The sequence below is a fragment of the Gymnodraco acuticeps genome, unplaced genomic scaffold (genome assembly GCF_902827175.1).
Source record: "Gymnodraco acuticeps unplaced genomic scaffold, fGymAcu1.1, whole genome shotgun sequence".
NCBI classification, from domain to species: Eukaryota; Metazoa; Chordata; class Actinopteri; order Perciformes; family Bathydraconidae; genus Gymnodraco; species Gymnodraco acuticeps.
This window is the reverse complement of record NW_022992225.1, coordinates 1-56,425: the sequence shown is the minus strand read 5'-3', so window position 1 is coordinate 56,425 and position 56,425 is coordinate 1. Positions and strand designations below refer to the sequence as shown.

The 56,425-nt window shown below is 51.6% G+C and overlaps 1 protein-coding gene across 1 annotated transcript; it reads left to right on the top strand.

Moving 5' to 3' along the window:
* Nucleotides 1–18,353: 18,353 nt before the first annotated feature.
* Nucleotides 18,354–52,537, top strand: cdc42bpb (CDC42 binding protein kinase beta (DMPK-like); the record flags this gene model as incomplete). Its single annotated transcript, XM_034206111.1, is given in 30 exon segments — nucleotides 18,354–18,373; nucleotides 20,999–21,082; nucleotides 21,898–21,993; nucleotides 22,226–22,374; nucleotides 22,657–22,750; nucleotides 23,136–23,336; nucleotides 23,764–24,012; nucleotides 24,263–24,412; nucleotides 24,414–24,501; nucleotides 24,586–24,690; nucleotides 24,779–24,912; nucleotides 25,291–25,533; nucleotides 25,903–26,013; nucleotides 26,203–26,370; nucleotides 26,372–26,442; nucleotides 26,526–26,631; nucleotides 30,248–30,372; nucleotides 30,444–30,549; nucleotides 32,789–32,851; nucleotides 35,419–35,567; nucleotides 37,308–37,393; nucleotides 47,051–47,130; nucleotides 47,396–47,458; nucleotides 47,620–47,721; nucleotides 47,861–47,966; nucleotides 48,189–48,229; nucleotides 48,231–48,326; nucleotides 51,193–51,332; nucleotides 52,140–52,221; nucleotides 52,321–52,537. Coding segments are annotated over 29 exon segments (3,490 nt in total), but the record flags the coding sequence as incomplete, so codon positions are not given.
* Between the last annotated feature and the right edge of the window lie 3,888 nt (nucleotides 52,538–56,425).

The following is a 56,425-nucleotide window of genomic DNA, read 5'->3' as shown; positions in this document are numbered from 1 at the left end:
TTGTGGTGTGTGTGTGGTGTGTGTGTGTGTGTGTGTGTGTGTGTGTGTGTGTGGGTGTGTGGTGTGTGTTGTGTGTGTGTGTGTGTGTGTGTGTGTGTGGTGTGTGTGTGTGTGTGTGTGTGTGTGTGTGTGTGGTGTGTGTGTGTGTGTGTGTGTGTGTGTGTGTGTGGTGTGTGTGTGTGTGTGTGTGTGTGTGTGTGTGGTTGTGTGTGTGTGTGTGTGTGGTGTGTGTGTGTGGTGTGTGTGTGTGTGTGTGTGTGTGTGTGTGTGTGTGTGGTGTGTGTGTGTGTGTGTGTGTGTGTGTGTGTGTGTGGAATCGATGGCTTTTACTTTCCTCATTCATAACTTTCATGATTCCAGAGATACATCCCATAATGCATCACATGTTTAACTGTTCATTCATACTTTCACTCAGAAACCTCATTCCAACTTTAAAATGTCACACATCTTTCTGACATTATTCGTGTGAAACTACTTTTAAATCTGATTCTTACTTTTAGAGATATTAACATTTGTTCAGACCTTGTTTTCGAGGTTTTCTTCACATTCTAGAGTGGAGGAGAGCTTGAAATTCGCCTTCATATTTCTTTTTAAACCTGCCATAATTCCCAAACCCTACATTCCTGAGACATCATTTATCATGACAAACATCTCGTAGCTTGAAAAATTAAAAAATATTAAGCAAAATAATTCAACAAGATGCCTCTTGAGGGCATGAAGTGACAACACGTTCAACACGTCTCCATTAAACCCTAAACTCCATTGTAACTTCAGCCTCATCTGTCCCCACCACAAAAAAGGCCACATTATTAACCCGAAAGTACACAAACATTACACTTCAGATACTCAACTTCCTTGACATGCTTCACGTTTTGAAATGTCACAGATATCTGTTACGGTTCTTCCACAAAACGTTCACATGTAAGAGGTTCATCTCTCATTCAGAGCAATGGAAACCTGTGATCTCTACAGAGCTCCTCAGAGCAGCAGACTTCAGGTAGAGGTTAAAGGTCATGCCCTCAGAGCAGCAGACTTCAGGTAGAGGTTAAAGGTCCTGCCCTCAGAGCAGCAGACTTCAGGTAGAGGTTAAAGGTCCTGCCCTCAGAGCAGCAGACTTCAGGTAGAGGTTAAAGGTCCTGCCCTCAGAGCAGCTGACTTCAGGTAGAGGTTAAAGGTCCTGCCCTCAGAGCAGCAGACTTCAGGTAGAGGTTAAAGGTCATGCCCTCAGAGCAGCAGACTTCAGGTAGAGGTTAAAGGTCCTGCCCTCAGAGCAGCAGACTTCAGGTAGAGGTTAAAGGTCCTGCCCTCAGAGCAGCAGACTTCAGGTAGAGGTTAAAGGTCCTGCCCTCAGAGCAGTAGACTTCAGGTAGAGGTTAAAGGTCCTGCCCTCAGAGCAGCAGACTTCAGGTAGAGGTTAAAGGTCCTGCCCTCAGAGCAGCTGACTTCAGGTAGAGGTTAAAGGTCATGCCCTCAGAGCAGTAGACTTCAGGTAGAGGTTAAAGGTCCTGCCCTCAGAGCAGCAGACTTCAGGTAGAGGTTAAAGGTCCTGCCCTCAGAGCAACAGACTTCAGGTAGAGGTTAAAGGTCCTGCCCTCAGAGCAGCAGACTTCAGGTAGAGGTTAAAGGTCCTGCCCTCAGAGCAGCTGACTTCAGGTAGAGGTTAAAGGTCCTGCCCTCAGAGCAGCTGACTTCAGGTAGAGGTTAAAGGTCATGCCCTCAGAGCAACAGACTTCAGGTAGAGGTTAAAGGTCAAGCCCTCAGAGCAACAGACTTCAGGTAGAGGTTAAAGGTCCTGCCCTCAGAGCAGCTGACTTCAGGTAGAGGTTAAAGGTCCTGCCCTCAGAGCAGCAGACTTCAGGTAGAGGTTAAAGGTCATGCCCTCAGAGCAGCTGACTTCAGGTAGAGGTTAAAGGTCAAGCCCTCAGAGCAGCTGACTTCAGGTAGAGGTTAAAGGTCATGCCCTCAGAGCAGCAGACTTCAGGTAGAGGTTAAAGGTCATGCCCTCAGAGCAGCAGACTTCAGGTAGAGGTTAAAGGTCAAGCCCTCAGAGCAGCAGACTTCAGGTAGAGGTTAAAGGTCATGCCCTCAGAGCAGCAGACTTCAGGTAGAGGTTAAAGGTCCTGCCCTCAGAGCAGCAGACTTCAGGTAGAGGTTAAAGGTCATGCCCTCAGAGCAGCAGACTTCAGGTAGAGGTTAAAGGTCCTGCCCTCAGAGCAACAGACTTCAGGTAGAGGTTAAAGGTCATGCCCTCAGAGCAGCTGACTTCAGGTAGAGGTTAAAGGTCATGCCCTCAGAGCAGCTGACTTCAGGTAGAGGTTAAAGGTCCTGCCCTCAGAGCAGCAGACTTCAGGTAGAGGTTAAAGGTCATGCCCTCAGAGCAGCAGACTTCAGGTAGAGGTTAAAGGTCATGCCCTCAGAGCAACAGACTTCAGGTAGAGGTTAAAGGTCCTGCCCTCAGAGCAGCTGACTTCAGGTAGAGGTTAAAGGTCATGCCCTCAGAGCAGCAGACTTCAGGTAGAGGTTAAAGGTCCTGCCCTCAGAGCAACAGACTTCAGGTAGAGGTAAAGGTCAAGCCCTCAGAGCAACAGACTTCAGGTAGAGGTTAAAGGTCATGCCCTCAGAGCAGCAGACTTCAGGTAGAGGTTAAAGGTCCTGCCCTCAGAGCAACAGACTTCAGGTAGAGGTTAAAGGTCCTGCCCTCAGAGCAGCTGACTTCAGGTAGAGGTTAAAGGTCCTGCCCTCAGAGCAGCAGACTTCAGGTAGAGGTTAAAGGTCATGCCCTCAGAGCAGCAGACTTCAGGTAGAGGTTAAAGGTCCTGCCCTCAGAGCAACAGACTTCAGGTAGAGGTTAAAGGTCATGCCCTCAGAGCAGCTGACTTCAGGTAGAGGTTAAAGGTCCTGCCCTCAGAGCAGCAGACTTCAGGTAGAGGTTAAAGGTCATGCCCTCAGAGCAACAGACTTCAGGTAGAGGTTAAAGGTCCTGCCCTCAGAGCAACAGACTTCAGGTAGAGGTTAAAGGTCCTGCCCTCAGAGCAGCTGACTTCAGGTAGAGGTTAAAGGTCATGCCCTCAGAGCAGCTGACTTCAGGTAGAGGTTAAAGGTCATGCCCTCAGAGCAGCAGACTTCAGGTAGAGGTTAAAGGTCCTGCCCTCAGAGCAGCAGACTCCAGGTAGAGGTTAAAGGTCATGCCCTCAGAGCAGCAGACTCCAGGTAGAGGTTAAAGGTCCTGCCCTCAGAGCAGCTGACTTCAGGTAGAGGTTAAAGGTCCTGCCCTCAGAGCAGCAGACTCCAGGTAGAGGTTAAAGGTCATGCCCTCAGAGCAACAGACTTCAGGTAGAGGTTAAAGGTCCTGCCCTCAGAGCAGCAGACTTCAGGTAGAGGTTAAAGGTCAAGCCCTCAGAGCAACAGACTTCAGGTAGAGGTTAAAGGTCAAGCCCTCAGAGCAACAGACTTCAGGTAGAGGTTAAAGGTCCTGCCCTCAGAGCAGTAGACTTCAGGTAGAGGTTAAAGGTCCTGCCCTCAGAGCAACAGACTTCAGGTAGAGGTTAAAGGTCATGCCCTCAGAGCAACAGACTTCAGGTAGAGGTTAAAGGTCCTGCCCTCAGAGCAGCAGACTTCAGGTAGAGGTTAAAGGTCATGCCCTCAGAGCAACAGACTTCAGGTAGAGGTTAAAGGTCCTGCCCTCAGAGCAACAGACTTCAGGTAGAGGTTAAAGGTCATGCCCTCAGAGCAGCAGACTTCAGGTAGAGGTTAAAGGTCCTGCCCTCAGAGCAGCTGACTTCAGGTAGAGGTTAAAGGTCCTGCCCTCAGAGCAGCAGACTTCAGGTAGAGGTTAAAGGTCATGCCCTCAGAGCAGCAGACTTCAGGTAGAGGTTAAAGGTCCTGCCCTCAGAGCAGCTGACTTCAGGTAGAGGTTAAAGGTCCTGCCCTCAGAGCAGCAGACTCCAGGTAGAGGTTAAAGGTCCTGCCCTCAGAGCAGCAGACTCCAGGTAGAGGTTAAAGGTCCTGCCCTCAGAGCAGCAGACTTCAGGTAGAGGTTAAAGGTCATGCCCTCAGAGCAGCAGACTTCAGGTAGAGGTTAAAGGTCCTGCCCTCAGAGCAGCAGACTTCAGGTAGAGGTTAAAGGTCATGCCCTCAGAGCAGCAGACTTCAGGTAGAGGTTAAAGGTCCTGCCCTCAGAGCAGCTGACTTCAGGTAGAGGTTAAAGGTCCTGCCCTCAGAGCAGCAGACTTCAGGTAGAGGTTAAAGGTCATGCCCTCAGAGCAGCTGACTTCAGGTAGAGGTTAAAGGTCCTGCCCTCAGAGCAGCAGACTTCAGGTAGAGGTTAAAGGTCCTGCCCTCAGAGCAGCAGACTTCAGGTAGAGGTTAAAGGTCATGCCCTCAGAGCAGCAGACTTCAGGTAGAGGTTAAAGGTCATGCCCTCAGAGCAGCAGACTTCAGGTAGAGGTTAAAGGTCATGCCCTCAGAGCAGCTGACTTCAGGTAGAGGTTAAAGGTCCTGCCCTCAGAGCAGCTGACTTCAGGTAGAGGTTAAAGGTCATGCCCTCAGAGCAGCTGACTTCAGGGTAGAGGTTAAAGGTCCTGCCCTCAGAGCAGCTGACTTCAGGTAGAGGGTTAAAGGTCATGCCCTCAGAGCAGCAGACTTCAGGTAGAGGTTAAAGGTCATGCCCTCAGAGCAGTAGACTTCAGGTAGAGGTTAAAGGTCATGCCCTCAGAGCAGTAGACTTCAGGTAGAGGTTAAAGGTCCTGCCCTCAGAGCAACAGACTCCAGGTAGAGGTTAAAGGTCATGCCCTCAGAGCAGCTGACTTCAGGTAGAGGTTAAAGGTCCTGCCCTCAGAGCAGCTGACTTCAGGTAGAGGTTAAAGGTCATGCCCTCAGAGCAGCAGACTTCAGGTAGAGGTTAAAGGTCATGCCCTCAGAGCAGTAGACTTCAGGTAGAGGTTAAAGGTCATGCCCTCAGAGCAGCAGACTTCAGGTAGAGGTTAAAGGTCCTGCCCTCAGAGCAGCAGACTTCAGGTAGAGGTTAAAGGTCAAGCCCTCAGAGCAGCTGACTTCAGGTAGAGGTTAAAGGTCCTGCCCTCAGAGCAACAGACTTCAGGTAGAGGTTAAAGGTCCTGCCCTCAGAGCAGTAGACTTCAGGTAGAGGTTAAAGGTCATGCCCTCAGAGCAGCAGACTTCAGGTAGAGGTTAAAGGTCCTGCCCTCAGAGCAGCAGAATTCAGGTAGAGGTTAAGGTCATGCCCTCAGAGCAGCAGACTTCAGGTAGAGGTTAAAGGTCATGCCCTCAGAGCAGCAGAATTCAGGTAGAGGTTAAAGGTCATGCCCTCAGAGCAGCAGACTTCAGGTAGAGGTTAAAGGTCCTGCCCTCAGAGCAGCAGACTTCAGGTAGAGGTTAAAGGTCCTGCCCTCAGAGCAGTAGACTTCAGGTAGAGGTTAAAGGTCAAGCCCTCAGAGCAACAGACTTCAGGTAGAGGTTAAAGGTCCTGCCCTCAGAGCAGCAGACTTCAGGTAGAGGTTAAAGGTCCTGCCCTCAGAGCAGTAGACTTCAGGTAGAGGTTAAAGGTCATGCCCTCAGAGCAGCTGACTTCAGGTAGAGGTTAAAGGTCATGCCCTCAGAGCAGCAGACTTCAGGTAGAGGTTAAAGGTCATGCCCTCAGAGCAACAGACTTCAGGTAGAGGTTAAAGGTCATGCCCTCAGAGCAGCAGACTTCAGGTAGAGGTTAAAGGTCATGCCCTCAGAGCAACAGACTTCAGGTAGAGGTTAAAGGTCATGCCCTCAGAGCAGCAGACTTCAGGTAGAGGTTAAAGGTCAAGCCCTCAGAGCAGCAGACTTCAGGTAGAGGTTAAAGGTCATGCCCTCAGAGCAGCAGACTCCAGGTAGAGGTTAAAGGTCATGCCCTCAGAGCAGCAGACTTCAGGTAGAGGTTAAAGGTCCTGCTCTCAGAGCAGCAGACTTCAGGTAGAGGTTAAAGGTCATGCCCTCAGAGCAGCAGACTTCAGGTAGAGGTTAAAGGTCCTGCCCTCAGAGCAGCTGACTTCAGGTAGAGGTTAAAGGTCCTGCCCTCAGAGCAGCTGACTTCAGGTAGAGGTTAAAGGTCCTGCCCTCAGAGCAGCTGACTTCAGGTAGAGGTTAAAGGTCATGCCCTCAGAGCAGCTGACTTCAGGTAGAGGTTAAAGGTCATGCCCTCAGAGCAGCAGACTTCAGGTAGAGGTTAAAGGTCCTGCCCTCAGAGCAGTAGACTTCAGGTAGAGGTTAAAGGTCCTGCCCTCAGAGCAGCAGACTCCAGGTAGAGGTTAAAGGTCAAGCCCTCAGAGCAACAGACTTCAGGTAGAGGTTAAAGGTCCTGCCCTCAGAGCAGCTGACTTCAGGTAGAGGTTAAAGGTCCTGCCCTCAGAGCAGCTGACTTCAGGTAGAGGTTAAAGGTCCTGCCCTCAGAGCAGCAGACTTCAGGTAGAGGTTAAAGGTCCTGCCCTCAGAGCAGCAGACTCCAGGTAGAGGTTAAAGGTCAAGCCCTCAGAGCAACAGACTTCAGGTAGAGGTTAAAGGTCCTGCCCTCAGAGCAGCTGACTTCAGGTAGAGGTTAAAGGTCATGCCCTCAGAGCAGCTGACTTCAGGTAGAGGTTAAAGGTCCTGCCCTCAGAGCAGCAGACTTCAGGTAGAGGTTAAAGGTCAAGCCCTCAGAGCAGCTGACTTCAGGTAGAGGTTAAAGGTCCTGCCCTCAGAGCAGCTGACTTCAGGTAGAGGTTAAAGGTCCTGCCCTCAGAGCAGCAGACTTCAGGTAGAGGTTAAAGGTCAAGCCCTCAGAGCAGCTGACTTCAGGTAGAGGTTAAAGGTCCTGCCCTCAGAGCAGCAGACTTCAGGTAGAGGTTAAAGGTCATGCCCTCAGAGCAGCTGACTTCAGGTAGAGGTTAAAGGTCCTGCCCTCAGAGCAGCAGACTTCAGGTAGAGGTTAAAGGTCAAGCCCTCAGAGCAGCTGACTTCAGGTAGAGGTTAAAGGTCCTGCCCTCAGAGCAGCAGACTTCAGGTAGAGGTGTAAAGGTCCTGCCCTCAGAGCAGCTGACTTCAGGTAGAGGTTAAAGGTCAAGCCCTCAGAGCAGCTGACTTCAGGTAGAGGTTAAAGGTCAAGCCCTCAGAGCAGCTGACTTCAGGTAGAGGTTAAAGGTCCTGCCCTCAGAGCAGCTGACTTCAGGTAGAGGTTAAAGGTCCTGCCCTCAGAGCAGCAGACTTCAGGTAGAGGTTAAAGGTCAAGCCCTCAGAGCAGCTGACTTCAGGTAGAGGTTAAAGGTCCTGCCCTCAGAGCAGCAGACTTCAGGTAGAGGTTAAAGGTCATGCCCTCAGAGCAGCAGACTTCAGGTAGAGGTTAAAGGTCAAGCTCTCAGAGCAGCTGACTTCAGGTAGAGGTTAAAGGTCATGCCCTCAGAGCAGTAGACTTCAGGTAGAGGTTAAAGGTCAAGCCCTCAGAGCAGCTGACTTCAGGTAGAGGTTAAAGGTCCTGCCCTCAGAGCAGTAGACTTCAGGTAGAGGTTAAAGGTCAGCCCTCAGAGCAGCTGACTTCAGGTAGAGGTTAAAGGTCCTGCCCTCAGAGCAGTAGACTTCAGGTAGAGGTTAAAGGTCCTGCCCTCAGAGCAGCTGACTTCAGGTAGAGGTTAAAGGTCCTGCCCTCAGAGCAGTAGACTTCAGGTAGAGGTTAAAGGTCAAGCCCTCAGAGCAGCTGACTTCAGGTAGAGGTTAAAGGTCCTGCCCTCAGAGCAGTAGACTTCAGGTAGAGGTTAAAGGTCAAGCCCTCAGAGCAGCTGACTTCAGGTAGAGGTTAAAGGTCATGCCCTCAGAGCAACAGACTTCAGGTAGAGCTTAAAGGTCCTGCCCTCAGAGCAGCTGACTTCAGGTAGAGGTTAAAGGTCATGCCCTCAGAGCAACAGACTTCAGGTAGAGGTTAAAGGTCCTGCCCTCAGAGCAGCTGACTTCAGGTAGAGGTTAAAGGTCAAGCCCTCAGAGCAGCAGACTCCAGGTAGAGGTTAAAGGTCCTGCCCTCAGAGCAGCTGATTCCAGGTAGAGGTTAAAGGTCCTGCCCTCAGAGCAGCTGACTTCAGGTAGAGGTTAAAGGTCCTGCCCTCAGAGCAGCAGACTTCAGGTAGAGGTTAAAGGTCCTGCCCTCAGAGCAGCTGACTTCAGGTAGAGGTTAAAGGTCCTGCCCTCAGAGCAGCAGACTTCAGGTAGAGGTTAAAGGTCCTGCCCTCAGAGCAGCTGACTCCAGGTAGAGGTTAAAGGTCCTGCCCTCAGAGCAGCTGACTTCAGGTAGAGGTTAAAGGTCCTGCCCTCAGAGCAGCTGACTCCAGGTAGAGGTTAAAGGTCCTGCCCTCAGAGCAGCTGACTTCAGGTAGAGGTTAAAGGTCCTGCCCTCAGAGCAGCTGACTCCAGGTAGAGGTTAAAGGTCCTGCCCTCAGAGCAGCTGACTTCAGGTAGAGGTTAAAGGTCCTGCCCTCAGAGCAAGCTGACTCCAGGTAGAGGTTAAAGGTCCTGCCCTCAGAGCAGCTGACTTCAGGTAGAGGTTAAAGGTCATGCCCTCAGAGCAGCTGACTTCAGGTAGAGGTTAAAGGTCCTGCCCTCAGAGCAGCAGACTTCAGGTAGTGGTTAAAGGTCAAGCCCTCAGAGCAGCAGACTTCAGGTAGAGGTTAAAGGTCATGCCCTCAGAGCAGCTGACTTCAGGTAGAGGTTAAAGGTCCTGCCCTCAGAGCAGCAGACTTCAGGTAGAGGTTAAAGGTCCTGCCCTCAGAGCAGCAGACTTCAGGTAGAGGTTAAAGGTCATGCCCTCAGAGCAGCAGACTCCAGGTAGAGGTTAAAGGTCAAGCTCTCAGAGCAGCAGACTTCAGGTAGAGGTTAAAGGTCAAGCTCTCAGAGCAGCAGACTTCAGGTAGAGGTTAAAGGTCCTGCCCTCAGAGCAGCAGACTTCAGGTAGAGGTTAAAGGTCAAGCCCTCAGAGCAGTAGACTTCAGGTAGAGGTTAAAGGTCAAGCCCTCAGAGCAGCAGACTTCAGGTAGAGGTTAAAGGTCCTGCCCTCAGAGCAGCAGACTTCAGGTAGAGGTAAAGGTCCTGCCCTCAGAGCAGCAGACTTCAGGTAGAGGTTTAAGGTCATGCCTCAGAGCAGCAGACTTCAGGTAGAGGTTAAAGGTCCTGCCCTCAGAGCAGCAGACTTCAGGTAGAGGTTAAAGGTCATGCCCTCAGAGCAGCAGACTTCAGGTAGAGGTTAAAGGTCCTGCCCTCAGAGCAGCAGACTTCAGGTAGAGGTTAAAGGTCCTGCCCTCAGAGCAGCAGACTTCAGGTAGAGGTTAAAGGTCCTGCCCTCAGAGCAGCAGACTTCAGGTAGAGGTTAAAGGTCATGCTCTCAGAGCAGTAGACTTCAGGTAGAGGTTAAAGGTCATGCCCTCAGAGCAGCTGACTTCAGGTAGAGGTTAAAGGTCCTGCTCTCAGAGCAGTAGACTTCAGGTAGAGGTTAAAGGTCCTGCTCTCAGAGCAGTAGACTTCAGGTAGAGGTTAAAGGTCATGCCCTCAGAGCAGCTGACTTCAGGTAGAGGTTAAAGGTCCTGCCCTCAGAGCAGCTGACTTCAGGTAGAGGTTAAAGGTCATGCCCTCAGAGCAGCAGACTTCAGGTAGAGGTTAAAGGTCATGCCCTCAGAGCAGCAGACTTCAGGTAGAGGTTAAGGTCATGCCCTCAGAGCAGCAGACTTCAGGTAGAGGTTAAAGGTCAAGCCCTCAGAGCAACAGACTTCAGGTAGAGGTTAAAGGTCCTGCCCTCAGAGCAGCAGACTTCAGGTAGAGGTTAAAGGTCAAGCCCTCAGAGCAGCAGACTTCAGGTAGAGGTTAAAGGTCCTGCCCTCAGAGCAGCTGACTTCAGGTAGAGGTTAAAGGTCAAGCCCTCAGAGCAGCAGACTTCAGGTAGAGGTTAAAGGTCCTGCCCTCAGAGCAGCAGACTTCAGGTAGAGGTTAAAGGTCCTGCCCTCAGAGCAGCAGACTTCAGGTAGAGGTTAAAGGTCAAGCCCTCAGAGCAGTAGACTTCAGGTAGAGGTTAAAGGTCAAGCCCTCAGAGCAGCTGACTTCAGGTAGAGGTTAAAGGTCCTGCCCTCAGAGCAGCAGACTTCAGGTAGAGGTTAAAGGTCAAGCCCTCAGAGCAGCAGACTTCAGGTAGAGGTTAAAGGTCAAGCCCTCAGAGCAGTAGACTTCAGGTAGAGGTTAAAGGTCAAGCCCTCAGAGCAGCTGACTTCAGGTAGAGGTTAAAGGTCCTGCCCTCAGAGCAGCAGACTTCAGGTAGAGGTTAAAGGTCAAGCCCTCAGAGCAGTAGACTTCAGGTAGAGGTTAAAGGTCAAGCCCTCAGAGCAGCAGACTTCAGGTAGAGGTTAAAGGTCCTGCCCTCAGAGCAGTAGACTTCAGGTAGAGGTTAAAGGTCCTGCCCTCAGAGCAGCAGACTTCAGGTAGAGGTTACAGGTCCTGCCCTCAGAGCAGCTGACTTCAGGTAGAGGTTAAAGGTCCTGCCCTCAGAGCAGCTGACTTCAGGTAGAGGTTAAAGGTCCTGCCCTCAGAGCAGTAGACTTCAGGTAGAGGTTAAAGGTCCTGCCCTCAGAGCAGCTGACTTCAGGTAGAGGTTAAAGGTCCTGCCCTCAGAGCAGTAGACTTCAGGTAGAGGTTAAAGGTCCTGCCCTCAGAGCAGCTGACTTCAGGTAGAGGTTAAGGTCCTGCCCTCAGAGCAGTAGACTTCAGGTAGAGGTTAAAGGTCCTGCCCTCAGAGCAGCTGACTTCAGGTAGAGGTTAAAGGTCAAGCCCTCAGAGCAGCAGACTTCAGGTAGAGGTTAAAGGTCAAGCCCTCAGAGCAGCTGACTTCAGGTAGAGGTTAAAGGTCATGCCCTCAGAGCAGCTGACTTCAGGTAGAGGTTAAAGGTCCTGCCCTCAGAGCAGCAGACTTCAGGTAGAGGTTAAAGGTCCTGCCCTCAACAGCTCTACGTCAATGATGGGGTGTCTTCATATGCGGTTTCCATGGAAACGCATCCCTCGCCATAAAACACTCAAACTTCACATGTGTGCTAACAGTCCAGCCGTGAAGACATCTACGGGACAGTTTTGAGATTTCTTCAAATACCGTTGCCATGGTAACTAGGGATGTAACGATACCAAAAACTCACGGTATGATAATATCGCGATAACAAGTCCACAGTACGGTATTTATCGCGATATTGAATAATAAAAGAAGAAAAAAAAAAAAATTTCAATAAAAAATGTTTTTACTCGGAAAATGTTTCTTTATTAAATAATAAATCTGATTTGTACAGCATTTTAGTAGGATAGCAGAATTTTAAAATGTCAAAAACAAAGTGACAGTAACAGACTGGAACAAGAAAACCAGTGTGTTTGTACCTGCTACCAAACAAAGTAGGCATTTTCTTTGTGCCACTGCATCTCACAAATAAACATTTAATAATCAGACCCTGCAATAAAATAAATAAAGTTTCACTTTAGTTTTTCAAGTAACTCAACTCAAACTCACTAAGTCTCTCACTCGGCATCATCAGACAGGTTTTTTAGGAATATGAGTGTGAGCCTCTCCGCTCACACAGGGTTCAATTATGGACGGAAGAGCAGGTTCGTGTAACATATATGGCGTTTATTAGCTCCAAACAAAAGTATCCACTACTCCAACGTTGCCCGCGTGGCAACCTTCACAGGTCCTTTTGCCCCCTTCCAGGATCCCGCCTACTGCAAAACAGCCCAGAACCAGGTTACTACATGCTTTTATTCCGGCACTGATTACCTGATTCCGATCAGCTGTCTGGCCTCCGGCCGAGCCACTCCCTTCACTCCAGCAGCCGGCGCCCTAACCCCACCCCGCTGCCACATACCCCCACCGCCCGACTCAGGCCGGGATCCCGCCGGCCGCAAGCTGACTCTCCCCCCCCTCCGCTGAGCGAGAGAGGAAATCAGCCACGACCATCCGGTTACCCGGCCTGTGGATCACCTTGAAGTTGAAAGGCTGTAACGCCAGATACCACCGAGTGATCCGAGCGTTGGCATCCTTCATGCGGTGGAGCCACTGGAGCGGGGCATGGTCCGACCAGAGGGTGAAAGCGCGCCCCAGGAGGTAGTACCGCAGGGCGCCGACCGCCCACCGTATGGCGAGGCACTCCTTTTCCACCGTACTGTAGTTCACCTCCCTCTGGGCGAGCTTACGGCTAATGTACAGTACGGGGCGGTCGACCCCCTCTACTTGCTGGGACAAAACGGCCCCCACCCCACTGTTCGAGGCATCGGTCTGCAACACAAAAGGGAGAGAGAAGTCAGTAGAATACAGAAGCGGCTTACCACAGAGGGCTTTTTTAACCCTCTCAAACGCCAGCTGACACCGCTCCGTCCACTGGACCGGATCTGAAGCACCCTTTCGGGTCAGGTCGGTCAGGGGACTGGTCAGCTCCGAAAAGGACGGGATGAACCGCCTGTAGTAACCGGCCAGCCCCATGAACCTCCTGACCTCTTTTTTCGTCTTGGGCGCCAGACAGGCGGAAATGGCGGTTGTTTTCTCTACCTGTGGCCGCACCTGCCCGCCGCCCAAGTGGTACCCCAGATACCGTACCTCCCTCCGTCCAACCGCACACTTCTTCGGGTTGGCCGTGAGCCCCGCCTGCCTCAGGGACTCGAGCACTGCCCCCACCTGCTGCATATGCTGCTCCCATGTCTCACTGTGAATGATGACATCATCCAAGTAAGCAGCAGCATATGCAGAGTGGGGACGCAGCACCCGGTCCATGAGCCGCTGGAAGGTGGCTGGAGCTCCGAACAACCCGAAAGGAAGTGTGATGAATTGGTATAAACCATACGGAGTGGAGAAGGCAGTTTTTTCCTTAGACTCTGGAGAAAGGGGAATCTGCCAATAGCCCTTGGTTAAATCCAGCGTCGTGTAAAAGCGAGCGGTGCCTAGCCGATCCAGGAGTTCGTCGACCCGGGGCATTGGATAAGCATCAAATTTGGACACCTCGTTCACCCTGCGGTAGTCCACACAGAACCGGATTGACCCGTCGGACTTACGTACCAGCACGACGGGGCAACACCAGTCACTGGTGGACTCTTCTATCACTCCCATTTCTAGCATAGCCTGAAGCTCCGCCTGAACAATTTTCCTCTTATGTTCAGGCAGCCGATAGGGCCGTGAACGAATGGCCACGCCCGGGGCCGTTTCTATGCGGTGGTGTATGAGAGAGGTGCGCCCTGGCAGCGGAGAGAATACGTCGGCAAACTGCCTTTGCAACGAAGCAACGTCTGTTCTATGGCCCGGTGAGAGATTGTCGCCACAACAGACCGGGGCTAATTTGTCGCTTTTAATGACCTCTGGTCCCAACTCATCTTTCTCAATCACTGTGGTGGCCAGAGAAACAGACGCCACCTCCCTCCATGCTTTCAGGAGGTTAAGGTGGTAAATCTGTGTTGCTCCTCCCCTGTCAGAACGCACCACCTCATAATCTACGTCCCCCACTCGTCGTGTGACCACGAAGGGTCCTTGCCACTTGGCGAGTAGTTTAGAGCTAGAGGATGAGAGTAATACAAGCACTTTATCTCCCGGTGAAAATTGTCTCAGTTTCGACCCTCTGTTGTACAGGCGCTGCTGACGTTCCTGAGCCTGGAGCAAATTCTCCCGTGATATCTGCCCCAGTGAGTGGAGTTTTGCTCGCAGGTCCATAACGTACTGTATTTCGTTTTTACTGGTGCTTGGACCCTCCTCCCAATTTTCCTTAACTAGGTCCAAAACACCCCGGGGCTTCCTACCAAATAAAAGCTCAAAGGGAGAAAATCCCGTGGAGGACTGGGGCACCTCCCGCACTGCAAACAACAGAGGATCTAGCCATTTATCCCAATTCCGACTATCTTCGTGAACGAACTTACGAACCATGTTCTTTAGTGTTTTGTTAAACCGTTCCACTAGGCCGTCGGTCTGCGGATGGTAAACACTAGTCCGTATTGAATGGACGCCCAGTAGTTCATACAGCTCGCGTAGTGTGCGTGACATAAACTGTGTGCCCTGGTCAGTCAGGATCTCTTTCGGGATCCCGACTCGGGAGATAATGTGAAACAGTGCCTGCGCGACGCTCTTTGCAGAGATATTACGCAGCGGCACTGCTTCAGGATATCGCGTTACATAATCCACTAGGACTAGTACAAAGCGATATCCCCGTGCACTCCGGTCTAATGGCCCGATGAGGTCCATACCAACTCTCTCAAAAGGCACCTCAATCAATGGTAACGGGCGCAAAGGCGCTCTGGGGATGGCCGGCGGGTTAACCAGCTGACATTCACGGCAAGATGCACACCACCGCTTCACATCTGCGCGAATGCCCGGCCAATAAAATCGGGCCATTATCCGGTGTAGTGATTTGTCGTACCCTAGGTGACCTGACATGGGGTTATAATGAGCCGCCTGGAAAACCATTTCCCGACGGCTTTTTGGCACCAACAACTGGGTATTTATCTCTCCTGTCTGTGTGTCACGGCTTACACGATACAGCCTGTCCCTAACCACCGTAAAGTGTGGGTGAGTGAGTGCTGCGTTTGGGTGTAGCTGGGAGCCATCAATACTCACCACCTGGCCGAAGGCGTGCTGAAGGGTCTCGTCCCTCGACTGTTCGAGGGGGAAATCCTCCACGGGAAACACCAGCGGGTCCAGAGGGGCCTCCGCGGCCCCCTCCGTGTCAGTTTCCCCCTCGACGTCGTCAGCCGCCTCCGACTCTCCACTAAACACAGCACACAACTCACATTTCCCTGCCGTCCGTGAACGCACCCCCATAGCCCCCGCTAGCTTAGCAAACCCCGGCCAATTCGTTCCCAAAATCAGGGGGTGCGTAAGGCGAGTGCTAACTCCAGCCCTGACTCTATGCTTTTTCCCCTTATAAGAAATTTCCAGCGTCACCTCCGGGTACTGGTGAATATCCCCATGCACACACCTCACCTTCATCCACGATGCTTCAATCAATGCCCCAGGCCGAACCAAGCGCTGATGGATCATCGTCTGATTACAGCCCGTGTCCATCAGAGCCTGGTGTGTACCCCCCTGTATACATACCGGTATACGGTACGTCCCTTCCAAATCGGGGGAGGCAACTGGCGGTCCCGCAACCCGAACCAGCTGTCCGACCTCCACGAGAGGACACTCCCGTCGGAAGTGGCCGGGCTGCCCGCACCGCCAGCAATCCTGCCCTGACGTCTGAGGAGCCCCCCGTGTTGCCGGACGACCAGAAGCATAGGCCGGACCCTGGGGAGAGATAAACACAGGAGGGTAAGGTAGGGCTTGGGGGAAAAGTGTCGGGGCTGCGGGGTTGGGGCCGTGTGGTGGTGGGGAGGGAAGGGCAGCTGCTCCCGGAAACCTCCTCCTCGGGGCTGGGACGGGTCAGGCCGCTGAAACGGCTGGTGGTCGGGGCTCCTCTTTCATGCTCCGCCGGGGAAGCGAGAGGTGGTCCTCCGCGAGGACGACGGCTGCTTCCAGGTTGGCGGGGCGATGGCACTGGACCCAATTCGCCGTCGAAGATGGCAGGCCGGCGATTAACTGCTCCATCGCCACCTGCCCGACGACTTCCTCAGCGGAGCACACCCACGGCTGAAGCCAGCGGCTCGCTGCATCCCTGAGCCGCTGCGCGTAGGAGAAGGGCCGGTCAGCGTCCTCGAAGGGGAGGGCCCGGAACCGGCGGCGATGTCCCTCTGGCGTGCTGCCAAGCCGGTCCAGTATGGCCTTCCTCAGATGCCGGTACACATGCCGAGAGGCTGTGGGCGGCTAGCTGTGCATCCCCAGATAGCAGAGGCAATAGCCGGGCCGCCCACTCCTCCTCTGGCCACCCGCACACCGCCGCTGTGCCCTCAAAGATGTCCAGGTATGCCTCCGGATCATCCTCTGCCGTCAACTTCTGGAGGGCAATTGAAGGCGGTCGGGCCGGGTTGGTCGCGGGATCGGCCTCCTGAGTGGTCGGACGCTGCAGCAGCTCCCGTAGGAGAGCCCGGTCCTCGCGCTGGCTCGAGGCGATCCCGAGCAGAGCCTCGCTCTGCTGTCGCTGTAATGCTGTGGTGGTCTCCTGCATGTGAGCGAGACGTTGGAGGGCCTGCCCCAGCGGGGTTTCTCCTTCCGCCATGATGTCCCTGTTCAGGCGCCACTGTGAGCCTCTCCGCTCACACAGGGTTCAATTATGGACGGAAGAGCAGGTTCGTGTAACATATATGGCGTTTATTAGCTCCAAACAAAAGTATCCACTACTCCAACGTTGCCCGCGTGGCAACCTTCACAGGTCCTTTTGCCCCCTTCCAGGATCCCGCCTACTGCAAAACAGCCCAGAACCAGGTTACTACATGCTTTTATTCCGGCACTGATTACCTGATTCCGATCAGCTGTCTGGCCTCCGGCCGAGCCACTCCCTTCACTCCAGCACCCTAACCCCACCCCGCTGCCACAATGAGCATGTCCACATTTCCAGGTATTTATAAGCTGGGATGTTTGGGCATTTACAAAATCCCCTGCTCTGGAAAGAACTCTCTCGCTTGGTATTGATGTTGCTGGGACAGCAGTGGTCGCGTTAACCGAATATTTTATTTAACAATGACTAGGGGTGTAACGGTTCACAGAAGTCACGGTTCGGTACGGTTTCGGTACAACAAGGAAAAGCAAAGAAAAGTCCCAAATGCATAATTTTTTTTTGCTGTTATTTATTTTTAACAGTAGTGCAAGTTTTGGTATGAAAATAAGGAACTCTAACATTTGGAATCACTAACTGTATTACACAGTTAAAAACAAACCACAAACAGTAACACACACACACACACACACACACACACACACACACACACACACACACACACACACACACACACACACACATTCACCACACACACACACACACTCACACTCTCTCACACACACACTCAGATGGCCATAGTATCTATAATGGCTGATGTCAAACTAAAAGGTTCAATAAGCTGAACAACTAAAAAGAATGTCTTGAACATATTTAAATAAATAATAAGAAAGTGTTTCAATCACAATCAATAAAAGGCAATACAGAACTGTATAACATCTCCTGATGTCAACATATAAAATAAATACAATGATAAATATAAAATAAAATCTGTACCTTTAGGAGCAATGTCTAACATGTGTAATTAACTTGTGAGTGTGTGAGGCCATTATGCCTAAATAAAGCTACTCAAGCTTTACTCTATTTTCAAGTTGTTCTTCAAAAAGATGAGTTTGTCTACGTTGTCAGCAGTGAGGGCAGATCTGTTGGCGGTAACTATGTCACCTGCCGTCGAGAAAACCCTCTCGCTGGGACTGAGACTGACTCGGATGTGATTGAGCATGTTTGACGTGTTACCACTAGCACACCGTCCTCGTTCGATCCACAACTCGCACCCCATCATTGTTGTAGTCCACCCCATCATTGTTGTAGTCCACCCCATCATTGTTGTAGTCCACCCCATCATTGTTGTAGTCCACCCCATCATTGTTGTAGTCCACAGGGAACCCGAAATGTTCCCACAGCTGATTTCAAAGAAGCAGGTGGGTCTTCTAGCTGTGTGTTGTGTGAACTCGCCATAGCTAACTTTTCTTCTTCATGTATTGTGTTCGTTTTGTTGTGTTCTTGTTCTTGCAAAAAGCACTTTCTTTCAAGATAAGATCCAATCTTCCTATTCCAATCCTAAAAAACTATTCTCCATCTTCTCCACCCTCTTGGACCCTCCAAAAGCTCCTCCCCCCTCCTCACTTCTGTCAAGCGACTTTGTTACCCACTTTGAAAAAAAGGTTGATGATATTCGCTCTTCTTTTTCTGACTCACCTTTACTCACCGCTGGGTCACCAGACCCTCCTTCCACCAACACACTAACCACCTTTTCCCCTCTCTCTCCAAGTGAGGTTCTTACCCTCATTACCTCTGCCCGCCCTACCACCTGTCCTCTGGACCCTATCCCTTCAAACCTCCTTCAGACTATCGCTCCTGATATTCTACCGTTTCTCACCCATTTCATCAACACTTCTCTAACTTCTGGTCACTTTCCTAACAGTCTCAAGGAGGCAAGAGTAAACCCTCTCCTAAAGAAACCCACTCTCAACCCGTCTGATGTTATAAACTACAGGCCTGTCTCTCTCCTCCCGTTCCTGTCTAAATCACTTGAACGCGCTGTCTTTAAACAACTCTCCTGTTATCTCAATCAGAACAACCTTCTGGATCCGCACCAGTCTGGTTTCAAGGCAGGTCACTCCACAGAAACTGCTCTCATTGCTGTCACGGAGGAACTGCACACTGCCAAAACTGCATCCCTCTCCTCTGTCATCATCCTATTGGACCTGTCTGCTGCATTCGACACGGTGAATCATCAGATCCTCCTTCGCACTCTCCAAGAACTTGGAGTTTCAGGCTCTGCACTTTCCCTCCTCACCTCAAACCTCAAAGACCGTACCTACAGGGTGACTTGGAGAGAGTCTGAGTCCGACCCTTGTCAGTTAACTACGGGGGTCCCTCAGGGCTCTGTTCTTGGTCCCCTCCTCTTCTCCCTGTACACAAACTCGCTCGGATCAGTCATTAGCCCGCATGGTTTTTCTTACCACTGCTACGCTGAATCTGGGTGTGACCCTAGATAACAACCTGTCCTTCACTGCAAACATCGCTGCTACAACCCGTTGCTGCAGATACACGCTTTACAACATCAGGAAGATACGTCCCCAGCTGACACAGAAAGCGACTCAGGTTCTGGTCCAGGCTCTCGTCATCTCACGCCTAGACTACTGCAACTCCCTCCTGGCTGGTCTACCTGCATGTGCCATCCGACCTCTGCAGCTCATCCAGAATGCAGCGGCTCGTCTGGTCTTCAACCTTCCTAAATGTTCCCACACCACTCCGCTCCTCCGCTCCCTTCACTGGCTTCCGGTAACTGCTAGAATCCACTTCAAGACACTGGTACTTGCTTACCATGCTGCGAGTGGATCTGGCCCTTCGTACATCCAGGACATGGTTAAACCGTACACCCCAGCGCGTGCACTACGCTCTGCATCAGCCAAACGACTCGCTGCGCCCTCGCTGCGAGGGGGACCCAAGTTCCCATCGGTGAAAACACGTGGGTTTGCTGTCCTGGCTCCAAGATGGTAGAATGAGCTCCCATTGACATCAGGACGGCAGATAGATTGCACATCTTCCGGCGCAAACTGAAAACTCATCTCTTTCGATTCCACTTCGAGCGATAGAACTATTAACGAAGCACTTTTATACTAATATAGGACTGGCTTATCTAAAAGCCAGTTGAGTAGCACTTGAAATGTTTGGCTCTATGAAACCTGATGTACTTTATGATTCTGTTTTCTTCAAGTTGTATTTTGTTGGTCGAACGCACTTATTGTAAGTCGCTTTGGATAAAAGCGTCAGCTAAATGCAATGTAATGTATTGTAATCTAATGTTCTTCATTTGTTATTTACGGGCGGCTGGCTTTTAGGCGCAATACCGCCCCCTGGATTATATATAGTGTAATACTGCCCTGAGTGACAGACTTTTTTCCCACTCGTAAAAAAAGGCGTATTCGCCGTGTGACTGCATGTGCCGAACCGTGACGTCCGAACCGTGATGGTACGGGATGAATACGGATACCGTTACACCCCTAGCAATGACGGAAAAATCTGAAAGCAGTCTGTCATTTTGACAGATTAGAACAAACTCGGAACAGCGCCAAGGTTTCCCCGCAGCGAGGCTCTGGTGTTATGCCGTGTTATGCATGCCCTCCAAAAGGAAATGATAGTTTCCAAACCGTACTTTGCCGTACAGATCAACACATGTCTGGGAGGTTTTGCTTTACGCTGTGCGCGCTCCCGCGAGGTGCATGCGCACACGGCATAACACCGCCCCCCCCCCTTTGACAGTTCACGAGCGTGTTCTCTCTCTCTGTTCAGACCCGACGGGTAATAAGGGATTATGACGGACATTTTCCGATCCTGTCTGTCAAAATGACGGACAGCGAAAAAGTCTAACGCCACCTCAGTGGGACGGAGAGATATGCTTTGGCCATGGGTGACAGCAGTGGGTCAAACCGTGCATTGTCTCTCCACCACTTCAAAAACAATACAGTGTTTGCCAAGAAGGTGAGGCTTATTGACAGAGATATAAATATACTGTTGGTACTTGTCAATGTCTCTAGGTGTGTACATGTAGCCCTGTAAATACGATACCTTTTGTTTTCTGTTGTTTTATGTTCTTGTTGTAACCTACTTGCTGCCATGTTGGACAGGTCTCTTGAAAAAGAGATCGATGATCTCAATGGGACCACCTGGTTAAATAAAGGTTTAAAAAAAAAAAAGTGTTTTAAAAAAATTATATATAAAAAAATTATATATAAAAATAAAAAAATTAATTAAAAAAAGAAAAATCGCGGTAGATTTAGTCTCACGACGGTATTGGGACGTTTATTTACCGCGATATTCGGTATATCGTTACATCCCTAATGGTAACACAAGGCTCGCCATGAAACACGGTTTTCTCATAACTTTAGTTCAAATGCTCCTAACGGCCCAAAACTTCACAGGTTTGGTAACGATGCAGCCATCAATGCATCTAAGCGTAGTATAAGGTGTCATCAAATACCGTTGGCATGGCGACAGATCATTCGCCATCAAGTTAGTTCAGAAGTTTGCGGTTCAAATACTCTGCTGCTTTTCCAAGCCTTTTCACTTTATTTTCTTCTCTCATCACACATTCAAGCCCCCAGAGTTCATGTTTCATTTCAATCTCAACTCTTCACTTTCTTCAGCAGTTCAGCATAAAGCATTCCCACTAGCAATTTCTTCAGGAATTGCATTCTCTAGTTCCTATTATAATGCAAATAATCATTATACAATAATACAAATAATAAAATAATAGTATTAACAATAATATTTAGAGTTTGATTCCAGATGACATTTCTAAATTAAAGTTTGTATTTATTTATGATAACTTTGTTGACGTCTGTCAGGTTGCCGTGGTGAAGATGAAGCACACGGAGAGAGTCTACGCCATGAAGATCCTCAACAAGTGGGAGATGCTGAAGAGAGCCGAGGTGAGTCTGTTAGCGTGTGGCTTCTGACATGCTAACAGTAGCGTGTGGCTTCTGACATGCAAACATTAGCGTGTGGCTTCTGACATGCTAACAGTAGCGTGTGGCTTCTGACATGCTAACAGTAGCGTGTGGCTTCTGACATGCTAACATTAGTGTGTGGCTTCTGACATGCTAACATTAGGGTGTTGCTTCTGACATGCTAACATTAGCATGCAGCTTCTGACATGCTAACATTAGGGTGTGGCTTCTGACATGCTAACATTAGCGTGCAGCTTTTGACATGCTAACATTAGGGTGTGGCTTCTGACATGCTAACATTAGCGTGCGGCTTCTGACATGCTAACATTAGGGTGTGGCTTCTGACATGCTAACATTAGCGTGTGGCTTCTGACATGCTAACAGTAGCGTGTGGCTTCTGACATGCTAACAGTAGCGTGTGGCTTCTGACATGCTAACAGTAGTGTGTGGCTTCTTACATGCTAACAGTAGCGTGTGACTTCTGACATGCTAACATTAGCGTGTGGCTTCTGACATGCTAACATTAGCGTGTTGCTTCTGACATGCTAACATTATCTTGTTGCTCGACATGCTAACATTAGCGTGTTGCTTCTGACATGCTAACATTAGCTTGTTGCTGACATGCTAACATTAGCTTGTTGCTTCTGACATGCTAACATTAGCTTGTTGCTTCTGACATGCTAACATTATCTTGTTGCTCGACATGCTAACATTAGCTTGTTGCTTCTGACATGCTAACATTAGCTTGTTGCTTCTGACATGCTAACATTAGCTGGTTGCTTCTGACATGTGTGCAGACGGCGTGTTTCCGAGAGGAGCGTGATGTCCTGGTCAGAGGGGACAGTCAGTGGATCACCACGCTGCACTACGCCTTCCAGGACGACAACTACCTGGTGAGTACTACTGCTATATATATATATATATATTTATAAAACGGACAAATAAAATCAAGCAATCTGATCATATACCACAGCCTGTCGTGAGCTATTGCTTAAATATATATATAATATACATATGTTAGCATGATGGTGTATTGGAGGAGGAGCTGCTTTGCATATGGTGAAAAAAAAAACCTGGTGATCATAATACTGCACATATTTATACAACAAACGTGTGTATTTGCAGTACCTGGTGATGGATTACTACGTGGGGGGGGACCTGCTGACGCTGCTCAGTAAGTTTGAGGATCGACTTCCTGAAGACATGTCCAAGTTCTACCTGGCTGAGATGGTGCTGGCCATCCACTCCATCCACCTGCAGAACTACATACACAGGTACTAGTACACAGGTACTAATGCTGCATACTGAGAGTACTCCATCCACCTGCAGAACTACATACACAGGTACTAGTACACAGGTACTAATACTGCATACTGAGAGTACTCCATCCACCTGCAGAACTACATACACAGGTACTAGTACACAGGTACTAATACTGCATACTGAGAGTACTCCATCCACCTGCAGAACTACATACATAGGTACTAATACTGATTTGATGTGTTTTAATGGTTATTAATTGTACTTAATGGTGATTTGATGTGTTCGGTTGTCAGAGACATCAAACCGGACAACGTCCTGCTGGACGTTAACGGTCACATTCGACTCGCTGACTTTGGATCTTGTCTCCGAATGATGGAGGACGGAACGGTAAACTAACCAGCTGCAGTTACATCACAAACATTATATTATAATATATTATATTACAATACAGTATATTAGCAGTGGTGGCTGAGAGGAGGGGTATAAATGATGAAAAGCAGGGGACCAAGTACAGAGCCCTGGGGGACGCCGTGGGTGACTGAAGCAATGTAACCCGGTTTAGTGCAACCCGGTTTATTGTAACCCGGTTTATTGTAACCCGGTTTAGTGTAACCTGGTTTAGGTGTAACCCGGTTTAGTGTAACCCGGTTTAGTGTAATCCGGTTTAGTGTAACCTGGTTTAGGTGTAACCCGGTTTAGTGTAATCCGGTTTATTATAACCCGGTTTAGGTGTAACCCGGTTTAGTGTAACCTGGTTCTATGCGGTGTGCAGGTGCAGTCCTCGGTGGCAGTGGGCACTCCGGACTACATCTCTCCGGAGATCCTGCAGGCGATGGAGGACGGGAGGGGTCGCTACGGGCCGGAGTGCGACTGGTGGTCTCTGGGCGTCTGCATGTACGAGATGCTCTACGGGGAGACGCCCTTCTACGCAGAGTCTCTGGTGGAAACCTACGGCAAGATCATGAACCACGAGGTCAGTCTGAGGCCTGCAGGTCTATAACCCTCACCGTTATACGTGACATCAACACTCAACATGTTCCTACCAGAGAGTCCATTCAGGCCATGGTCGACTGATCGTCACATGTTTATGATATATTATGATATTAATAATAAACAGCCGACTATCTTTAAGTCGTGTATTCGGGGGCAGCCCTAATAACTTCTCTAGTGTTGCTTTCTCTTTATTCTCCATATTCCTGTTTCTCTGTGTCCTCTGATGAAGCTCTGAAAGCAGATCCAGGTCACCTGTCTCCAGACTCTCGTCCTACTTCCAGCTTTCTAAATCTGAACTTGTCCTCGTTTGTCACACTTGCATCATCCGGTTCTGTCCTTGTTCTCACTAAGACGTTTAACTGTTTACCTATTATTGCTCTGATACCCCGTATGTGTTGTGTCTGCAGGAGCGTTTCCAGTTCCCCTCCCACACCACCGAGCTGTCGGAGGACGCTAAGGACCTGATCCAGCGCCTGCTGTGTTCCCGGGAACGCCGCCTTGGCCTCAACGGCATCTCCGACTTTAAGAGCCACCCGTTCTTCAGTGGCATCGACTGGGACAACATCCGCTCCACAGAGGCGCCGTACATCCCCGACGTGTCGTCGCCTACCGACACCTCCAACTTCGACGTGGACGACGACGTCCTCAAGAACCCGGTGAGTACCATTAAACAGAGGGTGATCACAGTATGAATACTACCATACTAGTATATGTGTAGTACACATTATACAGAGGGTGATCACAGTATGAATACTACCATACGAGTATATGTAGTACACATTACAGAGGGTGATCACAGTATGAATACTACCATACGAGTATATGTAGTACACATTACAGAGGGTGATCACAGTATGAATACTACCATACGATATTTCTAATTAATTTAATGTTGATGTTTTGCAGGACATCAACCCTCCGATGTCTCACAGCGGCTTCACCGGGCAGCACCTGCCCTTCGTTGGCTTCACCTACACCACGGACAGCTGCTTCGCCGACCGCCGCTCCGTGGGTAAGGGGGGGGCGCAGGAGGTGGAAGGGGGGGGGCAGGAAGTGGAGGGGGGGGGGGCAGGAGGTGGAGGCGTTCGAGAGGAGGATCCGCCGCCTGGAGCAGGAGAAACAGGAGCTGAACCGCAAACTGCAGGGTGAGACGCTGAAGCCAAACAGGAAGTAGTTCCTCCGACCTGTGGGAGAAACAGGATGTAGCTAACCCCCCTCTCTGATTTCAGAGTCCACCCAGGCGCTGCAGGCTCCTCGGGGGGGAACTCTGGGTCGGGACAAAGAGATCCAGAAGCTGAACGAGGAGATCGAGCGTCTGAGGAAGAAGCTGGCAGGTCAGAGTTCAGGAAGAGTTGATGAACCCTGATGTGCCTCTTTCTGATGTGTTCCCTGCAGTAAGCCCCGCCCCTCTCTCTCTGCTAGACTCTGATAGGCTGGAGCACCAGCTGGAGGAGGCTGTCACTCTGAGGCAGGACTACGAGAGCTCCGCCTCCAAACTCAAGACCCTGGAGCGCCAGCTGAAGACCCTGAGGCTGGAGAAGGAGGATGTGCACAAGGTACTGAAATAGAAGAAGAAGAAGGACCTTTATTAATCCCCCGAGGGGGAAATTCAGTTTCCACTCTGTCGTACACACACGTGCGTTTTTTATACAGGTCATACAGTACACACTTTTTAGAACATGCACATACATATGTAAATACACACACAGTTATATGCACACATGCAGTTGAGAGGTCAGAGCGGAGGCAGCCAGTCTAGCCGGCACCAGTGAGCATTTGGGGGTTAGGTGCCATGCTCAAGGGCACTTCGGCAGTGGCCCAGGAGGTGAACTGGCTCCTCTCCAGTACGTGAACCTACATCCTGTGTGAACACATGCATCTCCTGTGAACACATGCATCTCCTGTATAATATGTATATAATATGTATATTGCAGCAGCTGGCGGAGGCCCTGGAGCGCCTGCGTTCCCAGGGGAAGGATTTAAAGGACGCACACTCCCAGAGGAAGTTGGCGCTGCAGGAGTTCTCAGAGCTGTCGGAGAAGATGGCCGACTTGCGATCATCCAAGCAGCGAATCAGCCGTCAGCTGCGAGACAAAGAGGAGGAGCTAGACACCCTGCTGGGGAAGATGGACGCCATGAGGCAGGAGATCCGCAAGACCGAGAAAACCCGCAAAGAGGTGAGTTTAAAAAACCGAGGGGGGGGGGAATAACTCACCTGTCTGCATGCCATCAGACTCCTGATTGGAGGTCAGAGCCTTATATATGTTAAGCCCCTCCCCTTAGGCCAACCCACTGCTCATCAAATGAATGAAACTAATAATAAATATCTACAAAAGTATTCTCAGTTATCTTAATATATATATATATATATATATATATAATTGTGTTTGTCAGCTGGAGGCTCAGCTGGACGATGCACTCACTTCCTGTCTGGCAGACCTTCAGAATAAAAGCATAATGTGTTTGTCTGCTGGAGGCTCAGCTGGACGATGCACTCACTTCCTGTCTGGCAGACCTTCAGAATAAAAGCATCATGTGTTTTTCAGCTGGAGGCTCAGCTGGACGATGCCAAGGCTGAGGCTTCCAAGGAGAGGAAGCTGAGGGAGCACAGTGAGGGATTCTGCAGCCAGCTGGAGGAGGAGCTGCATGGTCTGAAGGTACACACACACACACACACACACACGCACACGCGCACACGCACACGCACACGCACACACACACACACACACACACACACACACACACACACACACACACACACACACACACACACACACACACAATAAGGGATTCTGCAGGTACACAACAGACTGTTGTATTTAATGTTAAAGCTTGTTCTGTCCCAGTCTCTGCAGGGCCGCGGGGGGGCAGTGGGGGGGTCCCAGCAGGAGCTGATGCGTCTGAAGGCAGAACTCGATAAGAAGGTTCTTTTCTACGAGGAGGAGCTGCTGAGGAGAGACTCGACCCACTCCTGCGACCTCAAGAACCTCCGAAAAGACCTGCAGGAGGCCGAGGGGGGGGGCGCTGTCCGCCACCAAGGAACTGCTGCAGCTCAGGGACCGGCTGGACAAGGACAAGAGGGACAGGTGAGGGGGGGACATGCGAGGGGGGGACAGGTGAGGGGGTCTCTATCGTAAGTGGTCCTGAAGCAGCTTGTGTTTTGCCTCAGACACCTGGAGATGGATGAAGCTGTGTCTGCGCTGAAGGAGAAGTCTGAGCGAGAGAAGCACCTGCTGACGCAAGAAAACCTCAAACTGACGGCAGAAACTGACAAGGTGATAAACCAATTCCATTCCCGTTCTGCACATGCTCAGTGAGTCACTGGTGGTTCTGCACATGCTCAGTGAGTCTCTGGTGGTTCTGCACATGCTCAGTGAGTCTCTGGTGGTTCTGCACATGCTCAGTGAGTCTCTGGTGGTTCTGCACATGCTCAGTGAGTCTCTGGTGGTTCTGCACATGCTCAGTGAGTCTCTGGTGGTTCTGCACATGCTCAGTGAGTCTCTGGTGGTTCTGCACATGCTCAGTGAGTCTCTGGTGGTTCTGCACATGCTCAGTGAGTCTCTGGTGGTTCTGCACATGCTCAGTGAGTCTCTGGTGGTTCTGCACATGCTCAGTGAGTCTCTGGTGGTTCTGCACATCCTCAGTGAGTCTCTGGTGGTTCTGCACATCCTCAGTGAGTCTCTGGTGGTTCTGCACATCCTCAGTGAGTCTCTGGTGGTTCTGCACATGCTCAGTGAGTCTCTGGTGGTTCTGCACATGCTCAGTGAGTCTCTGGTGGTTCTGCACATGCTCAGTGAGTCTCTGGTGGTTCTGCACATGCTCAGTGAGTCTCTGGTGGTTCTGCACATGCCTCAGTGAGTCTACTGGTGGTTCTGCACATGCTCAGTGAGTCTCTGGTGGTTCTGCACATGCTCAGTGAGTCTCTGGTGGTTCTGCACATGCTCAGTGAAGTCATCTGGTGGTTCTGCACATGCTCAGTGAAGTCACTGGTGGTTCTGCACATGCTCAGTGAGTCACTGGTGGTTCTGCACATGCTCAGTGAGTCTCTGGTGGTTCTGCACATGCTCAGTGAGTCTCTGGTGGTTCTGCACATGCTCAGTGAGTCTCTGGTGGTTCTGCACATGCTCAGTGAGTTCTCTGGGTGGTTCTGCACATGCTCAGTGAGTCTCTGGTGGTTCTGCACATGCTCAGTGAGTCTCTGGTGGTTCTGCACATGCCCTCAGTGAGTCTCTGGTGGTTTGCACATGCTCAGTGAGTCTCTGGTGGTTCTGCACATGCTCAGTGAGTCTCTGGTGGTTCTGCACATCCTCAGTGAGTCTCTGGTGGTTCTGCACATGCTCAGTGAGTCTCTTGGTGGTTCTGCACATCCTCAGTGAGTCTCTGGTGGTTCTGCACATCTCAGTGAGTCTCTGGTGGTTCTGCCACATGCTCAGTGAGTCTCTGGTGGTTCGACACATTGCTCAGTGAGTCACTGGTGGTTCTTGCACATGCTCAGTGAGTCTCTGGTGGTTCTGCACTTCCTCAGTGAGTCTCTGGTGGTTCTGCACATTCTCAGTGAGTCTCTGGTGGTTCTGCACATGCCTCAGTGAGGTCTCTGGTGGTTCTGCACATCCTCAGTGAGTCTCTGTGGTTCTGCACATGCTCAGTGAGTCTCTGGTGGTTCTGCACATGCCTCAGTGAGTCTCTGGTGGTTCTGCACATGCTCAGTGAGTCCTGGTGGTTCTGCACATCCTCAGTGAGTCTCTGGTGGTTCTGCACATGCCTCAGTGGTCTCTGGTGGTTCTGCACATCCTCAGTGAGTCTCTGGTGGTTCTGCACATGCTCAGTGAGTCTCTGGTGGTTCTGCACATGCTCAGTGAGCTCTGGTGGTTCTGCACATGCTCAGTGAGTCTCTGGTGGTTCTGCACATGCTCAGTGAGTCCTCTGGTGGTTCTGCACATGCTCAGTGAGTCTCTGGTGGTTCTGCACATGCTCAGTGAGTCTCTGGTGGTTCTGCACATGCTCAGTGAGTCTCTGGTGGTTCTGCACATGCTCAGTGAGTCTCTGGTGGTTCTGCACTATGCCTCAGTGAGTCTCTGGTGGTTCTGCACATGCTCAGTGAGTCTCTGGTGGTTCTGCACATGCTCAGTGAGTCTCTGGTGGTTCTGCACATGCTCAGTGAGTCTCTGGTGGTTCTGCACATGCTCAGTGAGTCTCTGGTGGTTCTGCAACATGCTCAGTGAGTCTCTGGTGGTTCTGCACATGCTCAGTGAGTCTCTGGTGGTTCTGCACATGCCTCAGTGAGTCTCTGGTGGTTCTGCAACATGCTCAGTGAGTCTCTGGTGGTTCTGCACATCCTCAGTGGTCTCTGGTGGTTCTTGCAATCAGTGAGTCTCTGGTGGTTCTGCACATGCTCAGTGAGATCACTGGTGGTTCTGCACATGCTCAGTGAGTCTCTGGTGGTTCTGCACATGCTCAGATGAGTCTCTGGTGGTTCTGCACATGTCTCAGTGAGTCTCTGGTGGTTCTGCACATGCTCAGTGAGTCTCTGGTGGTTCTTGCACATCCTCAGTGAGTCTCTGTGGTTCTGCACATGCTCAGTGGTCACTGGTCTGCACATTGCTCAGGAGTTCTCTGGTGGTTCTGCACATGCTCAGTGAGTCTCTGGTGGTTCTGCACATGCTCAGTGAATCACTGGTGGTTCTGCACATGCTCAGTGAGTCTCTGGTGGTTCTGCACATCCTCAGTGAGTCTCTGGTGGTTCTGCACATTCTCAGTGAGTCTCTGGTGGTTCTGCACATGCTCAGTGAGTCTCTGGTGGTTCTGCACATCCTCAGTGAGTCTCTGGTGGTTCTGCACATGCTCAGTGAGTCTCTGGTGGTTCTGCACATGCTCAGTGAGTCTCTGGTGGTTCTGCACATGCTCAGTGAGTCACTGGTGGTTCTGCACATGCTCAGTGAGTCTCTGGTGGTTCTGCACATCCTCAGTGAGTCTCTGGTGGTTCTGCACATGCTCAGTGAGTCTCTGGTGGTTCTGCACATCCTCAGTGAGTCTCTGGTGGTTCTGCACATGCTCAGTGAGTCTCTGGTGGTTCTGCACATCCTCAGTGAGTCTCTGGTGGTTCTGCACATGCTCAGTGAGTCACTGGTGGTTCTGCACATCCTCAGTGAGTCTCTGGTGGTTCTGCACATGCTCAGTGAGTCTCTGGTGGTTCTGCACATCCTCAGTGAGTTTCTGGTGGTTCTGCACATCCTCAGTGAGTCTCTGGTGGTTCTGCACATCCTCAGTGAGTTTCTGGTGGTTCTGCACATCCTCAGTGAGTCTCTGGTGGTTCTGCACATCCTCAGTGAGTTTCTGGTGGTTCTGCACATCCTCAGTGAGTTTCTGGTGGTTCTGCACATCCTCAGTGAGTTTCTGGTGGTTCTGCACATCCTCAGTGAGTTTCTGGTGGTTCTGCACATCCTCAGTGAGTTTCTGGTGGTTCTGCACATGCTCAGTGAGTTTCTGGTGGTTCTGCACATCCTCAGTGAGTCTCTGGTGGTTCTGCACATCCTCAGTGAGTTTCTGGTGGTTCTGCACATCCTCAGTGAGTCTCTGGTGGTTCTGCACATCCTCAGTGAGTTTCTGGTGGTTCTGCACATCCTCAGTGAGTCTCTGGTGGTTCTGCACATCCTCAGTGAGTTTCTGGTGGTTCTGCACATCCTCAGTGAGTCTCTGGTGGTTCTGCACATCCTCAGTGAGTTTCTGGTGGTTCTGCACTTCCTCAGTGAGTTTCTGGTGGTTCTGCACATCCTCAGTGAGTTTCTGGTGGTTCTGCACATCCTCAGTGAGTTTCTGGTGGTTCTGCACATCCTCAGTGAGTCTCTGGTGGTTCTGCACATCCTCAGTAGGCATCTCTTCTTCTTCTTACAGCTTTGTGCATTTGTGGACAAATTGACGGCTCAGAACCGTCAGCTGGAGGACGAGCTGCAGGATCTGTCGTCCAAGAAGGAGAGCGTGAACCACTGGGAGGCGCAGATCGCTGAGATCATCCAGTGGTGAGGGAGGGTCAGCGCTCTATAAATAAAATGTATAATTATTTGTATTATTAACATGTGTCTGTGTTCAGGGTGAGCGATGAGAAGGATGCTCGAGGCTACCTTCAGGCTCTGGCCACCAAGATGACGGAGGAGTTGGAAACTCTGAGGAGCTCCGGTGTGGGAACAAGACCTCTGGTAACACACTCACACACACATTCACAAACACTCATATACACAAACACTCATATACACAAACACTCATATACACAAACACTCATATACACAAACACTCATATACACAAACACTCATATACACAAACACTCATATACACAAACACTCATATACACAAACACTCATATACACAAACACTCATATACACAAACACTCATATCAGAGATGTTCACAAGTCTTTTTTTGCAAGTCCAAGTCAAGTCTCAAGTCTTTGTGGGGTGAGACTTGATCAAGTCTCAAGTCTTTGGTCACGAGTCCAAGTCAAGTCTCAAGTCTCTAAAACATAAAAGTCTCATGTCTCTTCTGGTTGTAATAAGCCTTCTATTGTCTGCTGCTATCCAGTCTGTTAAGAATACTGCACAGCTATATCTAAGACATTCAAAGCATTGACTGTATTATTATCACTCCTATATCTATTAGCATACAGTATCAGTACTGATTAGTTGTTATATGATCACTTTAAACAGGCTATTGCAATATGAGGACAAACATCACAATTTAGCTAAATGCAAACAACTTATAAGCAAAACACTTCAGAATCAGAAATACTTTATTAATCCCCCGCAGGGAAGCTGTGTTAAAAGTACTTCAAAGTAAACATTTGTTCTGTGCCATTTGCAACTAAAAAACTATTGCTGCAATATTATCTGAAATATACTGAAGTGGTGATATTAAAACATGACCTGTTCCAAAAGAGATATCTACCATTAACACCATTTACCAGCCAGATGCTGGTAAATCATGCAAGTGGCTGGTTCTGTATGTTGCACGCACCAGCCACAAATAACAATGGCAATCTATTGAGTGGCTGGTAACATTTCAACATGAGGCTAGGCTAGCCATTTGGCCAGTTTGACCTCTGCAACCGTATTGTTGAATTACACTGGGTCTCTAATGACATCTTTTAAGTCTACTATAAATAAACATATTCCTCTATCCTCTCACTCAAACCCAGTGTAATGGTAACCTGATAAACCTGTAACATTAACGTTACGTGGTCAACAATAAACCTGTAACCTGCCTATAAACCGACAGAAGTATTTATGTATGTAACTATGTATTTTTCTACGTTTAACGTTAGCCAGTAGATGGTGGCAGCGGAACGTAATGATTAACGTTACCGACCTTTTTTATGTCATGTGAAGAGTTGGATGTCAACGCCACTCAACGCAAACAAGTGTGACAAGCAAACATTCACTCATCTTTTCAAATATTCAGTTACAAAGCTAGTAGCAAGCTAAGTTAACATTACATAGCTGATGCTAAGCTAAACATGTTTGCTAACCGTCCATATGCGTTAATGTGACTGACCTCTCCGGGTGAATTTTCAAGTGCCTGATGACATTTGACGTTGTTGCACCAGCATCCTTGATTTTAATATTGCAGACTTTGCAGTGTGCGCTCCTTTTGTTGGTGCCGCCAGCGTTTTGTTCGAAGTTTTTATAGTTGAACCTAATTACAAGCGGTACAGCTGCAGGTGTGCCGCCGGTCGCCATGGTGTTACCATGATGTTAATGTTAAAGGTGGGGTAGGTACGTTTGAGAAACCGGCTCGAGATACACTTTTTGTTATATTCCATGGAATGCTCTTAACATCCCGATAGCCGGCCCGACTAAAGTAACTGGATGGCCTACCTGCCTGTCAGCCTCTCATCGGGGCACAAACTTATCTCGTGCCCTCATTGGTCATGTGCGCGTTCGTGTGTGTTGGAGGAGGGGCTCTGTGAGGAAGTGGCAGATTTTCTCCGGTTGTGTATTTTCAAATTCTAGCGATCTCGAGCCGGTTTCTCAAACTTACCTACCCCACCTTTAATACGCCAAAAATAGAAAACACAATGATTGTTCACGAGTCCCAAAACACGAGTCCAAGTCGAGTCCGAAGTCTTTTGAGCAGGAGTCCAAGTCAAGTCTGAAGTCTCTGTGTGTGCGACTTAAGTGCGACTCGAGTCCGAGTCACAGACTCGAGTCCCCATCTCTGACTCATATACACAAACACTCACACACACATTCACAAACACTCATATACACAAACACTCACACACACATTCACAAACACTCATATACACAAACACACTCTCTTAAATAGAAAGAGGAACTGATTCATTACGGTGAATCAGTTATTTTGTCAGTGTGTGTGTGTGTGTGTGTGTGTGTGTGTGTCTGTAGTGTGTGTGTTGATATATCTTTTAATCTGCCATCTCAGCCTGAGTCAGGAGTGGACACACCTCCTAAGAAGCCCTGGCCTCCTATTGGTGGAGACAGGAGGGTGAGTGTGTCGGTCACTGCTTCCAGCCCATCAGGATTTACACTCAAAGAAGCTTGCATGGCTATTGGCTTGCATGTTTGTCCCTCATGATCAAAAAACATGGGTTGAAGGATCTCTCAAGGTCTAAAGTTACTTTTAGTTTATGTCAGTGATTACCAGGGTCCTTCTAAGGTCCTTTAGTAACTCTTAGGGTGCGTCGGTAACTCTCAGGGTCCTTCTAAGGTCCTTCAGTAACTCTTAGGGTGCGTCGGTAACTCTCAGGGTCCTTCTAAGATCCTTCAGTAACTCTCAGGGTCTTTCTAAGGTCCTTCAGTAACTCTCAGGGTCCTTCTAAGGTCCTTCAGTAACTCTCAGGGTCTTTCTAAGGTCCTTCAGTAACTCTCAGGGTCCTTATAAGGTCCTTCAGTAACTCTCAGGGTCCTTCTAAGATCCTTCAGTAACTCTCAGGGTCCTTATAAGGTCCTTCAGTAACTCTCAGGGTCCTTCTAAGGTCATTCAGTAACTCTCAGGGTCCTTCTAAGGTCCTTCAGTAACTCTCAGGGTCTTTCTAAGGTCCTTCAGTAACTCTCAGGGTCCTTCTAAGATCCTTCAGGAACTCTCAGGGTCCTTCTAAGGTCATTCAGTAACTCTCAGGGTCTTTCTAAGGTCCTTCAGTAACTCTCAGGGTCCTTATAAGGTCCTTCAGTATCTCTCAGGGTCCTTCTAAGGTCCTTCAGTAACTCTCAGGGTCTTTCTAAGGTCCTTCAGTAAATCTCAGGGTCCTTCTAAGGTCATTCAGTAACTCTCAGGGTCTTTCTAAGGTCCTTCAGTAACTCTCAGGGTCCTTATAAGGTCCTTCAGTAACTCTCAGGGTCCTTATACGGTCCTTCAGTAACTCTCAGGGTCCTTCTAAGGTCCTTTAGTAACTCTCAGGGTCCTTCCAAGGTCCTTCAGTAACTCTCAGGGTCCTTCTAAGCTCCTTTAGTAACTCTCAGGGTCCTTCTAAGGTCCTTAAGTAACTCTCAGGGTCCTTCTAAGGTCCTTTAGTAACTCTCAGGATCCTTCTAAGGTCCTTCAGTAACTCTCAGGGTCCTTATAAGGTCCTTCAGTAACTCTCAGGGTCTTTCTAAGGTTCATTAGTAACTCTCAGGGTCCTTCTAAGGTCCTTCAGTAACTCTTAGGGTGCGTCGGTAACTCTCAGGGTCCTTCAGTAACTCTCAAGGTCTTTCTAAGGTCCTTCAGTAACTCTCAGGGTCCTTCTAAGGTCCTTCAGTAACTCTCAGGGTCTTTCTAAGGTCCTTCAGTAACTCTCAGGGTCCTTATAAGGTCCTTCAGTAACTCTCAGGGTCCTTATAAGGTCCTTCAGTAACTCTCAGGGTCCTTCTAAGGTCCTTCAGTAACTCTCAGGGTCCTTATAAGGTCCTTCAGTAACTCTCAGGGTCCTTCTAAGGTCATTCAGTAACTCTCAGGGTCCTTCTAAGGTCATTCAGTAACTCTCAGGGTCCTTCTAAGGTCATTCAGTAACTCTCAGGGTCTTTCTAAGGTCCTTCAGTAACTCTCAGGGTCCTTATAAGGTCCTTCAGTAACTCTCAGGGTCCTTCAGTAACTCTCAGGGTCCTTCTAAGGTCCTTCAGTAACTCTCAGGGTCTTTCTAAGGTCCTTCAGTAAATCTCAGGGTCCTTCTAAGGTCATTCAGTAACTCTCAGGGTCTTTCTAAGGTCCTTCAGTAACTCTCAGGGTCCTTATAAGGTCCTTCAGTAACTCTCAGGGTCTTTATACGGTCCTTCAGTAACTCTCAGGGTCCTTCTAAGGTCCTTTAGTAACTCTCAGGGTCTTTCTAAGGTCCTTCAGTAACTCTCAGGGTCCTTATAAGGTCCTTCAGTAACTCTCAGGGTCCTTATACGGTCCTTCAGTAACTCTCAGGGTCCTTCTAAGGTCCTTAAGTAACTCTCAGGGTCCTTCTAAGGTCCTTTAGTAACTCTCAGGGTCCTTCTAAGGTCCTTTAGTAACTCTCAGGGTCCTTCTAAGGTCCTTTAGTAACTCTCAGGGTCTTTCTAAGGTTCATTTGGTAACTCTCAGGGTCCTTCTAAGGTCCTTCAGTAACTCTCAGAGTCCTTCTAAGCTCCTTTAGTAACTCTCAGGGTCCTTCCAAGGTCCTTTAGTAACTCTCAGGGTCCTTCTAAACTCCTTTAGTAACTCTCAGGGTCCTTCTAAGCTCCTTTAGTAACTCTCAGGGTCCTTATAAGGTCCTTCAGTAACTCTCAGGGTCCTTCCAAGGTCCTTCAGTAACTCTCAGGGTCCTTCTAAGGTCCTTTAGTAACTCTCAGGGTCCTTCTAAGCTCCTTTAGTAACTCTCAGGGTCCTTCTAAGGTCCTTCAGTAACTCTCAGGGTCCTTCTAAGGTCCTTTAGTAACTCTCAGGGTCCTTCTAAGGTCCTTCAGTAACTCTCAGGTTCTTCAGGTATAATATGGTATCGTGTTGATGTTTTGCGTGTGTCATGGCTACATGCTTGCTGTCTGAAAGCAGCTGATTGGTGCTGTTGTTGCCGTGGTTACTGGCTGTCTGAATGACCTGCCCCTCCCCCCCAGGACCCCCTATGGAAGGTGCGTCGCAGCCAAAAGCTGGACATGTCGGCTCGGCTGGAGCTGCAGTCGGCTCTGGAGGCTGAGATCAAAGCCAAGCAGCTCGTCCAGGAGGAACTGAGACGAGTGAAGGCTAACAACATCAGCCTGGAGAGGTAAACACACACACAGACACCGACACACACACACAGTAGACTAGTCGACTACCTTTACCACTAGTCTGCGCTGTAGGCCCTAGTCAACTAGTCATGAACAAAATGGAGGCAAATGTGGGAGATGAGGAGGCCGACCTTGGCGCTGAGGTGCTGCAAAATGCTCCTGGCTATTCCAGCTGCTACCTGGCTATTCCAGCCGCTACCTGGCTATTCCAGCCGCTACCTGGCTATTCCAGCCGCTACCTGGCTATTCCAGCCGCTACCTGGCCATTCCAGCCGCTACCTGGCTATTCCAGCCATTCCAGCCGCTACCTGGCCATTCCAACCGCTACCTGGCTATTCCAGCCATTCCAGCCGCTACCTGGCCATTCCAGCCGCTACCTGGCTATTCCAGCCGCTACCTGGCCGGCTATTCCAGCCGCTACCTGGCCGGCTATTCCAGCCGCTACCTGGCCGGCTATTCCAGCCGCTACCTGGCCGGCTATTCCAGCCGCTACCTGGCTATTCCAGCCGCTACCTGGCTATTCCAGCCGCTACTACCTGGCTATTCCAGCCGCTACCTGGCTATTACAGCCGCTACCTGGCTATTTCAGCCGCTACCTGGCTATTTCAGCTGCTACCTGGCTATTCCAGCTGCTACCTGGCTATTCCAGCCACCAGCACCCCAATTGAACAGATGTTTTCCCCTGGCAGGCAACACTGTCACCCGACAGCGGTCAAGCCTCCTTCCCTCACATGTTGATGCTTGGTCTTCGTTAATGCAAACCAAAAAACCTGGAAGGGTGGACATCGTTATCAAGGAGGACAGTGACAAGGTTCAAGGTTCAAGGTTCTTTATTTTGTCATACGAACATAGCTACAGAGTAGTTATGCCGATGAAAATCTTAGGCCACAGGCTTCTCCAACAGAGCAACACAATAACACAGATAAACAGAAAAATATAGTGCAAGTAAATAGTAGATAGTAAACACAAAAAGAAAAATTGTTTAAAAAAGTGAAATAAGAGTCTATATGCAAGTTATTGGAATTATATATTAGAGAAATAGATAAATAATGACTAAGTAGCAGATGAATGTTATGGATGTTGTTTCAGCAGTTCAGGTGTTTAACAGTCTTATCGCATGTGGGGTGAAGCTGTCTCTGAATCTGGTGGTTTTAGTCCGGATGCTGCCGTACCGCCTGCCAGACGGCAGCAGACTGAACAGTTTGTGGTTGGGGTGATGGGGGTCTTTGATAATCCGGAGGGATTTCTTCCTGAGCCGCTGGGAGCAAAGGTCCTCCATGGATGGCAGCTCCGTCCGGGTGATGTTCTGTTCAGTTTTCACCACCCTCTGTAAAGCCTTACGATTGAGGGCGGTGCAGCTGCCGTACCAGGCCGTGATGCAGCCAGTCAGGATATACAGCGAGTTAAGTGTTGCGCAATGCGCACTGGATTTACGTTGCATTTACGTTCTCAACAGAGTTTTTGCAGTAGATTTCAGTGGTGACTCCAGTTACTGTTTTTAATGTAATAAGCCATCTAACAGAATGGAACACAAATTAAAATGCTTTGTTACAGTGTTTAATGTAACTGTATGAATTGCAATACAAAATACAGTTTTACACCTTTGTCTTTATTATGACGTAACAACGAGTCGACTGCTATTTTGAAAAACTTGTCAACTAGTAAATATTGGTAGTTGTGAAACCCCTAACACACATACAGACACAGTATCAACTGTCTTGTGTGTCTGTCTGCAGTAAAGTGAAGGAGTCTGAAGAGAGGAGTCTGGAGATGGTGGAGCAGATAGAGAGTCTGAAGAGAGAGGTGTCTCGTTCTGACAAAGGTGAGACAAGTCCATCTGTTCCCTCAGGTCCACCTCTTCCCTCAGGTCCACCTATTCCCTCAGGTCCACCTGTTCCCTCAGGTCCACCTATTCCCTCAGGTCCACCTCTTCCCTCAGGTTCACCTGTTCCCTCAGGTCCACCTATTCCCTCAGAGCCACCTGTTCCCTCAGAGCCACCTATTCCCTCAGGTCCACCTCTTCCCTCAGGTCCACTTGTTCCCTCAGGTCCACTTGTTCCCTCAGAGCCACCTGTTCCCTCAGAGCCACCTGTTCCCTCAGGTCCACTTGTTCCCTCAGAGCCACCTGTTCCCTCAGAGCCACCTGTTCCCTCAGGTCCACTTGTTCCCTCAGAGCCACCTGTTCCCTCAGAGCCACCTGTTCCCTCAGAGCCACCTGTTCCCTCAGAGCCACCTGTTCCCTCAGGTCCACCTGTTCCCTCAGGTCCACTTGTTCCCTCAGGTCCACTTGTTCCCTCAGAGCCACCTGTTCCCTCAGAGCCACCTGTTCCCTCAGGTCCACTTGTTCCCTCAGGTCCACCTGTTCCCTCAGGTCCACCTGTTCCCTCAGGTCCACTTGTTCCCTCAGGTCCACCTATTCCCTCAGGTCCACCTGTTCCCTCAGGTCCACCTGTTCCCTCAGGTCCACTTGTTCCCTCAGGTCCACCTGTTCCCTCAGGTCCACCTTTTCCCTCAGGTCCACCTGTTCCCTCAGGTCCACCTTTTCCCTCAGGTCCACCTGTTCCCTCAGAGCCACCTGTTCCCTCAGGTCCACCTGTTCCCTCAGGTCCACCTGTTCCCTCAGGTCCACTTGTTCCCTCAGGTCCACCTGTTCCCTCAGGTCCACCTGTTCCCTCAGGTCCACCTGTTCCCTCAGGTCCACCTTTTCCCTCAGGTCCACCTGTTCCCTCAGAGCCACCTGTTCCCTCAGGTCCACCTGTTCCCTCAGGTCCACCTGTTCCCTCAGGTCCACCTCTTCCCTCAGGTCCACCTATTCCCTCAGGTCCACCTGTTCCCTCAGGTCCACCTATTCCCTCAGGTCCACCTCTTCCCTCAGGTTCACCTGTTCCCTCAGGTCCACCTATTCCCTCAGAGCCACCTGTTCCCTCAGAGCCACCTATTCCCTCAGGTCCACCTCTTCCCTCAGGTCCACCTGTTCCCTCAGGTCCACCTCTTCCCTCAGAGCCACCTATTCCCTCAGGTCCACCTCTTCCCTCAGGTCCACCTGTTCCCTCAGAGCCACCTATTCCCTCAGAGCCACCTGTTCCCTCAGAGCCACCTATTCCCTCAGAGCCACCTCTTCCCTCAGAGCCACCTGTTCCCTCAGGTCCACCTGTTCCCTCAGATCCACCTATTCCCTCAGGTCCACCTGTTCCCTCAGAGCCACCTGTTCCCTCAGAGCCACCTATTCCCTCAGGTCCGCCTGTTCCCTCAGGTCCACCTGTTCCCTCAGGTCCACCTGTTCCCTCAGGTTCACCTGTTCCCTCAGGTTCACCTCTTCACTCAGAGCCACCTCTTCCCTCAGGTCCACCTGTTCCATCAGGTCCACCTCTTCCCTCAGAGCCACCTGTTCCCTCAGAGCCACCTGTTCCCTCAGAGCCACCTGTTCCCTCAGGTCCACCTGTTCCATCAGGTCCACCTGTTCCATCAGGTCCACCTCTTCCCTCAGGTCCACCTGTTCCCTCAGGTCCACCTCTTCCCTCAGGTCCACCTGTTCCCTCAGGTCCACCTGTTCCCTCAGGTCCACCTCTTCCCTCAGAGCCACCTGTTCCCTCAGAGCCACCTGTTCCCTCAGGTCCACCTGTTCCCTCAGGTCCACCTCTTCCCTCAGAGCCACCTATTCCCTCAGAGCCACCTGTTCCCTCAGGTCCACTTGTTCCCTCAGGTCCACCTGTTCCCTCAAGTTCACCTGTTCCCTCAGAGCCACCTGTTCCCTCAAGTTCACCTATTCCCTCAGGTCCACCTGTTCCCTCAAGTTCACCTATTCCCTCAGGTCCACCTCTTCCCTCAGAGCCACCTGTTCCCTCAGAGCCACCTCTTCCCTCAGAGCCACCTGTTCCCTCAGGTCCACCTTTTCCCTCAGGTCCACTTGTTCCCGCAGAGCCACCTGTTCCCTCAGAGCCACCTGTTCCCTCAGGTCCACTTGTTCCCTCAGGTCCACCTGTTCCCTCAGGTCCACCTTTTCCCTCAGGTCCACCTGTTCCCTCAGAGCCACCTGTTCCCTCAGGTCCACCTGTTCCCTCAGGTCCACCTGTTCCCTCAGGTCCACTTGTTCCCTCAGGTCCACTTGTTCCCTCAGGTCCACCTGTTCCCTCAGGTCCACCTGTTCCCTCAGGTCCACCTGTTCCCTCAGAGCCACCTGTTCCCTCAGGTCCACCTGTTCCCTCAGGTCCACCTCTTCACTCAGAGCCACCTCTTCCCTCAAGTTCACCTGTTCCCTCAGGTCCACCTCTTCCCTCAGAGCCACCTGTTCCCTCAGAGCCACCTGTTCCCTCAGAGCCACCTGTTCCCTCAGAGCCACCTGTTCCCTCAGGTCCACCTGTTCCATCAGGTCCACCTCTTCCCTCAGGTCCACCTGTTCCCTCAGGTCCACCTCTTCCCTCAGGTCCACCTGTTCCCTCAGGTCCACCTGTTCCCTCAGGTCCACCTCTTCCCTCAGAGCCACCTGTTCCCTCAGAGCCACCTGTTCCCTCAGGTCCACCTGTTCCCTCAGGTCCACCTCTTCCCTCAGAGCCACCTATTCCCTCAGAGCCACCTATTCCCTCAGAGCCACCTGTTCCCTCAGAGCCACCTATTCCCTCAGAGCCACCTATTCCCTCAGGTCCGCCTGTTCCCTCAGGTCCACCTGTTCCCTCAGGTCCACCTGTTCCCTCAGGTCCACCTGTTCCCTCAGGTCCACTTGTTCCCTCAGGTCCACCTGTTCCCTCAAGTTCACCTGTTCCCTCAGAGCCACCTGTTCCCTCAAGTTCACCTATTCCCTCAGGTCCACCTGTTCCCTCAAGTTCACCTATTCCCTCAGGTCCACCTCTTCCCTCAGAGCCACCTGTTCCCTCAGAGCCACCTCTTCCCTCAGAGCCACCTGTTCCCTCAGGTCCACCTTTTCCCTCAGGTCCACTTGTTCCCGCAGAGCCACCTGTTCCCTCAGAGCCACCTGTTCCCTCAGGTCCACTTGTTCCCTCAGGTCCACCTGTTCCCTCAGGTCCACCTGTTCCCTCAGGTCCACCTTTTCCCTCAGGTCCACCTGTTCCCTCAGAGCCACCTGTTCCCTCAGGTCCACCTGTTCCCTCAGGTCCACCTGTTCCCTCAGGTCCACTTGTTCCCTCAGGTCCACTTGTTCCCTCAGGTCCACCTGTTCCCTCAGGTCCACCTGTTCCCTCAGGTCCACCTGTTCCCTCAGAGCCACCTGTTCCCTCAGGTCCACCTGTTCCCTCAGGTCCACCTGTTCCCTCAGGTCCACCTGTTCCCTCAGGTCCACCTCTTCCCTCAGGTCCACCTATTCCCTCAGGTCCACCTGTTCCCTCAGGTCCACCTATTCCCTCAGGTCCACCTCTTCCCTCAGGTTCACCTGTTCCCTCAGGTCCACCTATTCCCTCAGAGCCACCTGTTCCCTCAGAGCCACCTATTCCCTCAGGTCCACCTCTTCCCTCAGGTCCACCTGTTCCCTCAGGTCCACCTCTTCCCTCAGAGCCACCTGTTCCCTCAGAGCCACCTATTCCCTCAGAGCCACCTGTTCCCTCAGAGCCACCTATTCCCTCAGAGCCACCTCTTCCCTCAGAGCCACCTGTTCCCTCAGGTCCACCTGTTCCCTCAGAGCCACCTGTTCCCTCAGAGCCACCTATTCCCTCAGGTCCGCCTGTTCCCTCAGGTCCACCTGTTCCCTCAGGTCCACCTGTTCCCTCAGGTTCACCTGTTCCCTCAGGTCCACTTGTTCCCTCAGGTCCACCTGTTCCCTAAGGTCCACCTATTCCCTCAGAGCCACCTATTCCCTCAGGTCCACCTGTTCCCTCAGAGCCACCTGTTCCCTCAGAGCCACCTGTTCCCTCAGAGCCACCTGTTCCCTCAGAGCCACCTGTTCCCTCAGAGCCACCTGTTCCCTCAGAGCCACCTGTTCCCTCAGAGCCACCTGTTCCCTCAGAGCCACCTGTTCCCTCAGGTCCACCTGTTCCCTCAACTTCACCTATTCCCTCAGGTCCACCTCTTCCCTCAGGTCCACTTGTTCCCTCAGGTCCACTTGTTCCCTCAGAGCCACCTGTTCCCTCAGAGCCACCTGTTCCCTCAGGTCCACTTGTTCCCTCAGAGCCACCTGTTCCCTCAGAGCCACCTGTTCCCTCAGGTCCACTTGTTCCCTCAGAGCCACCTGTTCCCTCAGAGCCACCTGTTCCCTCAGAGCCACCTGTTCCCTCAGAGCCACCTGTTCCCTCAGGTCCACCTGTTCCCTCAGGTCCACTTGTTCCCTCAGGTCCACTTGTTCCCTCAGAGCCACCTGTTCCCTCAGAGCCACCTGTTCCCTCAGGTCCACTTGTTCCCTCAGGTCCACCTGTTCCCTCAGGTCCACCTGTTCCCTCAGGTCCACTTGTTCCCTCAGGTCCACCTGTTCCCTCAGGTCCACCTGTTCCCTCAGGTCCACCTGTTCCCTCAGGTCCACTTGTTCCCTCAGGTCCACCTGTTCCCTCAGGTCCACCTTTTCCCTCAGGTCCACCTGTTCCCTCAGGTCCACCTTTTCCCTCAGGTCCACCTGTTCCCTCAGGTCCACCTGTTCCCTCAGGTCCACCTGTTCCCTCAGGTCCACCTGTTCCCTCAGGTCCACTTGTTCCCTCAGGTCCACTTGTTCCCTCAGGTCCACCTGTTCCCTCAGGTCCACCTGTTCCCTCAGGTCCACCTTTTCCCTCAGGTCCACCTGTTCCCTCAGAGCCACCTGTTCCCTCAGGTCCACCTGTTCCCTCAGGTCCACCTGTTCCCTCAGGTCCACCTCTTCCCTCAGGTCCACCTATTCCCTCAGGTCCACCTGTTCCCTCAGGTCCACCTATTCCCTCAGGTCCACCTCTTCCCTCAGGTTCACCTGTTCCCTCAGGTCCACCTGTTCCCTCAGAGCCACCTGTTCCCTCAGAGCCACCTATTCCCTCAGGTCCACCTCTTCCCTCAGGTCCACCTGTTCCCTCAGGTCCACCTCTTCCCTCAGAGCCACCTATTCCCTCAGGTCCACCTCTTCCCTCAGGTCCACCTGTTCCCTCAGAGCCACCTATTCCCTCAGAGCCACCTGTTCCCTCAGAGCCACCTATTCCCTCAGAGCCACCTCTTCCCTCAGAGCCACCTGTTCCCTCAGGTCCACCTGTTCCCTCAGATCCACCTATTCCCTCAGGTCCACCTGTTCCCTCAGAGCCACCTGTTCCCTCAGAGCCACCTATTCCCTCAGGTCCGCCTGTTCCCTCAGGTCCACCTGTTCCCTCAGGTCCACCTGTTCCCTCAGGTTCACCTGTTCCCTCAGGTCCACTTGTTCCCTCAGGTCCACCTGTTCCCTCAGGTCCACCTATTCCCTCAGAGCCACCTATTCCCTCAGGTCCACCTGTTCCCTCAGAGCCACCTGTTCCCTCAGAGCCACCTGTTCCCTCAGAGCCACCTGTTCCCTCAGAGCCACCTGTTCCCTCAGAGCCACCTGTTCCCTCAGAGCCACCTGTTCCCTCAGGTCCACCTGTTCCCTCAGGTCCACCTGTTCCCTCAACTTCACCTATTCCCTCAGGTCCACCTCTTCCCTCAGGTCCACTTGTTCCCTCAGGTCCACTTGTTCCCTCAGAGCCACCTGTTCCCTCAGGTCCACTTGTTCCCTCAGAGCCACCTGTTCCCTCAGAGCCACCTGTTCCCTCAGAGCCACCTGTTCCCTCAGGTCCACTTGTTCCCTCAGAGCCACTTGTTCCCTCAGAGCCACCTGTTCCCTCAGAGCCACCTGTTCCCTCAGAGCCACCTGTTCCCTCAGGTCCACCTGTTCCCTCAGGTCCACTTGTTCCCTCAGGTCCACTTGTTCCCTCAGAGCCACCTGTTCCCTCAGGTCCACTTGTTCCCTCAGGTCCACTTGTTCCCTCAGGTCCACCTGTTCCCTCAGGTCCACCTGTTCCCTCAGGTCCACTTGTTCCCTCAGGTCCACTTGTTCCCTCAGGTCCACCTATTCCCTCAGGTCCACCTGTTCCCTCAGGTCCACCTGTTCCCTCAGGTCCACCTGTTCCCTCAGGTCCACTTGTTCCCTCAGGTCCACCTGTTCCCTCAGGTCCACCTGTTCCCTCAGGTCCACTTGTTCCCTCAGGTCCACTTGTTCCCTCAGGTCCACCTGTTCCCTCAGGTCCACCTATTCCCTCAGGTCCACCTGTTCCCTCAGGTCCACCTATTCCCTCAGGTCCACCTCTTCCCTCAGAGCCACCTGTTACCTCAGGTCCACTTGTTCCCTCAGGTCCACTTGTTCCCTCAGGTCCACTTGTTCCCTCAGGTCCACCTGTTCCCTCAGGTCCACCTATTCCCTCAGGTCCACCTGTTCCCTCAGGTCCACCTATTCCCTCAGGTCCACCTGTTCCCTCAGGTCCACCTATTCCCTCAGGTCCACCTGTTCCCTCAGAGCCACCTGTTCCCTCAGAGCCACCTGTTCCCTCAGGTCCACCTTTTCCCTCAGGTCCACCTGTTCCCTCAGGTCCACCTGTTCCCTCAGGTCCACCTCTTCCCTCAGGTCCACCTATTCCCTCAGGTCCACCTGTTCCCTCAGGTCCACCTATTCCCTCAGGTCCACCTCTTCCCTCAGGTTCACCTGTTCCCTCAGGTCCACCTATTCCCTCAGAGCCACCTGTTCCCTCAGAGCCACCTATTCCCTCAGGTCCACCTCTTCCCTCAGGTCCACCTGTTCCCTCAGGTCCACCTCTTCCCTCAGAGCCACCTGTTCCCTCAGAGCCACCTATTCCCTCAGAGCCACCTGTTCCCTCAGAGCCACCTATTCCCTCAGAGCCACCTCTTCCCTCAGAGCCACCTGTTCCCTCAGGTCCACCTGTTCCCTCAGATCCACCTATTCCCTCAGGTCCACCTGTTCCCTCAGAGCCACCTGTTCCCTCAGAGCCACCTATTCCCTCAGGTCCGCCTGTTCCCTCAGGTCCACCTGTTCCCTCAGGTCCACCTGTTCCCTCAGGTTCACCTGTTCCCTCAGGTCCACTTGTTCCCTCAGGTCCACCTGTTCCCTCAGGTCCACCTATTCCCTCAGAGCCACCTATTCCCTCAGGTCCACCTGTTCCCTCAGAGCCACCTGTTCCCTCAGAGCCACCTGTTCCCTCAGAGCCACCTGTTCCCTCAGAGCCACCTGTTCCCTCAGAGCCACCTCTTCCCTCAGATCCACCTCTTCCCTCAGATCCACCTGTTCCCTCAGATCCACCTGTTCCCTCAGATCCACCTGTTCCCTCAGAGCCACCTGTTCCCTCAGGTCCACCTGTTCCCTCAGGTCCACTTGTTCCCTCAGGTCCACTTGTTCCCTCAGGTCCACTTGTTCCCTCAGGTCCACCTATTCCCTCAGGTCCACCTGTTCCCTCAGGTCCACCTGTTCCCTCAGGTCCACCTATTCCCTCAGGTCCACCTATTCCCTCAGGTCCACCTGTTCCCTCAGAGCCACCTCTTCCCTCAGAGCCACCTGTTCCCTCAGAGCCACCTGTTCCCTCAGAGCCACCTGTTCCCTCAGAGCCACCTCTTCCCTCAGAGCCACCTCTTCCCTCAGAGCCACCTGTTCCCTCAGAGCCACCTCTTCCCTCAGAGCCACCTGTTCCCTCAGAGCCACCTGTTCCCTCAGAGCCACCTCTTCCCTCAGAGCCACCTCTTCCCTCAGAGCCACCTCTTCCCTCAGAGCCACCTCTTCCCTCAGAGCCACCTCTTCCCTCAAGTTCACCTGTTCCCTCAAGTTCACCTATTCCCTCAAGTCCACCTATTCCCTCAAGTTCACCTATTCCCTCAAGTCCACCTGTTCCCTCAGGTCCACCTATTCCCTCAATTCCACCTATTCCCTCAAGTCCACCTGTTCCCTCAGAGCCACCTGTTCCCTCAGAGCCACCTCTTCCCTCAGAGCCACCTGTTCCCTCAGAGCCACCTCTTCCCTCAGAGCCACCTATTCCCTCAGAGCCACCTCTTCCCTCAGAGCCACCTATTCCCTCAGGTCCACTTGTTCCCTCAGGTCCACTTGTTCCCTCAGGTCCACTTGTTCCCTCAGGTCCACCTATTCCCTCAGGTCCACCTGTTCCCTCAGGTCCACCTATTCCCTCAGGTCCACCTATTCCCTCAGGTCCACCTGTTCCCTCAGGTCCACCTATTCCCTCAGGTCCACCTGTTCCCTCAGAGCCACCTCTTCCCTCAGAGCCACCTGTTCCCTCAGAGCCACCTCTTCCCTCAGAGCCACCTCTTCCCTCAGAGCCACCTGTTCCCTCAGAGCCACCTCTTCCCTCAGAGCCACCTGTTCCCTCAGAGCCACCTGTTCCCTCAGAGCCACCTCTTCCCTCAGAGCCACCTCTTCCCTCAGAGCCACCTCTTCCCTCAGAGCCACCTCTTCCCTCAAGTTCACCTGTTCCCTCAAGTTCACCTATTCCCTCAAGTCCACCTCTTCCCTCAGGTCCACCTATTCCCTCAATTCCACCTATTCCCTCAAGTCCACCTGTTCCCTCAGAGCCACCTGTTCCCTCAGAGCCACCTCTTCCCTCAGAGCCACCTATTCCCTCAGAGCCACCTCTTCCCTCAGGTCCACCTATTCCCTCAGAGCCACCTGTTCCCTCAGGTCCACCTATTCCCTCAAGTCCACCTCTTCCCTCAGGTCCACCTATTCCCTCAAGTCCACCTCTTCCCTCAGAGCCACCTGTTCCCTCAGAGCCACCTATTCCCTCAGAGCCACCTGTTCCCTCAGAGCCACTTGTTCCCTCAGAGCCACCTGTTCCCTCAGAGCCACCTATTCCCTCAGAGCCACCTCTTCCCTCAGAGCCACCTGTTCCCTCAGAGCCACCTCTTCCCTCAGAGCCACCTGTTCCCTCAAGTCCACCTCTTCCCTCAAGTTCACCTGTTCCCTCAAGTTCACCTATTCCCTCAAGTTCACCTATTCCCTCAGAGCCACCTGTTCCCTCAGGTCCACCTATTCCCTCAAGTCCACCTCTTCCCTCAGGTCCACCTATTCCCTCAGAGCCACCTCTTCCCTCAGGTCCACCTATTCCCTCAGAGCCACCTCTTCCCTCAGAGCCACCTGTTCCCTCAAGTTCACCTGTTCCCTCAAGTTCACCTGTTCCCTCAAGTTCACCTATTCCCTCAGAGCCACCTGTTCCCTCAGGTCCACCTATTCCCTCAAGTCCACCTCTTCCCTCAGGTCCACCTATTCCCTCAAGTCCACCTATTCCCTCAAGTCCACCTGTTCCCTCAGGTCCACCTGTTCCCTCAGGTCCACCTGTTCCCTCAGAGCCACCTGTTCCCTCAGGTCCTCAAGTCCACCTATTCCCTCAAGTCCACCTATTCCCTCAAGTCCACCTGTTCCCTCAGGTCCACCTGTTCCCTCAGGTCCACCTGTTCCCTCAAGTCCACCTATTCCCTCAGAGCCACCTGTTCCCTCAGAGCCACCTGTTCCCTCAGGTGTTCAGGTCTCTCCTTAATAACAGATAGACCCTTCTTTTTGCAGGTCTGAAGCTCCCTGACTTCCAGGACTCTATCTTTGAATATTTCAACACTTCTCCTCTGGCCCCGGACCTCACCTTCAGAGTGAGTCACCTGTCTGTCTTTCTGTCTGTCTCACCTGCTTCCTTGTGTTCTGCATCCTGTTTTTACTTGAAATATAAGTTTACATACAGTTTGATTTGACGATGAAGTCACTCAGGTGTGTATGTTGGTCAGTTAGCTCCGCCTCCTTGCTGCTGGCTCTCCTGGAAGACCTGAGTTACCCACGATCCTCTGGGGCAGCTAGCTGTCCGATGCCGTTAGCACAAGCTAACCCCTGCTGTTGTTAACGTGTCTCTTTGACCTGTAGACCGCCGACTTTGAGTCCCCCCCCCTGAAACCAGAGGCCACACCCCCATCGCCCTGCACCGAGGTCAGTCTCATTGAGTGTGTTTGTGTGTGTGTTAGTGTGTGTTTGTGTTAGTGTGTTTGTTATTGTGTGTATACCTACATGTCTAATAGACTAATATGAGCTAAAGGTTGAATATAGGCTGAAATGCTGAACAGTGAAATAGATGCTTGTTGTGATAACAGATATGTGAGATGCAATATGATCGATGTCCACAGGAAGTGAGACCGGCATCAGTCCCTGTGAGCCCCATCCCCCCCACCCAGAGCTCACTGACCACACCAAAGGTAAACAATCAACCTGGTCCGCCAGTTGATCCAAGAATCGTCAGTGGATCTTAGAATCCGTTAGTGGATCGCAGAGACGCACTGATATCGATGTACTTTGTGATCTTGGTTTTCTAAATACACTTTGATGTGTTTACAGCCCAAAGCTCACCAGTTGAGCATCAAGACCTTCTCCAGTCCAGCCCAGTGCACCCACTGCACCTCGCTGATGGTGGGACTCATCCGACAGGGAATGGCCTGTGAAGGTACACCTGAAGATCACTGCAGATAAACCTGGTCCAGACCCTCTAACTTTAGAACTGGGACCTGGATTTAGTTTGAGGGTTGACTGGTGCACAAAGGAGGGCCTACACTCTGTAGGGCTTCAGTCTTACTGAGGGACCCGGTACCTCCATTGTAACATTAAGACTTCCTGTCTCCCTCATTAAAACTTCCTGTCTCTCATTAACACTTCCTGTCTCCCTCAGTTTGTTCCTTCGTCTGCCACGCCTCCTGCAAGGACCAAGCCCCCCCCGCTCTGTCCAATCCCAGCCGAGCAGGCCAAGAGGCCGGCAGGCATCGACGTCCAGAGGGGCATCGGCACTGCCTACAGGGGCTACGTCAGGGTGAGTCATGGGGGAGGGCACTGCCTACAGGGGCTACGTCAGGGTGAGTCATGGAAGGGAGCACTGCCTACAGGGGCTACGCCAGGGAAGGGAGCACTGCCTGCAGGGGCTACGTCAGGGTGAGTCATGGAAGGGAGCACTGCCTACAGGGGCTACGCCAGGGAAGGGAGCACTGCCTACAGGGGCTACGTCAGGGTGAGTCATGGGGGAGGGCACTGCCTACAGGGGCTACGTCAGGGTGAGTCATGGAAGGGAGCACTGCCTACAGGGGCTACGTCAGGGAAGGGAGCACTGCCTACAGGGGCTACGTCAGGGTGAGTCATGGGGGAGGGCACTGCCTACAGGGGCTACGTCAGGGTGAGTCATGGAAGGGAGCACTGCCTACAGGGGCTACGTCAGGGTGAGTCATGGGGGGGCACTGCCTACAGGGGCTACGTCAGGGTAAGTCATGGGGGGGGCACTGCCTACAGGGGCTACGTCAGGGGTGAGTCATGGGGGGGGCACTGCCTACAGGGGCTACGTCAGGTTGAGTCATGGAAGGGAGCACTGCCTACAGGGACTACGTCAGGGTAAGTCATGGGGGGGGCGGCACTGCCTACAGGGGCTATGTCAGGGTGAGTCATGGGGGGGGCACTGCCTACAGGGGCTACGCCAGGGTGAGTCATGGGGGAGGGCACTGCCTACAGGGGCTACGCCAGGGTGAGTCATGGGGGGGGGGGCACTGCCTACAGGGGCTGTGCCAGGGTGAGTCATGGAAGGGAGCACTGCCTGCAGGGGCTACGTCAGGGTGAGTCATGGGGGGGCACTGCCTACAGGGGCTACGTCAGGGTGAGTCATGGGGGGGGCACTGCCTACAGGGGCTACGTCAGGGTGAGTCATGGGTGGGGCACTGCCTACGTCAGGGTGAGTCATGGAAGGGAGCACTGCCTGCAGGGGCTACGTCAGGGTGAGTCATGGGGGGGGCACTGCCTACAGGGGCTACGCCAGGGTGAGTCATGGGGGGGCACTGCCTACAGGGGCTACGTCAGGGTGAGTCGTGGGGGGGGCACTGCCTACAGGGGCTACGTCAGGGTGAGTCGTGGGGGGGGCACTGCCTACAGGGGCTACGTCAGGGTGAGTCATGGGAGGGGGCACTGCCTACAGGGGCTACGCCAGGGTGAGTCATGGGGGGGCACTGCCTACAGGGGCTACGTCAGGGTGAGTCATGGGGGAGGGCACTGCCTACAGGGGCTACGCCAGGGAGAGTCATGGGGGGGGAACTGCCTACAGGGGCTACGTCAGGGTGAGTCATGGGGGGGGAACTGCCTACAGGGGCTACGCCAGGGGGAGTCATGGGGGAGGGCACTGCCTACAGGGGCTACGCCAGGGTGAGTCATGGGGGGGGGAACTGCCTACAGGGGCTACGCCAGGGTGAGTCATGGGGGGGCACTGCCTACAGGAGCTACGTCAGGGTGAGTCATGGGGGGGGGGAACTGCCTACAGGAGCTACGCCAGGGTGAGTCATTGGGGGGGGGCACTGCCTACAGGGGCTACGCCAGGGTGAGTCATTGGGGGGGGGCACTGCCTACAGGGGCTACGTCAGGTTGAGTCATGGGGGGGGAAACTGCCTTCAGGGGCTATGTCATTGGGGGGGGGCACTGCCTACAGGGGCTACGTCAGGTTGAGTCATGGGGGTGGGACTGCCTATAGGGGCTATGTCATGGGGGGAAACTGCCTTCAGGGGCTATGTCATGGGGGGGAAACTGCCTTCAGGGGCTACGTCATGGTGAGTCATTGGGGGGGGGAAACTGCCTTCAGGGGCTACGTCATGGTGAGTCATTGGGGGGGGAAACTGCCTTCAGGGGCTACGTCAGGGTGAGTCATTGGGGGCAAATTGCCTTCAGGGGCTATGTCATGGGGGGGGGGGAACTGCCTACATGAGCTACGTCATGGGGGGGGGGGGAAACTGCCTTCAGGGGCTATGTCATGGTGAGTCATTGGGGGGAAATTGCCTTCAGGGGCTATGTCATGGGGGGGGGGAACTGCCTACAGGGGCTACGTCATGGGGGGGGGGGGGGGGGGGGAACTGCCTTCAGGGGCTATGTCATGGGGCGGGGGAACTGCCTTCAGGGGCTACGTCATGGGGGGGAATTGCCTTCAGGGGCTATGTAGGGACGGGTGGCGCAGTGGTCTGTGCATCCGATCATCAGATCAAGGGGGGTGCTGGGGAACTCCAGTTCGAAACCCGCTCCTGCCGCCACTGCGTCAGGCCGTTGTGTCCTTGGGCAAGACACTTCACCCGGATTTGCTCCTGTGGGTAATGTCCACAGTACATGTATAATACTAATGTGTAATTGTAAAAGCGCCTCGATGACCTCGAGGCGTGAAGATGGACGGTGTGGCGCAGTGCGCTGTGCAATGATCATCAGATCAAGGGGTGAAACCCGCCGCTGCTGCGTCTGTAAAGCCGGTGTGTCCTTGGGCAAGACACTTCACCTGAACTTGCTCCTGTGGGTATTGTCCACAGTATCTGACCATTGCATGTATCATATATGTGTAATGTGTGTATATGTAAAGCGCTTTGAGTCATTGATAAAGCGCTATAATAAATGTAAGGAATTATTATTATTATTATGTCATGGGGGGGGAACTGCCTACAGGGGCTACGTCATGGGGGGGGGGAACTGCCTTCAGGGGCTATGTCATGGGGGGGGGGAACTGCCTTTAGGGGCTATGTCATGGGGGGGGGGGAACTGCCTTCAGGGGCTACGTCATGGTGAGTCATGGGGGGGGGGGAACTGCCTACAGGGGCTACGTCATGGGGGGGGGGGGGCACTGCCTACAGGGTTATAAATAACTGTGATTGATTGGCATTTGTCTCCATTAGATCCCAAAGCCCAGCGGGGTGAAGAAAGGCTGGCAGCGAGCCTTCGCTCTGGTCTCTGACTGCAAACTGTTCCTGTACGACGTCCCAGAGGGAAAGACCTCACAGCCAGGGGTGGTGGCCAGTCTGGTGCTGGATCTCAGGTAACCCCACCTAACCTGACCCAGTCTGGTTCTGGATCTCAGGTAACCCCACCTAATCTGACCCAGTCTGGTGCTGGATCTCAGGTAACCCCACCTAACCTGACCCAGTCTGGTGCTGGATCTCAGGTAACCCCACCTAACCTGACCCAGTCTGGTGCTGGATCTCAGGTAACCCCACCTAATCTGACCCAGTCTGGTGCTGGATCTCAGGTAACCCCACCTAATCTGACCCAGTCTGGTGCTGGATCTCAGGTAACCCCACCTAACCTGACCCAGTCTGGTGCTGGATCTCAGGTAACCCCACCTAACTTGACCCAGTCTGGTGCTGGATCTCAGGTAACCCCACCTAATCTGACCCAGTCTGGTGCTGGATCTCAGGTAACCCCACCTAACCTGACCCAGTCTGGTGCTGGATCTCAGGTAACCCCACCTAACCTGACCCAGTCTGGTGCTGGATCTCAGGTAACCCCACCTAACCTGACCCAGTCTGGTGCTGGATCTCAGGTAACCCCACCTAACCTGACCCAGTCTGGTGCTGGATCTCAGGTAACCCCACCTAACCTGACCCAGTCTGGTGCTGGATCTCAGGTAACCCCAAAGAGCTACAAGGGTTCAGGATCCACTGGCAGTCTGGAGCACCTTGAAATGCAGAGGTCTTTGAAGAGGGTTCAGCTTGGGGAAGAGTTGTGTGTACTGTTTTGAGATTTGAAAAGACAGTCGGTAGTGAATAAAAGCTGCTGCACACATTTTATTCTGGGGGACTTGAAGAGTTTTCTGATTAACAACATACTGTGCCGTGTTCTCCAGAGAGGAGGAGTTCTCCGTCAGCTCGGTCTTGGCGTCAGATGTGATCCACGCCACCAGGAAGGACATTCCCTGCATCTTCAGGGTAGGAAACCCCATCCTCTCTGCCCCCCCCCCCCCCCCCCCCCCCCGGGTTACTCTCTGACCCCCATGTGACCCCTGTATTTGTTGTGCTCCTGCTCAGGTGACGTCCTCGCAGCTGGTCTCTCAGCTGTCCTCTGTGTCTCTGCTGCTGCTGGCGGAGAGCGAGGTAGAGAAGAGGAAGTGGGTCCGGATCCTGGAGGGTCTGCAGAGCATCCTCACCAAGAACCAGCTGAAGAACCGACAGGTCCACGTGCTGCATGAGGCCTACGACGCCTCGCTGCCCATCATCAAGACCACGCTGTCTGCAGCTGTGCTCGGTCAGAAACCCCCTGAGAGTTACCTGTCTGTAGATACACCAACACCTGTCTGTCTGTAGATACACCAACACCTGTCTGTCTGTAGATACACCAACACCTGTCTGTCTGTAGATACACTAACACCTGTCTGTCTGTAGATACACCAACACCTGTCTGTAGATACACCAACACCTGTCTGTCTGTAGATACACTAAAACACCTGTCTGTAGATACACCAACACCTGTCTGTCTGTAGATACACTAACACCTGTCTGTCTGTAGATACACCAACACCTGTCTGTCTGTAGATACACCAACACCTGTCTGTCTGTAGATACACCAACACCTGTCTGTAGATACACTAACACCTGTCTGTCTGTAGATACACCAACACCTGTCTGTCTGTAGATACACCAACACCTGTCTGTCTGTAGATACACTAACACCTGTCTGTCTGTAGATACACCAACACCTGTCTGTCTGCAGATACACTAACACCTGTCTGTCTGTAGATACACTAACACCTGTCTGTCTGTAGATACACCAACACCTTCTGTCTGTAGATACACCAACACCTGTCTGTCTGTAGATACACCAACACCTGTCTGTCTGTAGATACACCAACACCTGTCTGTCTGTAGATACACTAACACCTGTCTGTAGATACACCAACACCTGTCTGTCTGTAGATACACTAACACCTGTCTGTCTGTAGATACACCAACACCTGTCTGTAGATACACCAACACCTGTCTGTCTGTAGATACACTAACACCTGTCTGTCTGTAGATACACTAACACCTGTCTGTCTGTAGATACACCAACACCTGTCTGTCTGTAGATACACCAACACCTGTCTGTCTGTAGATACACCAACACCTGTCTGTCTGCAGATACACCAACACCTGTCTGTAGATACACTAACACCTGTCTGTCTGCAGATACACCAACACCTGTCTGTCTGTAGATACACCAACACCTGTCTGTCTGTAGATACACTAACACCTGTCTGTAGATACACCAACACCTGTCTGTCTGTAGATACACTAACACCTGTCTGTCTGTAGATACACCAACACCTGTCTGTCTGTAGATACACTAACACCTGTCTGTAGATACACCAACACCTGTCTGTAGATACACCAACACCTGTCTGTCTGTAGATACACTAACACCTGTCTGTCTGTAGATACACAACACCTGTCTGTCTGTAGATACACTAACACCTGTCTGTCTGTAGATACACCAACACCTGTCTGTAGATACACCAACACCTGTCTGTCTGTAGATACACCAACACCTGTCTGTCTGTAGATACACCAACACCTGTCTGTAGATACACCAACACCTGTCTGTCTGTAGATACACCAACACCTGTCTGTCTGTAGATACACTAACACCTGTCTGTCTGTAGATACACCAACACCTGTCTGTCTGTAGATACACTAACACCTGTCTGTAGATACACCAACACCTGTCTGTCTGTAGATACACTAACACCTGTCTGTCTGTAGATACACCAACACCTGTCTGTCTGTAGATACACTAACACCTGTCTGTCTGTAGATACACCAACACCTGTCTGTCTGTAGATACACTAACACCTGTCTGTCTGTAGATACACCAACACCTGTCTGTAGATACACCAACACCTGTCTGTAGATACACCAACACCTGTCTGTCTGTAGATACACCAACACCTGTCTGTCTGTAGATACACCAACACCTGTCTGTAGATACACTAACACCTGTCTGTAGATACACCAACACCTGTCTGTCTGTAGATACACTAACACCTGTCTGTCTGTAGATACACCAACACCTGTCTGTCTGTAGATACACTAACACCTGTCGGTCTGTAAGATACACTAACACCTGTCTGTCTGTAGATACACCCAACACCTGTCTGTAGATACACCAACACCTGTCTGTAGATACACCAACACCTGTCTGTAGATACACCAACACCTGTCTGTCTGTAGATACACCAACACCTGTCTGTAGATACACTAACACCTGTCTGTAGATACACCAACACCTGTCTGTCTGTAGATACACTAACACCTGTCTGTCTGTAGATACACCAACACCTGTCTGTCTGTAGATACACTAACACCTGTCTGTCTGTAGATACACTAACACCTGTCTGTCTGTAGATACACCAACACCTGTCTGTAGATACACCAACACCTGTCTGTAGATACACCAACACCTGTCTGTAGATACACCAACACCTGTCTGTCTGTAGATACACCAACACCTGTCTGTCTGTAGATACACCAACACCTGTCTGTCTGTAGATACACCAACACCTGTCTGTCTGTAGATACACCAACACCTGTCTGTCTGTAGATACACCAACACCTGTCTGTCTGTAGATACACTAACACCTGTCTGTCTGTAGATACACCAACACCTGTCTGTCTGTAGATACACTAACACCTGTCTGTCTGTAGATACACTAACACCTGTCTGTCTGTAGATACACCAACACCTGTCTGTCTGTAGATACACCAACACCTGTCTGTCTGTAGATACACTAACACCTGTCTGTCTGTAGATACACCAACACCTGTCTGTCTGTAGATACACCAACACCTGTCTGTCTGTAGATACACCAACACCTGTCTGTCTGTAGATACACTAACACCTGTCTGTAGATACACCAACACCTGTCTGTCTGTAGATACACTAACACCTGTCTGTAGATACACCAACACCTGTCTGTCTGTAGATACACTAACACCTGTCTGTCTGTCTGTAGATACACTAACACCTGTCTGTCTGTAGATACACTAACACCTGTCTGTCTGCAGATACACTAACACCTGTCTGTCTGTCTGTAGATACACTAACACCTGTCTGTCTGCAGATACACTAACACCTGTCTGTCTGTCTGTAGATACACTAACACCTGTCTGTCTGTAGATACACTAACACCTGTCTGTCTGCAGATACACTAACACCTGTCTGTCTGCAGATACACTAACACCTGTCTGTCTGTCTGTAGATACACTAACACCTGTCTGTCTGTAGATACACTAACACCTGTCTGTCTGTAGATACACTAACACCTGTCTGTCTGCAGATACACTAACACCTGTCTGTCTGTCTGTAGATACACTAACACCTGTCTGTCTGTAGATCACTAACACCTATGTAGATACACCAACACCTGTCTGTCTGTAGATACACTAACACCTGTCTGTCTGCAGATAACACTAACACCTGTCTGTTGCAGATACAACACACCTGTATTTCTGTAGATACACTAACACCTGTCTGTCTGCAGATACACCAACACCTGTCTGTCTGTCTGTAGATACACTAACACCTGTCTGTCTGCAGATACACTAACACCTGTCTGTCTGCAGATACACTAACACCTGTCTGTCTGCCAGATACCAACTACCACTGTCTGTCTGTCTGTAGATACACTAACACCTGTCTGTCTGTAAGATACACTAACACCTGTCTTGTCTGCAGATACACTAACACCTGTCTGTCTGCAGATACACTAACACCTGTCTGTCTGTCTGTAGATACACTAACACCTGTCTGTCTGTAGATACACTAACACCTGTCTGTCTGTAGATACACTAACACCTGTCTGTCTGCAGATACACTAACACCTGTCTGTCTGTCTGTAGATACACTAACACCTGTCTGTCTGTAGATACACTAACACCTGTCTGTCTGTAGATACACTAACACCTGTCTGTAGATACACCAACACCTGTCTGTCTGTAGATACACTAACACCTGTCTGTCTGCAGATACACTAACACCTGTCTGTCTGCAGATACACTAACACCTGTCTGTCTGTAGATACACTAACACCTGTCTGTCTGCAGATACACTAACACCTGTCTGTCTGTAGATACACTAACACCTGTCTGTCTGCAGATA